Source organism: Macrobrachium rosenbergii, chromosome 48 (genome assembly GCF_040412425.1).
Source record: "Macrobrachium rosenbergii isolate ZJJX-2024 chromosome 48, ASM4041242v1, whole genome shotgun sequence".
NCBI classification, from domain to species: Eukaryota; Metazoa; Arthropoda; class Malacostraca; order Decapoda; family Palaemonidae; genus Macrobrachium; species Macrobrachium rosenbergii.
In genome coordinates this window covers 13546258-13618346 of record NC_089788.1, presented here as the reverse complement: position 1 = coordinate 13618346, position 72089 = coordinate 13546258, and the positions used below count along the sequence as shown (strand labels likewise).

Genomic DNA, 72089 nt, shown 5'->3' with positions numbered 1-72089 from the left:
GTTTTAGTACACCTGAGTATGGGGATTTCCGCCTGTGAAGTATTTTATTTAATATTAATTTTTTTAACAATATTGATTAAAAAAATACTAATTGCATCCAAACCTGGGTTCAGTTTGCCTCAACTAATTACTTGTAAAACGTGAGTGACGTGTTATAAGAATTCATTTAGCAATTCTTAGATATTATTATTATTATTATTATTATTATTATTATTATTATTATTATTATTATTATCTAATCGATAAATTTTTGAAGTTGTTAACTTCCTTCAATCATTAACTTATATCTCAATTAGCTTATTTTACCGTAAAGTTTAACGTCTTTATTGAGTATGTCACAACAACTTATCATTAGAACACTGAATTATACTTAATAATAACGTGCCTTACATAACAACTCTCCTTTTAACGATAAACTCAAAGTATTCTTTTATGAAGAAGGGAAAAAGCAATAGTATTCATCGGTTTGTACATCTAAAATTGCCAAGTGTAAATTTTGACATTGAAAATCTAAAGAGCACCAACTTATCATCATTTCATCCATTAACGAACGCGCCAGGATAACAGAGGACGTCTGATGCGTCGTACTATAGTGAGGTACGTCAACTTGGCCTTCACCATCACGCTGACTATGATTACCTCCAGAGCGAAGAAGAGGTTCCCAACGCTGGATCACCTCGTCGAGGCAGGTGAGGGATTGAAATAAGTCTTCAGAGGCGAAGACAATGATTAAAGTATATCTTGGTTCTCCAACTGTGATTATTTTGGTCTAAACATTAGTTTGATCTGCCTTGAAAGTGAGCTGTAGTGATACTCAAACAGATGTAGGCCAAATTTAACATTGCACAAAATTAATATTTACATAAGATAAGTTCTTTTATTGTTATATCTTATCCTCACTTTGTTCTTATGCATTCATTCTTCAGTGGAATGGTGGCATGAAATGATGCAACAGTTTCCTAAGGGTTTCTAATGTACATTCATCTTCCTATTATTTTTCATCTACTTGTCCTCTATCATAATATTTCTCCCTCTATCATAATTAATTGCAGTAAGCATTTTATTATCACAAAGCTTGCTCGAAATAGGTAAATGAAGTGGACAGAAGAGAAATCACCAATGATGACTTAAACAGCCATAAATAAATGGCAACTCTTTGACAAAAGTGCCAGTTCCTGGGACGCTCAATATACTGTTCCATCTAGGCGCATGCTTTTAGTTTAGGCTTTTCTGAAAGGTCTTGATTACAACTGTATTTTGTCTTCCAGAACCTTGGTCTTCATACAAAAAAAAGTTCCATGTTAGTTCCTAAGCCTCTATAACAAAGTTAAAGTTGACTTGTTTAGTTTCATTTTTGGGGTTCTTTTAAGCCCGTGGGGGTAGACAGTTAACAGAGTATAAATAAGTCAAAAGAACAACTATCAGTTATAGTGTAGGTACAAGCAGCAAACTATAGATATACAGTGATATTTTAATCATGAAATTGCTCCGTAATTCTGTTTATCTAAACGATAAACTACAAAACTGGATCTACATTATATATTTGTACAAAGAATTAACGTATCTGTAATACAGATTATTTGGCATACCTCTGTACAAAAGACCAAACATTTATGATGAAATTTAAGCGATTCATTAAAGTAGGTCACTTTATGTAATTCATGGACTGGCATTTGTAAATATGTATTCATCTGCACCTTTCCCTTTGAGGCGAGGTTCCAGAAGGCGTTATCTTTCCGATTCCCAGCTAGCATTTGAGGAGGATTTTTTTTTTGTTTTAGCTCAACACCTTGTCCATCGCGGCTTTGATTCACCACAGTCGACTAACTACCAAGTGCACAATTTACTGCTTTGGTTAAAATAACACATTGGAGTCAGTGGGACGTATCCATGTCACTCCATCCACGCCTAGGTTTCAACTACGTGGCCCAGTATATATATATATATATACATATACATACATACATTATATATATACAGTATATTTACATATATTGTGTTAGATGTTTTCAGCAACGCCCTTTTCCTCCTAGAGGGTGTCACATGTCCTTCTTGTGTCCTAAGTAAAACATCCCCCATCCTTCAGGTCTGATGACGTCGAGCGAGAAGAAGATCTTCGACGGGATGGCCGCCAAGACGAACCACCCGCTGCACTGGCTCCCTCTGGTGTGGGCCGGAAGCGTCGTCGCCAGGGCCAGGAAAGAGAATCGAATCCGGGATGACTTCGCCATGAAGACAATCATCGACGAAATCAACAACTTCCGAGGCAAATGCGGAGGATTGCTCAGCTATGACTGGATCAGCATACCCCTCGTGTACACGCAGGTGAGCGAATTATCTGGTTAGTTAGAGATCAGAGTTCCTTGATCAGATGCAAATGAAGAAGAGTTTTTTCGAGATTCTTGTAAACGAGAAAAAGCGAGAATTTTTCGTCAGTAAATCATAAGATTGTAAATATGTAAAATTAGTCACCAAAACAGCATGAGTTAGTGGAATTTTGAGCTATGAGACTTAATATCACGGACGAAACATTAAAAATTGCGTGGAAGTTAAAGTTACAAGTACAATCCTATCTTTCAAAATTAGGTGAAACTTTAAGTCACAAAACCGTCACAATACTGGAGCAGCGGACATCGTCAAACGATGAAGAATACACAAAGTTACAGCAGTCATAGGCTGATTAATTCAATTAAGTTGCATAGACGGTCAAATGATGAGAAATAATCTGAAATTACAGAAGTATCGTATACATAAAATAGAAGACTAATACTGAGGAATGCACTGAATTGACAAAAATAGTCATGACTGAGAAATGCACACAGGAACTGAACTTTAAGGTGGGTATGTCAAAGCATCGAGTCCATTCATTACCGTGTAAAACAATCGTAGGTGTTCCAGCAAAATATGTTTACGAGAATAGAACCAGAGGTACTTTAAATTCGGCATGAATCACATATTAGAGTAAAGAAAGGTTTTCAAGTATGTCAGTTATTTGAAGAGTGAGAGTGTAAATCAAAATTGAAATTCCACTTCTCAATACAAGGAATTCATTCCGGTATTTCAGTTTTTGTGCCAGCAATTAGGAATAGCTATTCATTTGAATTATTTTGACAGTTCAACAGTGTACTGTGTAGAGTTATTTGATCTTCAGTAACTACGATAATTTTACGGACAGATCTGTGAGGTGTAATAGTGAAATGATGGGCGAGCGAAATTTCCAAAGTTATCTGTTACTGTTTCCAAAAGAATTAACATTTAAACCCTAAAATAAAACAAAAAAGAATGCGCCGAAATTCCTTCGGCGCGTTCATGTTTTCTGGTGCAACGTATAATAATGTATGAACCGCAGCCCATGAAACTTTCAGCCACGGCCCGCTGGTGGCCTGTCCTATAGCGTTGCCAGACGCACGATCATGGCTAACTTTAATCTTAAATAAAATAAAAACTGAGGCTAGAGGGCTGCAATTTGGTATGTTTGATGATTGGAGGGTGGCTGATCAACATACCAATTTGCAACCATCTAGCCTCAGTAGTTTTTAAGAGCTGAGGGCGGACAGAAAAAGTGCGGACAGAAATAGTGCGGACAAAAAAAGTGCGGACGAACAGACAAAGCCATCTCAATAGTTTTCTTTTACAGAAAGCTAAAAAAAAGTGCACTTGGGATGCTAGATTTCCAACCGTCCATGGTTTTAATGACTGTAACTAATTTTTCAAAGGAAAATGGTAAAAAAAAAATGATAAAATTTGTCAAAACAGGGTAGATATTCTGTCGCTCTCCTATGGGAATGCTGAGGAAAATGCCTGTCAGGAAACCAGACGGGTTTTCTTCTGTAATCTCTCTATCGATCTGTTTTACTTTATCGCCTTATTATTTTCGGCTTAAGGAATACTGTTCGTGTTTAAGCTACAAAATATTTATTAAAAATTATAAAACTAAGATGAGCCAAAGTGAGTTCAAAAATTTTCATGTAATCATGATCAGAAGAAGAACGTAAAACTCTCACTCGAAAGTATAATATTCATGTTTGATAACGAGAGAGAGAGAGAGAGAGAGAGAGAGAGAGAGAGAGAGAGAGAGAGAGAGAGGAAAAGAAAAAACAGCCACAGAGAAGCAAAAGGTTTCAAGATGCTCAAGGCTCGTAACCATCTTTCAATGCGCAATAGCGAGTATAATTTACAGAGGGCTGCTTGTTAGTCAAGACCCAGGATAGTGATACTGTTCTTAGAAGCTGCGCCGCCAACTTTATCATAATGACCTTTCCTCTGAACCATTTAATACTAAGCACTGAAATAGCAACCCTGATACCCGGAAGTTTAGAAAGGAGAAACACTCCATCCTCGTTCACAGTAGGTCAGATGTCAAGTTCTTCCCCCCGCCCCCATATCTCTCTCTCTCTCTCTCTCTCTACAAAGCTTGAATTTCAAGAGCAATCTGTAACGGGAATAGAATCAAAGAAATTGGTTATCCGTATCAAAATCTCCCCGTCTGCCTGTCTCTACGTATATGTTAAAGCTAGAACTGAAATAGGAATTCGACACAGGAAAAACTTTAAAGAAGTGTGTTTATTCGTACTGGAAGACTCTCTCTCTCTCTCTCTCTCTCCAGTTTGCGTCAGAGGATATCACATGACTATGGTGTATGATTCCGCGTTAATACCTTTCAACTCCCCGTTGGCATCATGTTTCAGGGTTGTTTCTCACAAGATTGTCTCAAATTCTTTTTTATCATGTTTCAACTTTGATGAATTCTAAGGGTTTCTTAACATTACGGAAGTTCCAGTGTGAACTCCCAGCCTGCTTCGAAAAATATGAAACATTACGTAAGGTATTTGTGGACCGAGCAAGAAGATCGAATTATCTCTGTCAATACGACTCATTGCGTCATACAGATTCAGTGACCCATTGCTCTGGTCTTCTCAGATGTCCGAGTTACTTCGGTTGTCTTCTGTTTACGATTTACGTCTTTTTAATAATCTGATAGAAGACTTGTTAAGGGAAAGTGTTCGTAAAACTCAATACAAGACGTATGAAGGGGAAAAACTAGTAAAATTTTACGGAAGATATCAGTAACGGACAGTAGTTAACAATTCCCTTCGTAATTCATAAGAGAGAGAGAGAGAGAGAGAGAGAGAGAGAGAGAGAGAGAGAGAGAGAGAGAGAGAGAGAGAGAGAGAGAAGCAAGTCATATCCTGGGAGTTTATATTCTGAGCAAAACGATCATAAATGTCTGGGAACCGGATGAGATTCTCCATGTATGCTTAGAATTTATTTATCTTCTAAAGACGAATGGGTGATTCAGAAGACCAGCTTCCGGTATCATGACGGCAAGAAGCCCACGCACACACACACACACACACACAGAGGCTAGTCACAGCAGAGCTTCACGGCATTTGAAAACAATGCTTAAATCAGAGCAGGATAAATTTGTAAAACGGCTGAATGGACGTGAAGGAAATGAAGAAAGATGAAACAGGAAACATTAATAAAACAGTTGCTTAAGAAAATGATGGATGCCAGAGGGACTGTGTGACAGTAAAACAATCCGCCTGATTAACTTCGCGGATGGCAGGTGTATACCTTAGGTTCTCAAGATTCATCTTTTTAGTTAATTGTCTTACATTACCTTTGCTCCTTCACATTATACTCTCTTTCCCTCTCTCTCTTGAATTTCAAGAGCAATATGTAAAGGGAAAAGAATCAACGAAATTGGTTATCTGCATCAAAATCTCCCCGTCGGCCTGTCTCTAATATATGTTAAATCTAGAATTTAAATAGGAATTCGATAAAAGAAAAGCTCCAAAGAAGTATGCTCATCCGTACTAGAAGACTCTCTCTCTCTCTCTCTCTCTCTCTCTCTCTCTCTCTCTCTCTCTCTCTCTCTCTGTGGTAATTTTGCGAGATACTGTTGTCATTACTGCTAAAATTACATTTCTTGGCGTAATAACTTGAGCGATATCTTCGTCTCCACCTTTAATTAAATGATCCACTTATGGTAGAAAATCTTTCTAGGTATGAGAGAGCGGCATGCTCTGAAATAATACCAGAAAATTTTAATTTGATCCTCATAAAAATTCGAAACTTGGGCAATGCATTTTAAATCGTGCGGAAAGCAGTTAATTTGCTGACTAAAGACTCATGGAGAAAATACAATAAATGGCAGAGAGAGAGAGAGAGAGAGAGAGAGAGAGAGAGAGAGAGAGAGAGAGAGAGAGAGAGAGAGAGAGAGAGAACAGATGAAGAGTAACCTAACCTTACTTGACTCAGCTTCTGGAAACCCAGACAAGTACGCCAAACTGAATAAGAAATATGGTGGGAATGAATGATAGCAGGATTTAGACTTAATATTGCACAATAATTTATGACATGAATCGTTACGTCAGTCAGGCAGGTGAAATTCCCCACCGATCTTACGTAAGAGAGAGAGAGAGAGAGAGAGAGAGAGAGAGAGAGAGAGAGAGAGAGAGAGAGAGAGAGAGAGAGAGAGAGGAACCCACGACTGAAACAAGATTGTAGTTTCCCAGAATCTACTGTAAGATTATTTATGTCGATTCCTAATTCTTTATCCAGTTATAGTAGGCTAACAAAATTGAAAGCCAATAGATGTATGCTTAAGAGTAGCGCATTCAGACAAAAAAAAACATTAAAATATATGTTCTGAACTTGTATTTTTGATAATCCAGTTTTTTCATAATCATTTTAGATTATAATTTTAGACATTTCACAATCCTTTTCGTCATTCAGCTACGACACTTGAAAAATTACCATTCTTTCGTAATGTTATGTTCAAACAAATGGACATTCCCGTATTTCATCATTTTTAACATTCCATATTTTTTTCTTACTTTTTCATTCTTTTTTTCAGGTTATGATACATAAAGAAGTTTCTTCTCCAGATTTTGTTCTTTCAGATCCATTTCATCATTTTAGGTGAAGACATCTTAAAAATAGTCAGTTTTCCAGGTTTAATGTTGCAGATTCTTTTAATTATCGCTTCAGTTTACAATACTAGAAAAGGTATTCACTATTCCGAAACTTGATTTTTCACTATCATAAAAACATAAAACCTTTTCCAAATTTCTTTCATAAGTAACTTGGCAACCACACTTCAACATTCCTCTACTCCAGCCCCCAGCATTCCAAATGATTTTCATCACTATTTCAGGCTATGGCATCTGAAAAAACATCACTAACAAAGAAACTCTTTCCATTATCCTTTCGAGCTACACCACTCTATTCTTGAGTCCAAATTCTGATCTTCCAAATTCTGTCTTATCTCGTCGCAGGTCGTAACTCTGGCCGTGTACTCCTTTTTCTTCTCGACCGTCATGGGACGCCAGTTCCTCGATCCTGCCAAGAAGTTCCCGAACCATGACCTTGACTTCTACGTCCCGGTGTTCACCTTCCTTCAGTTCTTCTTCTACATGGGATGGCTGAAAGTGGCCGAGTCGCTCGTCAATCCATTCGGAGAGGACGATGACGATTTCGAAGTTAATTACCTCATCGACAGGAACTTGCAGGTGGGGTTTGTCTTTGATGCTGCCTCTGTTCAGAACTGTATTGTATGTACACACGCTTATATATATATATATATATATATATATATATATATATATATATATATATATATATATATATATATATATATATATATATATATATATGTATATATATGTATGTATATATATAAATGGGCATGCCTCGAGTCTTTTTGATAAGAGGGCCTCAGTTACTCTAGATGCTCGCCCCTACTGAAGAGTAATAACGTGAAGCGCAATTTGACCGTCAATTTAGCCATTTTGAATAAAAACCTGAAATAGCATAATCTAGAACTCATTGATACAGGAGTTATTTAAACATTTCCTGCCGTGAATAAAACTTTAAACGCGCTTTAATAATATAATTCCAAACCTATCAGCACTTAGTACATAATGTCCTCCCGTTTTTAGAATTTTCGTTCCAACATCTTTCCTGTTTTTATGGTCACCATGTTATGTGAAAGTGAACCTCTATTTTTAGACGTTCTCCCACTCTCGAGCAGATCTCCTACATGATTGTGGACGAGATGCACGACGAACATCCTGAGCTGATCCAGGACATCTACTGGGAGGAAGTGTTCCCTGCGGAACTGCCGTACACAGTTGCTGCTGAGCAGTTCCGGCGGGACCCGCCCATGGGCAGCACAGCGAACATGGAGGTACCCGAAGCGGAGCAAGAGTTCTTGCCTATCGTCGACGAAGAGCCTGAAGATGAGGTAAGATGCTGCTGTAGATCATATCCCTGGTGACTTTCCATTCCTCAGATATGAAGTTTTTGGTGCATCAGGCCTTCCGAGGGCACTGGTACCCGGATTGTTGGCCTAAAGATACCTGCTTACACTTGATGTGCGTTGGTACTACATGTCTGACGAGTCTGCTACCTACGCTAATTGGGAAGCTGTTGTCCAAAACACAGCAGTCAGCGCTCGAGGTGCTTGAAGGTGTCAGATAACTATCTTCCCTTTCATCTGTTACCTGGAATTTTTTTAACTTGATTCCTTTCGTCTCCTGCTGCTCCTGTAGCTTACCCTTCTTCTTCTTCCGGATGTATTTCTGGCTGTTCATCACTGTTTTGCTTATCCATTCCCTTAACGGCTGACATTACCTTATTTCAGTTGATCACCATAAAATGTCAATTAATGCACAAGACAAAAGCTGTTGTTACCCGGAATTTGCATGATCCCTTTCGTGTTCTCCTCTTGGGCTGTTCTCTGGACCCAGAGGGAGTTTTCGACCTTCTGTTGTTACCCACACATAATTACTAAGAAAATTCCGTGTATACTACCTTCTAGAAACGTCGAAACCTACTTTATACATAGATCTAGGTACAGTGGGCAGAATTAGTAAGACAGGATCAATCTGGAGAGGTCATGAATCTCATAACAGGTAAGGTTTTGCATTTTCCAGTCAAAGGAAATGTTTACTATTGTGACACCTATTACAACGGTGGCAGAGAAACATATGTAGGGAATATTTAGAATGTGGAAAATTAGAACAAAAACTAAATGAAACCAAGGATATTTAATAGAAAATAATAAACAAACCAAAACGAAACATTCTAAAAAGGAAATAAACTACCAGAACAAACAAAATGACATCACCCATCTTTAGCTTTCAATGGATGGAAAAGAAATAAGAAAATGAAATGAGTTTAGTGACCTAGTACGGTCTAATTTGAGGCGTTCTAGTAGTCATTTTTATGACAAGAACAAAAACGTTCCAAGGCCAGGAACAAAAGGAGAACTAGGACTTACATCGCAAGTAAATTTCAATTCAACATAACCCAAACCGTCGTACATTGGTATTAATACATAGACTGATTAGGAAGGTAGCCTAATGACTTCATTTAATCTATTGATAGCAAGGGTTAAAAAAAAAAGTGAGTCCTAGCTATGAAAAAGGTTGGATTAAAACTGTACCGATATGAAAGAAGAAAAAATCAGCTTTTTGCAAAGTCGCAAGCCCGTGTTCGTCAATAGATTTAGTTTTCTCTTTCAATTCGTAAGTATTTTGTAGGTTAAGTGTTTGCCATAGCTGGCAATCTTATGATATTTCCCTAAATTTCTTTTCTTAGCTCTGCTTCCCCGTTTTGATAGCTTTTTTTCACCTTTGCTTTAAAGTGCCCCAGTTCCCCGTCGATATCTAATTTTTTTTCTTTTTACAGTTTATAGTTTGGTAATGAAGTATCCGGTGTTTTTGTAGCTATGGTTTGGTATATATCTCTCTTTGCCCCCACCATTCACTTAATTTTTATTGAAATACACACATACATAAAGATGGATACATAGGTAAACGCATGCTAACAGCCCACATTAGTGTATTAACATAAGCAAGTACATATCCCTGTATTATTCACATAAAGTACGGCGTAACTGTTATGGCCACCTAACGTTGAAACGTTCCAATTTCAGGACGAAGAGAAGGGCACCACGAACGTCTTCAAGAAAATCGGCTCCCTTCTCTCCCTCGGGTCCTCGCATAACTCCGGAAGGAAAAATTCCTTTATATCCTTCTTCCAGGGACGGATGTTCAGGGCTGACAATAGGACCCCCGAAGGTAAGGATATTCATATAGATGGAAGGGTGAGGATTAATTTACCGTTTTCAGTGTGTGATTATAAGCCATAACTCTGTGTTATTCCTTAGAACATAAATTAATTACAATATCAAGGAGTTTATCGAGAACACACTCACATCTGTGGATCAAGAAAAGTTGGAGTTTGACAGGTGTTCCAAAAAGGCAAGTGGCAGAACCAGTTGATCGCCCCCTGCTACGAATTTAGACTGAGATAACGGATTCAATCGTCCTTCATTTGCTTGACCGTCTATAACATATCAGAAAAAGTAGCTTATGGTGTCTGATCCAGAGGTTTTGAAAGTCGCTCACTATTTCTGTCTTAGATTTATTTTTGAAATTGATATTCATTATTTGAAACAGCTTAAAACTGTGAAACCTCATGAAAGTTCATTTACCTGTATGCACTGAATAAATCGGCATTTGTCATATTGGTTAAACATACTCCAATATACCTTTTCTTTTTTCTTCTTTATTAATTTGCTAGTGTAATTAAGGCTTTCATTATTGATTTTACATTTGATATATACAACAACGTTACAAATCAAATAATCGAGTTACCCGCCGCATTTTGAAACTGTCCGAGCACCCACCTTCCTCTGGGAATTTGATTAACGGAGTCGAAAGAGCATTAGATAATCGACTCAGATAATGAAAATATAAACTGGAATTACACTTTCCAGCTCTCGGTATAGAATTAACCAGAAGTATTTATTTCTTGCAACTTCTCCCGTAGATCCACAGTTAACCAAACCCCTCCCCAGTTCACCATCACTCTCCAGCCTCGAAAAGAGAGAAGGTTAGTCCTACTACAGCATTTCGAGCACCTCCCTGCACGTTTCCTCGGACTAGCCGTTGCAAAGGCACATCACGACTACTACTACTACTGAAGTACCTTCTTCAGCACTCACGGGAATGTTCCGGTTTTCATATTAAGCTGTTTTCGTGCCAGAACGGACTCTTGCTCCTCAAACAGCTCTCTTGGGGGGCTCTGTCGAATTGGATGTTGGGAAGAGGGAAGCTTCAAGAGGCTGATAAGAAAAATATATCGACTCAATCCTTTTTTCTTTTCGTCGCTTCTCCTCTTTCCTCTTCGTCCTCTGCATTTCATCTTCTCGTTTAATCTTTCTCTGTTGGGTTACAAGGCATCGTTAATTGATCTCACCATTCAGCATGTGGCCCTAGAAGCCTTGGGAAACATATCTTGGTAAAGGATATGGCAGTCTCAGGTCACGGGTTGGGAATTTATGGCAAAAGAGAATAAAAAAAAGACATTAGGGTGCACAAGAAACAGGAAGATATGAAGCGACGATGGTGTCTTTCGGCAAAAGGGGTTCTTTATGAAAATGGGACGAGCATGAAAGACTAGAAATGCATGAGTCTTGAGATCACTCTTGGTGAAGGATATGACAATTTCGATAAACGAATAAAAGGTAACAAAAGAACAGCAGACATGGTAAAGATTCTAATGAGTTTTACAAATATGGCGAACTAAGAAGAGAGGCGAGCCATGAAAGAACAATATCTTAATTATTAATGTAATTTTACGGAATGAAGCTAAAGAAAAATTGAAAGGAAAGTAAGGTGACACAAAATTCAGTTTTTTTTATAAAGAAAAACTTAACAAAAGCAAGAAAGATAAAATGGAGAAGGGAGGGAAATATAAGTTTTTGTTAAAGAAATTACGAAATTACTGACAGGTTCAACAAGTAGAGTAACCTAGCATGACAACACCAGAAGTGAACTGGTATCATAAACGAAGCGAAGGGAATTATAATCAAGATCCGAGATAATTTGTGTGGTCATTAACTTACAGAAAAAATAAACAAATGAGTAATTAAACTTATTTAAAAGAATTTACAATGTAGTGCCACTCTCTAACGGACCCTCCTTCCACAGGTAGCATGCTCTCTGTTCGACGGTCGTCGCGACCCAGAGGTCTCAATCGCTCTGCTTCCAGAGTTTCTACTGTAAGTACCGAGAAATTCGGATATACGGTTCCTTCATTCTTACAAAAAAAAAAAAAAAAAAACGCACACACAGATAAGGGACTTAAACATTGTCCAGAGCATAATGGTAATGTCTTGCAGATCTTTCATATGATGTTTTTCTTTAAAAATAGGAACGGACTTGACTTCATATTTTACTCAACACTATTGGAACGCACTTACCAATGGGCTGATTTGATGTTATTGAGAATAGGTATTTATTGATGAAATAAAATATACATTCAGAGATAGATTTATGCAGTTATATATATATATATATATATATATATATATATATATATATATATATATATACACATATATATATACTTGCAAACGATTTTAAAGTATTCAATGACCTTGATTTTTTACTATGAACAACCTTTAGGGAACAGAACACTTGTTTGAAAATTGCTGAATGAAACGACTTGTTCAGCTTTCTGTTAACCCATTTTGTTTTTATCTGTTCTTAGCTTATTAGACACCCTCCTCTCTAGGCTTATATTTATCCTGTATTCATCAGACTGCCTTGTGTCTTTTGCCATAAGACAATACCGTCAAAGAATGTTATCATTAGATTTTCATTAAATTTAACAGAATGTCTTTTGAATACCACCCTTGGCTATTTCCTAAATTCATTAGATTGCCTCAGGATAATAAAATGAACTGACGCAAATGTACATCTTTCCAGGGAAGCGACATCTTCCACATGTCTGAGGAATCATTGCACACGGTGGGAGGTTTACGCTCACGGCCAATATCAGTCATCAAGGAGGGCAAAAACAGCCCCATCTTGAACACGAGGGAAGGCAAGAACAGCCCCAACCCTCACTTCAGAGATATTAAAAACAGTCCCAACGCCACCCCGAGAGAGGGCAAGAACAGCCCCAACATACTCTTCCGAAGGCAGCCTTCGATGCAAGATGACGACGGGCCGATCCTCATCAAGATCAAACGTCGAGATGCCGAAGGTGAGGTGACGGAGGGCGCCGTTTTCACGCGTGTCAGATATTGCTCTTTAATGGGTGGTTGTTAACATGTTGTTCTTAGTACTAGTCCTGCGATACTTTGAAAGTTTCTTCATAAACATTGTATATAGAAATGAACTGTATATGAGATGTTATATGATCATGACAGAATGAACAGGATATTTGATCCCTCTTGTGAAAAAATGTCAGCCCTTCCACATACGATCAAGGATATCACTATCGAACTTCATTCCTCCCAAAGACAAACCCGTAGACCGCAAGGTGGGCATCATGGAGCGAGAACTATTCATTGCTGAGGACGAGGAGGAACCCAAAGAGGAAACGAAGGACTTGAAACCCAGTGACCCGAAACCAAAGGAGCCAAATCTGAGTCCTCCGGAGTCGATACCGCCGTCTGCGTCGACAGACAGACTTCCGTCAAATTATAAAACACAGGTAAGGGGAATCCCTGTAAGGAATTGGTGCCGTCAGTGCACCTCATGCGGTGCACTGTACGCATTACTCAAGATCCTCCGCAGTGTCCCTTCGTCCCCTAGCTGTAACCCCTTTCATTCTTTTTACTGTTCCTCCGTTCATAATCTCTTTCTTCTATCATACTTTCCACCCTCACCTAACAACTGTTTCATGGTGCAACTGCGAGGTTTTCCTCCTGTTACACTTTTCAAACCTTTTTACTGTCAAATTCAGTCTCAGCGCTGAATGACCTCAAAGGTCCCAGCGCCTGTCCCTTGGCCAAAATTCTATATACTACCTCTTCTCAGGTAAGGGGACACCTGTTGTCTGTAGTTTCATATGCGGGAATTGCATCATGTGAAAAACCTACCTCACGTTGTTGATGTACAAGCTAACGAAAAATCACTAATGTTTCGTCAGGTATTTAGGCGAACCTCACATACGATAGGCCAATTTCTTTAACAAGTTGTTTATACAAATTACTAGAGAAAATGGTAGATGCTCGACTAACATGGCACATTCGAGAAAATAAAATTTTGACTCCCACTCAGTTCGGGTCACAATGTAACAGATCTACATTGGATTCTCTAACTTAGAAGACCACATACGAAGAGGATTTGAACGAAAACGAAATACTATAGTTGTCGTTTTTGACGCTGAAAAGGCATATGATACTGCATGGAGATATGCAATATTAAAAACGTTACATAAAAACAGCATCCGTGGACATTACCCAGGTTTATCCTAAACTTTTTTTACAAAACGCACTTTTCAACTGAGAATTGATGATGTACTGTCAAGTACATTTCCACTTGAAAATGGTGTTCCACAAGAAAGCGTCTTTAGTGGCACACTGTTTACTTTAGCAATAAATGACATCAGTAATAATCTACCTAAATTAGAATTAAAAGTAATTTTTATATGGATGATTACTATTCAGCATCTCGTTTACAACATGCAAAGCGAATCATTTATAAAACTATAATAAAAATAGATGAGCGGGCCGCATCTGTAGGCTTTAAATTATCCATACAAAAGACTCGAGCAGTAATGTTTTATAAAAATAAAAAGTGGAAAAAAAGGTAGAGAAATAGATTTAAAAATCAGAAACCATAGTATACCAATTACCCAAACAGCAAAATTTTTGGGATTAGTATTTGATACTCATTTGAACTGGAAAGCCCACATAACATACGTGAAATCTAAATGTAAATGAGCATTAAATATAATTAGAAAACTATCAAACACTACTTGGAGAGCTGATAGATATACCCTTACTTTACTGTATAAAGCAACAGTGTTGTCTATCATTGACTATGGAAGTGAAATATATGGCTCAGCATCAGACGCAACGCTGAAAACGTTAGACCCCGTTCGTAACGATGGCCTTAGAATATGTTCAGGAACCTTTAGATCATCACCGCTGTCTCTCCATAAAGAGTGTGTAACAATGAGGAGTGTCTTGAGAATTCAGACAAGTGATCATCCAACCAAAAAATTATTTGAATTAAGAGATGCATTTATAAACAATCACTCACCACCTTTCCCTCTTAGAGCTAGAAGACTGTTTGAGTCGTTGAATATAAATGTGCAATTGCCTTCAATAGTAAAATTAACCTCCTCCTTGGACTATGCATGAAATAAGAATTTGCACACACTTAAAACATTTATCAAAAACTTACTCTTATACCCCAGAACACCATAGACAACATAAGATAGAGCATATAAGCCGAAAAGGTCCACATTACGCAATGTACATAGACGTATCCAGATCAGAGTATGGAGTGGGATACGCTGCAGTATCCCAAGATAAAATTTATCAATTCTCTCTACCTGATAATGCCTCGGTATTTACAGCTGAGTTATGCGCAACAGCACCAGCCATAAAAATAATTAAAGAAACCTCACGTAATAATTTTGTAATTTTTAGCGACTCTAGAAGTGCCATTGAAGCCATTCAGAGTTACAAACCAAAAAATAACATTGTACAACATATAAAGTTATTACCCCATAAGTTATAATAATGGGAAAAATGTAGAAATATGTTGGATCCCTGCCCATGTAGGGGTCAAAGGATATGAAGTCTGATAAAACAGCTAAAGAAGCAGCCCGTATGACACGATCTAATGTAAGTATCCCGGTTGACGATTATATAACACATATAAAAGTAGGCATTATAAACAAATGGCAAAATAAATGGTATGAAGAACCTGTAAATAATAAGTTGAAGCAAATAAAACCTGGAGTTAAAAATGGAGTTCATCATACGAAAGAGAGAGACATGCGCAAGTAATTCTAACACGTGTCTCCGAATAGGTCATATTCGTCTGACGCGTGGACACTTTTAATGAGCAGCCCACATGAACCCGCTCCCGAATGCTCAGAGTGCAAAGTGATAATAAGAGTTAAACACGTGTTATGCGAATGTCCAAAATATAACCAACATCGGCTATCAACTTTAGGAAATGGATCGGTCGGCGAAATTTTATTAGTCTGCAACATTTTCAATTGATCCAATTTTAATATTCATGAGGAAGCGTAAATTAATTTATAAATTATAAAAAGTAATTTATGAAAATACAAAAACCCACTGGGCAACTATATAAAAAATCCGAATTTTAAAAATGTTAAGTTATTCTGATTTTTATCATTACTCAGTTTTATTTATTTTATTTTTATGGTGCTGATGGAAACTTGAGTAAATGTATTTAATGTGTGCATGTGTTCTAGTGTGGAAGCATATGCCTTTTTGCATATTTTTAACATTTCATTAATCATTTAGTCCGAGTGCTTAGCCTATGGCTTAGACCTGGGACTCCATTTCATTTTAATCCTTGGGGCCAGCCCTATGAAAGCTGTTAATCAGCTCAGTGGTATGGTTAAACTATTTTAATAATAATAACATTACATACGATCAACCTTTCCTAAGCTGTGTACAACCGTTCACTGACTCATTCAATCGATACCATCACCTCTTACCGTATTTAACTGAATTTAACAAGGATATACAAGTCAGTGTATTGATTGCAAACTGACTTGTATTTCCTCGTCAATTGTCTGTTTAATACAGTAAGAGGCAATGGTATCGACTGATTGAGTCAGTGAATGGTTGTATTTAGCTTAGGAAAGGTTGTTTATATACAAGCAATTCGCCTTTAAATATCTGACGAAACACGCATGATTTTTAACTTCTTGCAATCAACACATCAGTCATTTAGTGTCTCATGAAATAGCGTGATTTCCTCTCATTCAAGCAAGTATTTATTTTTTTCGTTTTTGCCCTGAATCAGTATCATGCACCTTGAAGAAAACTGAAGGAACGTTATCAGTGGTCGTAACTCGATGAATTAAAAGCTATGTGCTTTATGTCACGGAGTGGAAACTGTTTAACGTAAATTGCAATTAACTAATAAATCAGTCAGTAGCAGTGACAGGACATGGTTGTCAGAGCAAGAAAACTTGCCTGAAATCTTCCAGAGTAGTTCATTGATTTCAGTTTTTTCCTTATGTATCAAACCTTCAGAGAGCAGAACATCCACCGCATTTGGACACTAGACCTGTTGGTGACCGAAGATTACTTGGGTCTGATGTGTTACTCATTGAAACGCAAATCCCTAAAAGCTCCGGTAATGAGTTCAACAAGTTCAGTCTAATTAGTTTTTCACTTTCTGCTCGAGAGGCACAACATTTTCCAAATATCTTGTTTCTTGAAAGAGGAAAGTACTTGCTGAAAAAGCAAAAGATCAAGTAAGGTGGTGTAAGAAAACTGAAACTCTCAACTCCCCCCCCCCGATAAACATTTTGAAATTTAGGAGTCTCCTACAAAACACCGCAAAACGTTAATTGCTCGTCAGTTATGCATTATTTAAAAGACAAGCCATAATCAAACAAAAAATACTTCCTCTATTTAAGCTGGCCTTGTGCCAACACGGATCTTGCTCCTGGGCAGCCCGTAACAAGTAAATAAAACAGAGAATATTAACTGAATTAGCCACACACTTCAGTTAGTTGTCAAGAGTTTCAGAATAATTCTTCTGTTTTCCCCACAGATATCAACAGCAAGCGGATGGAGCGGATTATCTCGCGATAATCTGAGTGAACTAGTGAGCAGCCCCAGCCAGTGCTCCATCCGAACAAACATCTTTGAAGCAGGAAGCGCAATCAACATGGGTAAGTTATGGTGATCAAAACAAGTTTCCGAAGCTTTCAGGATGTCAACACTGTCAATTTACAAAAAAGAAAACATTTGTCAGCCTATCTTGGTCATAACCAGCCGAGAACTGAAATCGCTAAAACTTACTAATGATGTTGATGTTGTCACAGATTAAGTTCTGCACAATGCATGAATGGCGAGGTTGTTTTACTTTTTTTTTTTTATTTACAGCAAACGACTAAATTCCTGCATTACTCCTGAAGTGAACTGTTTCTTTAAGGCTCAAAGCTATTAAGCATTTGACCTCTGTGGATTTGAAATACGTCTTATCCATCTAATTCTTTTAGTACCATTCTGCCAGTGGGAACTCTTGTTCCTTGCAAAGCGCGTCGTTCAACAGTTCTGTTGCTGTCTTTGTTGGATTAACCAAGTTTTACAGTAGCATAAGGTGTTGATCCCTTTGGGCTCAGAGCTGTAACCATTCCTTTGTCGACATTTGCCAAGTTGTTTTGATAATGATGTAGCTGCCTTACGCCCTTTCAGGATTTTAGAATATTTCTCTGGAAGAGGAAGGGGGGGGGGTGATGTTTGGATGATAGTTCTCAGTGCATGATTGCTTTTGTTGAAGAGAGTGCTTTGGATTATCTTAGAAAGAGACCTGCCAACCTCATTGAAGATATTGCTACTACTACTACTACTGTTATTATTATTATTATTATTATTATTATTATTATTATTATTATTATTATTATTACAGAAACCCTTAGACTTGCTAAGCAATTACCACAGAACTGAATGCCTATGAGTGAAAAGGAGACGAAAATTACTGCATATGAAATATAATATGTACAATAAAGCATGAAGAGAAACAGTTGTTAAATCGAAAATGAATTTGTATATGCACGCATAACGAACTGATATATGAATATGAACGAGACTGTGTGAAATGACATCAACTGCTCTCCTGAAACACCCAAATCAGTGCAATAAAAAATCACATATTTTTTTCCTCATTTCCTATTTAGGTGAGGATGAAGAAGACGAAGCATCGAAGCCACTTATGAGTCCCAAGTATGAGAACAACGAGGAGCGCGATACTATAATTTGTAAGTGTTTTTCCATATGAATATTCTCATTATTTATGTTTAATTATTTTTATATGAATGCTAAGATTTTTGTTATTTTTTTCGGTAGTGTCATCTATAAAAATCACTATTGATAAAATATTATTAAATGAATAAGAGATATTAAGTATCATTTGAAAACTATTATCTATGAAGTCCTTTTTTGATAAGAATACTGTTGATTTTAAGGTAGCCTAATTTTATGTACTTAGGAAATAAATCATATTAGTTGTCAGTCCTTCCGCAGTGAGTACTCTTTATAAAGTAAGTCTGACAAGAATGTATACTTTTTTTTTTTTTTTTTAACCAGGGCAATGTTGTTAAATCTATTTTTTTTTTATACAATTTTTCCTGCATTACTCCTGAAGTGAACTGTTTCGTAAAGGCTCAAAACTATTAAGGATTTGGCTTCTGTGGATTTGAAATACGTCTGATCCATCTAATTCTTTTAGTATCATTCTGCCAGTGGGAACTCTTGTCCCTTGCAAAGCACGTAGTTGAACAGTTCTATTGCTGTCTTTGTTGGATTAACCAAGTTTTACATTAGCATAGGGTGTTGATCCCTTTGGGCTCAGAGCTGTAACCAGCAGCCCTGGTCATTTTACAACTAGAAATTATTTGCCGTTCATTATTTTCAATAGCTTTGGGTTATTTTTTTTTTTATCTTTCCATTCCTTGTGATTACCTCTAATTATGTTCGAATGTTATCACTCATGAGATTTTAGCTCTGCTCCCTTAAGATTCGTATCGATATCTGTGAGTCGCAATAATGCAGTAGCTTTAAACTGTTTCTTTTTAAATTGCTACAGACGATAAGGCGAGGTTATTATCTGTTTCCGTATGTAAACTCCAAAACCATTATGTAATTAATCAAGGGATTAGATGTACATCAATAATTGTTGTTTCTATCTTGTTTCAGAGACTATTTTCCAAGGCTCACCGCAAGCAGGTGTCTGCAAGCAGCACCAGAAACGCTTTCATCAGCGAAAGCAACTCAGGAGAGTCTTGTAACAAAAGATATTTTATGTTTAAAAGATATATTATCTCTAAAAGATATTTTATCTCCAAGATGTTTTATCTTTCACGAGTAAGTGGTGTAACCAGATGTTCATCAGTGTCATATTTGTGCATTGTATTCAAGAATGAATTATATATATATATATATATATATATATATATATATATATATATATATATATATATATATATATATATATATATATATATATATTTTGATATTTTGTAATTAGTACTTACGATAGAGTGATGGTCTTTATACTGTGACACGTGCTGCTTGATCAAGTCTTCGAAATGGTATACCTCATGTTGCAAAATAAATTGCAACGCATATCTTAAAATGTTATGTTTCATAGCACGTATTGCAGAGCGTCACGTATTCCACTAGGTGAAACTTGAACAAAAGGTGTCTCCTGCGTAATCTATACAACGAGAAAATAACTTTTTAAATAGTAAACCAGTTTACTGAATCACGTTCAGCTTGAGTCGATCTTTCAAATGGTACACAATATGCTTTAACAAGCAACGTGAATACCAGTCTTCCAAAACGCATTCAGGTGGAAAAATTTTTCTAAACGAAACGCCACCAGTTGTATCGCAAGTTGAAAAGTCTTTCAGACGGAACACCACCAACAGATGTAATATATGATAAACTTTCAAAAATAATGTTGCCTGTACCAACGTACGTACTTTTAAATTAAATCTTCTCACCTACTGTAACAAGTACAATTTAAAGTCGTCCAAATAATGAACCACATTGTCTAACCTTTTTACAACCTCAAATATAGCTTCCAAGTGATATAGGCCTACCACAGAATCCAGACCACAATAAGTCATAAGAGATAATAATATCAAAATTACAGTCCAGTAGATGCAGAAGCACAAAATATGTAATTGTATAAGGCCGATTTTCGAAGCTAAAGGTGAGGACTATTAACTATGAATAACAGTCAGTACAACTGTTAACCTTATTACAAAAGAGAATATAGAAACACAGTTTTCCATTGGTCAGACTCCCCTTTCAAAGTGTTTTCCACTAAACTATTAGTAGGTGGATGGATGATCTACCAAAGAGAAGCTCATAGCTAAGAAATGCCAGATGTCAACTTAGGGAGCCCACATGAGGTTATTCGACTACCGGAATTCCTTTCCTGTGTCAGGTTTTCGAACTTTCCCTTGAAGATCTTGCTATTTATGTCAGAAACATAATTTCCTTATGTGGTGCTTTACTTGCGATATTAACTTGACAGAGAGTGTGCTGCATGTAATATGCATGTTAAATCTTGTGCGCATAAGATGTAATGTATGGGCTACTTTTTTAAACATTGGGTCCCTTTCGAAAAGACATAGCTTTTAAACATATGACATGAAAGGAAACTCAGTTTTGTGCCTTAAGTCTTATGACATTGCGAAGCAAATTATAGAAATAGCCTTTGTAAGATTTATGACGTTTTTTATAAAAAAAAAAATTCTTAATTTATGCGCTCTGCGTATAGGCAGAAAATAAAATTACATACTGTATTCTGACAAAGTATTTGCTTCATTTCAATACTGAAAGCTATTATAAATTAATATCTTTATTATTTTGGTGACAAGTGTGGAGATGATTACCTTTGCATCTGCTCTGTCAGCGGCAAACTTTAATATAGCTTTCACCCTCCAAGCCATGTCAGAGAAGAAAAAAAGCAGTTTTTGAAAATACCAAGATCTTACATTTGTATATTTCCAGCAGAGAAGGATATCTCTGTACTTCTATTTTTTTTAATCAGTAACAGTTGTAAGCAATGAGCAAACATCAGATACACATTCCAAAAATGATTTCATGGAGCAGTTGTACATTTAGGGAGATAGTACATTTGATATGGACACGACCCTGTAGCTTACTTTACGTGACCTGACATAAAGTCACCCCAGCCAACTTCAGCGTATCTAATCTAAGTTAAACTGTGTCGTCTCAATATGTTAGTTCTTGGAAATGCAGTTAATTTCGTTGTTACTTTTAGAAAAACAGGTAATATTTTTAATATTTCATTTTAGAGAGCCAATTTTGTTTATATACTTTCCTCTTAGGATGCCACTGGAAGTTTTTGAATACATTTAAATGTTTCAGTCCCTTTATTTGAGAACTTTCGTTATCAAGAACCTTAGGTTGTCCTAGGATAGCATGAAGGGATGCCCCGTCATTACCATTCTACTGCTTTTATTTTTCATCTCATTTCTTCCTTTCTAAAAGGATGTTTCCACCAAGTTTCCATATACTATAGTCGGGAAACTTTGCCCTGTTCCTGATACGACAGGGAAGTGAAGTTTCTCAGGTAGAATGCAATATTATCTGTACTTACTCCTGATCTTATCAATAAGATGTTGCTAGGAGTAACGTCAATTATGTTTTCATAATGAGGACGAATACTCATTGTAGAATGATGTTTAACTCACATGTCGAGTGTCTTCCGTAACGAACAAGAAGCTGTAGACATAAGGTTTTTCTAAACTTACTGTAAGTTTTAAGAAAAAAAAATGCTGTAGCGTCCAAATAGACAATTTCTTTTTTTTTTTCTTTAATGTGTTACACGGATGTATATAATGGACTTACTGTTTAAGATATTCTTATACTTTTCTATGAAAAACAATCATCTCATTGAATACATTTGAAGTGACCTTATTTTAATAAAGTATTCACTTTATATTAAGTTGTCTTATTACATGTTTGACCTTGGATTACTGAGTAAGTTTCTCGTAAAATTAAAATGTTGATCAAAAGGGAATGTGAAAAAATGAACTTTTAAACAAGCACGTGCACACATATATATATATATATATATATATATATATATATATATATATATATATATATCTCATTAGGTTATTTTGTAGATTAATCATACAATTAGAGACTTATTTGAAATGAATCTTTGTTGATTTTAAATAATAATAATGGCGGGAGTGGCTGAACGGTGAAGGTCGGCCTAAGTCGACCGGCAGGGTGTGAATTTTTTTACCATACAAATAGAAGACGTCTGTGGAGGTGGGGAGAGGATTGGGAATAGGGGGGCCGGGGTTTCGCCCTCCAGGCTGTGGCGACAAAAGCGTTCACCTCTCGTAAATCGTAATTAGTTCAGTCTGACTCTTGAATCTCCGAGTTAAGTGTGACAATACAGTGGTGATCAAGGTCCTTAGTGGTGATTATGTAACATATCTATTTTATTTTATTTTCCAGTCTGCTTTTACTGGAAAATAAAATTGAAATACTTAGCGAATATTTTAAATACTGTATAATATGCTCTATCATCCAAAAACGCCTTACAGTAATATCATTTCATCTTAGATTTTACCCTTAAAGAGAGAGAGAGAGAATCGAACTGAATCGTACAATTGTTATGCTCAGTCAGGGCCTAACCTACAATGAGCTCAACCAATACACTGTAAACCATAACAAGTACACTGTAAATCATTTTTATCATAAAAATCAATATTTAGTCATGAACACAATATGAAAAAATAGTCGAGAATTTTTCGACGATAACTCAGTTTACTTACTGGCTATCTGGCTCTGCCCCGCTATTCTGGGCCTAATACGAAGTCTAAAAGAGACGCCGATTCCGAACCAGCACTACAGGTGGTGGCTACACAAACCCAAGTTCATTTTTAAAAGTTTTACTACAAAAAATATACTCTAACACGGAAAAACACCCAAGCTATTGAACTTAAGTTACTACAAACTAACCGCAAATTTACAACAACTTTATGTTAATGCAAGATTTAGCTGGGTTAATGACCAAAACGCACTGACAATGAACAAAGAAAGAATTTCTGGAACGAGGGAATCGGCAATCAAGATTCCAAAAGTTACCTCATTTCTGATACAGATCACTAAAATCGCAACTTGATCTAGCCTACAATTGTAGTGTTACTATTTGACATGATACTCATTAACACAAAGCAAAGATCGGCGTCGATCAAGTTGGATTAAACAACGTTACAACTACCTAATGCTTCTAGAACTATCTGGGAAATGGCCGGTTGCCGGGGAAAGACACACAAAAAACACGTCGAACTTATAAGCGTAGAATGTTGCTCTACGAAAAAAAAGCGAATATTCGCTAATTGTTTTCATTTTATTTTCTACTAAAAGCAGACTAGAAAATAAAATTAAAATAATTAGCGAATATTTTAAATATATTGTACAATATCCTCTATCATCCAAAAGTACTTTCCAGTAATATCATTTCAAATACATCTTACATTACCCTTAAAGAGAGAGAGAGAGAGAGAGAGAGAGAGAGAGAGAGAGAGAGAGAGAGAGAGAGAGAGAGCAAGCGTAAACCTCTTGTGCTCATTCAGGGGCCCAACCTGGAATCAGCTTAGTAGATAACATTACTACAGTCTACGTAAATTGTAAATGATCTTTATCATAAAAATCTGTGTTTAGTCACGAACACAATATGGAAAAATACAGCAATTAGTGAATAAACAGTGTTGTCTGCGAAAAAAAAGCGAATTAGTGACAATTTTAATTGTTTTTACCAAAATATAAAGAAAACGGGACGACTTCAATACTATGAGAGAAAACGACTATCCTTATGTATACAGGGGTTTGTCAAACGTTCTGTAAGACAGATTTATTTAACGTGTATTAAACATTTTATAGATATTTTGCTGTTTACATTAATACATGTTAAAATTAGTAAATCCCTGTTATAAGTATTTTAGTGTGCGTATATACATATGAGTAACAGTTGTAAAAGGGTAATCTAATTTGACTTAGGATGTTTTGGGAAGATGGTTTGGGGTGTATTTTTGTTTGAACTGATATTAAATTGTTTTATTATGATAATTTACGGTGTATTTTTGTTTGAACTAGTAAATTAGGCAGTGAAATTTTAAAATAGACAGTTATAAGTGTTTTAGTGTAAGGGGTACTGGATATTTGGCAGTTATAAGCATTTTTAGAGGGGATTTTGCATTTCCGCTGTGGGTGTAAAGTCCCCGCTAAGCGGGTTTTCTTCTATGGTGAACCGCCCGTTTTCTTCGATAAAGCTCCTAGGAGATTGGGTCAAGCAAAATTAGCCATATTTGAATCTGTTTTCTTTTCACATGTGTTAGAATGTTATGTCCATTCTTGTTAACTTACCTTTTATGTTACTTGTATTTATCCATTATAATTAATACTGAGAGTAATTGACCTCAGGTCACCTGAATCCTATTGTATTCCTCTGTGTGATGTCCGCACGCCGCTTTATAAGCGGCCTGTGTTCTGAATAAACTAGCAGTACTCGTTCTCCTGCTCATTTTTTGCACCTCTTATAGTGGTGACCCCCGGAGTGGTTCCCGGAGCCATTAGCGGGCTCATACGGTGACCTAGTCTTGGCGCCATGAACTACCCCACTCCCCTAACGGCCTAAATACGGCGCTTTTAACAAAGCGTTCAGGCATGCTGACTCTCGTCGGCAGATCACCAGCGTCAGTAGTGGACCCACACAGCACGCTCTCCCAAGTGCGTATTGACGCGAGTAACCCACTCCAAGTAAGAAGGCAATATTGAGTATGGACGCGGACATTCCCTCCCACATACAGTTAACCGTGAACTTCGCAGACTCAGATATCTCCCTCGCGCACAACCCACCCGTGCCCTCCCCCGCATCAAGGCTCACGTGCTCCTCCACGCTGCTACCAGCTCCCCGTGCGCTGCCCACCCTGACAGAACAGACTAAGTCCGCCCTCGCCATAAAACTGCTGCCCTTCACACACAGCAACCCATCATCATGGCTCTACAGGGTCGAGGGGCAGTTCAGACTGGCGGGACTTACCGACAGGGTGTTGCAAGCAGACACCGTGATCAACGCCCTCTCGGAGGAGGTCTACAGGAAACTTGTCCCATGGGTGTCTGCTGCACGCCCCGTCACCTACCAGCATCTGAAAACCTCTCTCGTTGAGACCTGTTCCCTGCCGGTCTCAGAGAGGGCCGCCCGCGCCCTTGACCTTGTCAACAACCCTTGGCATGACCAGAACCTCCTGGAAACTTGGGGTGTGATCTAGGACCTCCTCACCCTTCCCGAGACGGACAGCTATTTGTAAAGTCCCTGCTAAACGGGTTTTCTATGGTGAACTGCCTGTTTTCTTCGATAACGCTCCTAGGAGATGGGGTCAAGCAAAATTAGCCATATTTTTTCTGTGTAAATATGTACCTATTACTAATTCATTTGAATCTGTTTTCTTTGCACAAGTGTTAGAATGTTGTTATGTCAATTCTTGTTAACTTACCTTTTATGTTACTTGTATTTATCCATTATAATTAATACCGAGAGTAATTGACCTCAGGTCACCTGAATCCTATTGTATTCCTCTGTGTGACGTCCGCACACCACTTTAGAAGTGGCCTGCGTTCTGAATAAACTAGCAGTACTTGTTCTCCTGCTCATCTCTTATATGGATTCTGCCTATCCCCGCGAAAAAGTGGGGGAGCACTGTACTTTATTCATTTTAATCATTTACTGCATTCCAGGTGTTCATTATGGACGAGACTGGCCTCTTCTGGAAGAGGATGCCTTCATGATCACACATCATGAAGGAAGAGTCCATAGCCCCTGGCTTCAAGGCAGAGAAGGATAGGGTTACCCTCATTATGTGCAGCAATGTGGCTAGTTTCATGTTAAAACCAGGACTAATTTACAAGTCTGCAAACCCCAGGGCCCTCAAGAATAAGAATAAGCACATGCTGCTAGTGTATTGGATGCATAACTCCAAGGCCTGGATCACCAAAGTCCTTACAGATTACTGGTTCCTTCAGAGCTTTATCCCTCAAGTTAAGGAATACTTCAGTGACTTGGGCATGGAGTCCAAGGTGTTGTTGGTTATGGACAATGCTGTTGGCCACCCTGTGGATCTTTATTATGATGGAGTCCAGATTGAGTTCCTAGAGCCTTGATGGCCAAGTCGGTTAGAGCAGCAGCCTCAGACTTCTTAGCGGTCTGTAGCGTGGGTTCAAATCCGCAGCCAACCGGTCAGAGAGGCAGACACTTTGCTATCCGTGTAGACACCCCGAGATGTATGTAATCAACGGATAGGTTTGCTTAAAAGCAAATGGGTGTTACAGACTAATACACACACAAACAAAGCCATTCCAACATCTTCTAAAAGCATAACGGACACCTCACATGTCTCGACTGTCGACCTAACCACGCAATGACTCCTTGCTGCTGGGAAAAATGGCGCTGGTGACTGGTACAATACATGTACATATGCCATCGGGGTCTAAGCAATGACAGGCAGGGCAGCCGATCGAGACTACAAAGTCTACCCCAAAGCCAAATCAGAGTCCTTCAAAAGAGGGCATTGTGCTTTCCCCATACAAATGGGAAAAAAGCATGTTAAAAGAAAAGAAGAAGTCCAGATTGAGTTCCTCCCTGCCAACACCACCTCTCTCCTCCAGCCTTATACCATGGAGTGATCCGTGCCTTCAAGGCACTCTGCACCCAGAATTCCCTCAACCACCTTGTGAAGGCAATGGACGACGAAAGTGTACTGACGGAAATTCACGGTTGCTACAAGTTTTACCGTCATTGGCCTATGAGGTCATTCAGTGCTGAAATGGAAATTGACAGCAAAAGGTTTGAAAGGTGTAACAGGAGGAAAACCTCGCAGATGCACTATGAATATTTGTTAGAAGGTGGAAAGTTAGATGGAAGAAAGAGAATATGGAGGTACAGTAAAAAGAATGAAAGGAGTTGCAGCTAGGGGCTGAAGGCATGCTGCAAGAACCTTAACCTTTAGGGAACGGGCTAATTATATATCATGCACACCCCCAGACCAGGCAAACTTTAGGGTTGGCCAATTTAAGAAAAAACACATCAATGGAAAGAGGAAGATATGCAATTGCACATGGTGCAAGAAAAAAAATTATACAAAATTTTCCCTACCTTCCACGGGAACTTGAAAGTGACTAGTCACAACCCTCTGTGGGGCCTCTTTTACAAAACACTCATAAATTTTACCAAGTTATATGTGTTTTTTCTAATAATTTATTTTATTCTGTAAAATTATAATTACATCTCACACAATATCAAAACAGATGAGAAATAAAATGAGTAGCAAATTCTAAGCATACCTGTTGTAAAATATTTACATAAATTTACTGAGATCGGGAAATGAAGTAACTTTTTTGGGATTTATACATGTTTTTTCTAATATTTCTTTGCAAAATTACAATTATAACTGACATCATATCATAAAAAATAAAAACTAAAACCAACAGTAATTCCTGGGTATATTTATGAGCAAATAAATAAAAAGATATCATGGGACAAAGAGCAGCTCCGCGAAGTCAGCTGGGGGATGTGGTGTGAGTGGGAGCGGCTGGCTGTGGCGCTGTCTGGGTGTGGGTCCTTCCGGGGGCGGCCACGTGACTTTCTTTTGGGTTGGGCTGGCTGCGGAGGGCGCTGTGTGGTGTCGTCGACGTCTTCCTCCAACGGGGCGGGCTTGAGGCGGTCTACAGACACCCAGTCGTCCTTCCCATGGATGGCCAGCCAGAATGCTTTGTTGTTCCTCTCCAGCATGTGGAAGGGTCTCTTGTAAGGTCTGGTTAAGGGCGGGCGGATGGCGTCATTCCTGACGAAGCGTGGGTGGTGGAGGACAGGCCGGGAGGCGTGAAAGGTGACGTCCTATCGGTATATGTCCGCTGGCAGAGAGCGAACTTTCCGACTGTGTCGCGGAGCCTCTGGACTGTCAGGGTGTGGCGATCTCCCGTGATGAGTTCGCCCGGAACTACGAGGGGCTCCCCGTAGACTTTTTCTGCTGCAGACAGGTTGCTGTTGGCTCTGGGGGCGGTCCTCAGCTCGAGGAGGACCCAAGGCAGCTGGTACTTCCAATCTTCAGCGGTGCAGAGGACCATGAGGGATGCCTTCAGGGACCTGTGGAATCTTTCCACCAAACCGTTGGCCGTAGGGTTGTAGGAGGTGGTGCTGTGGTGAGAGGTCCCCAGCAGGCGTGCCAGGGCGGTCCACAGCTCGGACAGGAAAGCAGGGCCCCTGTTGGTGGTTATGTGGTCAGGGACACCGAACCGGCTGATCCAGCTGGAGAGGAGGGCCTCGGCACACGCACTGGCGGTGGCTTCTTGCATGGGCGTCACTTCAGACCACCTGGTGGAGCGGTCGATGATCGTCAGGAGATACCTGGCCCCGCCTGATGGGGGAAGGGGGCCTACCACGTCAACATGGATGTGCCCGAACTGTCTCCCTAGCTGGGGAAACTCGCCCACCCCCGACTCGGTGTGCCACCGTACTTTGCTGGTCTGGCACCGGATGCACTGCCTCACCCGGGCCGTCGCGTCCTTCCGCATACCATGCCAGACAAACTTCTCTGCCAACAGCTTGACCGTCGTCCTGCCAGAGGGGTGGGACAGCCCATGGATGACATCAAACACCAGCCGGCGGCGGGAGGCAGGTACCAGCGGCCGGGGGTGGCCGGTGCTTACGTCGCTCAGCAGTGATGGCCTCCCACGGGGCGAGGGGCACGTCCTTCCACCTGAGCGATGTGATGGCGGTGCGGTAGTCTGGAATCTCTGGGTCGGTGGTCTGCTCCCGGGCGAGGTCCTTGTAGTCGATCCCAAGCTGCACCGCGTCGTTGAGCTCGATCCTCGAGAGGGCATCTGTTATAGGGTTCTTCCTGCCAGGGAGGTACTTGATTGTGTAGGTGAACTCCGCGATGGCCACGAGATGTCGCTGCTGCCTGGAAGACCATGTGTCCCCCTGCTTTGTGAAGGTGTGGACCAGTGGCTGGTGGTCCATCCAGATTGTGAAGGGCGTACCCTCCAGGAGGAACTTGAAGTACAGTACGGCCCGACACACTGAGCAAAGTTCTCTGTTGAAGGTGCTGTAGCGGGACTCTGTGGGGCTGAACTTCCTGCTGAAGAAGACGATAGACTGGGGGGCTCCGGCGACGACCTGCTCCAGGACGGCCCCACAGGTGACGTTGCTGGCATCCGTCGTCAGCTGGAGGGGGGCGCTGGGGTCCTGGTGGGCCAAGGCGGTTGCCTCGGCGAGGCGGCCTTCGTCAGGGAGAAGGCCCGCTACTGGTTGGGTCCCCACAATAAGGCCTTCGGGTGGCCCTTCAGGATCTCCGTCAGGGGGGCCATGGTGTGCGTGACCCCGGGGATGTAGCTCCTGTAGTAGTTGACCATCCCGAGGAATTCTTGTACGGCCTTGACGGACGTAGGGGTGGGGAACCTGGTAACGGCTGCGACCTTCGATGCGGGTGGACGGACGCCCCCCGGGGATATTTTATGGCCCAAGAAGTCAACTCTTTTGATGCCGAAGGTGCATTTATCAAATCTGACGACGAGGTCATTCTCCTGCAGGTGCTGCGGGACCTTCCGGATGTGTTGCAGGTGTTCTTTGTGGGATCTGGAAAAGATCAGAATGTCATCTACATAACAGACGCAGAAGCTCAGGTCCCCCAGGATGCTGTCCATCAGTCTCAGGAAGGTTGCCCCCGCGTTCCTCAGTCCGAAGGTGGAGAAGGCAAAGACGTAGGACCCAAAGGGCATGATGATGGCGGTTTTGGGGATGTCCTCTGGAGCTGCTGGTACCTGAAAGTAGGACTTCAACAGATCTAGTTTAGAAAATATTTTGGCCCCGTAAAAAGAGGCCGTGAGATCTTGCATGTTTGGAAGCAGGTAATGATCTGGTTCCGTTGCGAGGTTGAGCCGCCTGTAGTCACCAGGAGCCGTCCAATTTCTGCACCATGTGGAGGGAGGAAGCCCATGGGCTGGAGGCCTTCCTGCATATGCCCATACGCTCCATCTTGGCGAAAGCGCCCTTGGCCTCCTGAAGGCACCGAGGGGGGAGCCTCCGGAACTTTGCGTGTGCTGGGGGGCCCTTTGTTTTAATGTGGTGGCAGATTCTGTGCTTGGCAGGGGCCCCGGGCACCTGACGCAGTTCGGGCTTGAAGACGTCGGGGAACTCCTTCACCAGCTGGGTGTACTGGTGCGGGGCGATGGAGCAGATGGTGGGCGCGCTGGGGCCTGTCGCCAGAGGGAGGGACTGGCAGGAGTCGGTGTCCAGCAGCCGCTTGCGACCAACGTCGACTGCCAGGCTGAAGTGGGCAAGGAAGTCCGCGCCCAGGAGTGGGGTCCTCACGTCCGCGACTATGAAGTTCCAACTGTACCTCCGGCTAAGGATGGAGACTGACAGGAGCTTGGTGCCATAGGAGAGGATGGGGGACCCGTTAGCGGCTGTCAGGGAGGCAGCCGGGTCCAGTGGGCATTTGCTGTCCTCTCTGGATGGCGGGAACACTGATCGTACAGCCCCAGTGTCAATCAGCATCATCCTGCCAGAGATGGTGTCGCGGACATAAAAACCTACTGGTTTTGGGCTCCTGGGTTCCTCTGCTGCCATGGCGGCCTGTGCTGTTGGCTGCTGCCTCCTCCGTTTTTTGGATGGGTGAAGGAGCAGGGGGGTTGACAGTTCCGGGCGTCCTTGCCGTACCACTGGTGGTAGTAGCAAGGTCCCGGTGGTTGCTTCTTGTGGTGATACGTTGGCTGCCTCCTGGTGACGGCGCTTATCTCCCCCTCCGCGGCCTCCTCCGGCTGGAGGGAGTTGATGGGGTGTGCGGGCATGGATGCCCACTTCGCTGCCTTCGTGGAATCCGTTATCTGCTGCGTCATCCTGACCAGGTCGTCGAGCGGCACTGTATAAGGCTCGAGGATCTGGGTCCAAACCTCTGGGAGGAGCTGGCGGAGGAAGATCTCCCTTGACAGGCTTATCTCTGACTGCCTGCCGCTGCCGTCCGTCCCGGGCAGGATGAGGAGGTCCTGGATCTTCAAGTCTCCCGGAGGTTCTGGTCGTGTCGGGGGTTGTTCACGAGGTCAAGGGCGCAGGCAGCCCTCTCAGAGACCGGCAGGGAGCAGGTCTCGACGAGAGAGGCCTTCAGCTTTTGGTAGGTGATGGGACCTGCGGCAGACACCCACAGGACAATCTTCCTGTAGACGTCTTCCAGGAGGGCGTTTATCACGGTGTCTGCCTGCAGGATCTCGTCGGCAAGTCCCGCCAGCCTGAACAGCCCCTCAACCCTGTAGAGCCATGATGACAGGTTGCTGCGCGTGAAGGGCGGCAGCTTTATGGCGAGGGCGGACCTTGTTTGGTCCGTCAGTATGGGCAGCGCGCGAGGAGTGGGTACCGGTGTGGAGGAGCGCGCGAGCCTTGGCGTGGGGGAGGGCGCGAGCGGGTTTTGCACGAGGAAGATATCTGAGTCCACGAAGTTCGCGGTTATTTGTATGTGGGAGGGAATGTCCGCATCCATACTCGCTTCTGCACTCTTACTTGGAGTGGGTTACACTTGCATCACTACGCGCTTGGGGCACGATGTGTGGGTCCACTAATGACACTGGTGATCTGCCGACGAGAGTTGGTACGCCTGAACGCTTTGTTAAAGCGCCGTGTTTAGGCCGTTAGGGGTGTGGGGTAGTTCATGGAGCCAAGACTAGGTCGCTGTATGAGTCCGCTAATGGCTCCGGGAACCACTCTGGGGGTCACCACTGTAAGAGGTGCAAAAAAGAGAGCAGGAGGACATGTACTGCTGGTTTATTAAGAAAGCAGGGCGCTTATAAAGTGGCGTGCGGACGTCATACAAAGGCATACAATAGGATACAGGTGACCCAAGGTCAATGGTTCTCAATGTGAAACAGGACAGATAAATACAAATAACATGTAGAGATAAAATTACAAGAATTGACACGATAATGTTCTGACACATGTACAATGTAAACAGGTACAAATGAGTCAATAACAGATACGTATTTACATAGATAAAAATGTGGCTATTTAGCATGACCGAAGCTTGTGGGAAAGGCACCATAGAAAACGGGAGGTTCACTACAGAAAACCCGTTGAGTGGGGATTTTACAGTATTACTGTATGTGTGTGTGTGTGTGTGTGTGTGTATATATATATATATATATATATATATATATATATATATATATATATATATATATATATATATATATATGGTGACCGCCCTATAGTCCAAGGCCCGATAGTCCGAAGGTCCGATAGTCCGAAAGTCAGCAGGCCCGATGGTCCGAAGGTCCGATAGTCCGAAAGTCAGAAGGCCCGATAGTCCGACGGACTGTAATCAGCCCCCACCCTCCATAGCTAATACGGCAAAATTGTAACCAGTAAACACCCATAAAAATACCAACATAACGTACCCTAGGGGTGTTTACTGGTTACAATTTTGCCGACAGCTTAGCCATGGAGGCGGGGGATTAATCAGGCGGGGGTGGGGACGCTTGCCTCAGAATGCCGGCTTAGACCTACGACTATCGGACCTTCGGACTATCGGGCCTTCGACTATCGAGCCTTCGGACTAACGGACTGTAATTATATATATATATATATATATATATATATATATATATATATATATATATATATATATATATATATATATATATATATATATATATATATATATATACATACAGTACTGGGGAATTTCGCAGTTTCATGTTAAATTTAGTGGGTAAAATGGCCTGCACAAAGGACTGTGCCAGTTCCCTTATCAGACTATCATTTTCAGAAGCAGCATCTAAACTTTTAACCATTACCTGTGGTGAACAACTTCAGGAGCCCCAGCGGTCAGCTAAGAGCTTGCCCACCAAACATTCAGTATACCAAGATTGTCAGCTATAAAAGTAATAAAAATATACAATGTGGCAACTGCTCTACAACAGCAAGACTAGAATTTCTATGGATACTCATGGCCTATATAGGCCAGTCTTATAAGATAGCCTAGAACTGCTATGAATAGGCCAGTCTTATAAGAAAAATATACATAGCCCAAACAGCACACTACCATTTGTTGGGCTACGTTGGTAACCTCCAATGCCAAAAAACACAAGAAAAATTGACAGGTGTTGTCAATATACTGTACCAAGACCCTCATAATGTCAGCGATGTTATGTAAATACATGACTTTTGGGCCATATGGACAGCGCTTGAACCAGCTTTCAAACACTATACCATCAAAAAGTGAGTAAACTGCCTACAACAATAAAGAAAATGATAGATTGATCCTTACCTTATTAAAAATTATGGAATTTAAAATCTTTTGTATTATAGTGAAGTATGGTACTTAAAAACAAGCTACTGTTATGATTGCACTACTGAGGATGTGTGATACATATCACAATGAACACAACATTATAAGGGATTAATTCGGGAATGAGAAATGTACACAGGTACACAAGAAATATTACCAGTTAATAATCACAGCATGAGCATGACACTTTAAATAAATATTTGTCCATACCATATATGGAAGCAAAGTGAAATTACATCATACAAACTAAAATGTGGCAGCATGATGGAGACCATTGACTTCCTTTTCATCCACCTGCCTTCTAGTGTGCCATGATGTTGCCTTACGTTGTGAGGACAAGAAAGGTCAGCTGGTTATTGAATTGTTTATTACCTGAGTGCAGGTATACACGGCAGAGTCGGACGGAAACGTGGTGCCCGACCTCCGATGGCCGTGATCTGCAATCTGAGCAATTTGTGTTTGTTGACAGACAAACAAATGGCAATTTTGAGAGACATAATAAATGTACAGTGATGAAATACAAATTGACGGAAAGGCCAGAAAATTCTACACATGAATATTTACATGAGTGTCTTGACATTTTAAGAAATGCAATGCACAACGTGATTGATGCGAAAATGAAGAGACGTCTGACGTCTTTACAAGTACTACCCCCCCCAAGACAATAATTACAAAAGTAATGATTGGAATGGAAGACATCTGAAAATAAATCAATCACGGAATCGCTTTGGAGCAGGAGCCGGCCCCGAGTTCTTGAAATCTGCGGATGTGGGGTGGCTTCGACTGCTGAATCGCCCAGCGGCTTAGCCGAACGGATGACTTCCTTAGTGCGGCCCTTGGGACGTCCTCGACCTCGTTTCGAGATGGCGACGGGATCATCTGCGTCCACGTTTTGTGGAGGAACTCTGGGGCACCTGCCGGTTTCCTCCCCAGTTTTGCTGCCTAACAGGAAAGCTGGTTTCAGCCGGTCGACAGAAACCCAGTCTTCACGCCCGTGGATGTTGATGAGATAGGCCTTGGATGATCTGCTGACGACATGGTATGGGCCCCTGTACGGTCTAGTCAAGGGTGGGCGGTGGGCGTCAATCCTGATGAAGACGTGGGTGCAGGTATCTAGACCCCCTAGTCAGAAAATTTGACAGAGGTCAGTCACAGGATTTCGATCCACAGTAGCCTAGCCTTCCATGTGAGTTAGCCTAGTCTATTTTTGGTTATCTTAAGCTACTGCTATTCACTCCTAGGAGCATGATTGTGACATGGTCTCCAGCCAGTCTGATGTTATATGCATATTAGCCTTCACTTTACTTGGCCTAGCCCATAATTTCTACTTCTGTTGACACAATATGCAGTAAAACCTAGCCTAACCTAATTCAAGATGTCAGACAAATCATCCTTTCCACTGCCTATGTTGAACTAGGAAGCAGCTGATCAGAATGATGCGTATGAAGAGTGATTTGATTTCATATGTAGCTATTTTGCTATTAATAATATGCGACAAAAAGAAATAACACTATATTCTGCTTTCTGCTGGTCACAAGGGCCATGAATTATTTAAAAGTTGGAACTTGTCAAATGAAGATAGAAAGAAACCTGACTTTGTGTTTGACAAATTCAAAGAACACATGATTGGAACACTGAATAAATGGGTTATGAGACTTGAACTGTCAATGATAACACAGAAAGGAGAACTAGTTGATGATTTTATATGCAAAATCAAAACTAAAGCCAGTATGTGTAAGTTCCCAGATAATAATGCAAGAGATGAACATGTGAAGTCTCCGCTCAACGGGTTCTCTATGGTAGACATCCCGTTTTTGGCAGAGGCCCTGGGCACCTGACGAAGCTCGGGTTTGAATACCTCCGGGAATTCCTTCAGGAGGCGTACTGGTGGGGAGCGACAGAACAGATTGTGGGCACTCTGGGGCCCGGCGACAGGGGCAGGGACTGGCGGACTCGGTGTCCAGCAGGCGCTTGCAGCCGACATCGACTGCCAGTCTGAAGTGGGCGAGGAAGTCCACACCCAGGAGCGGGGTCCTAACGTCTGCAACGATGAAGTTCCACTTGTATCTCTGGCCCAGGATGGAGACCGACACGAGCCTGGTGCCGTAGGAGAGGATGGGGGACCTGTTGGCGGCTGTCAAGGAGGCAGTTGGGTCCGGCAGGCGCCTGCGGTCCTCTCTGGAAGGCGGGAACACTGACCGCATGGCCCTAGTGTTGATCAGCATCATCCTGCCGTAGATAGTGTCGCGGATGTAGAAGCCTACTGGTGTGGGGCTCCTGGGTGTTTTGGATGCTGCTGCCATGGCGGCCTGTGAGGGTGGCCGCCACCTCCCCCTTGTAAAGTACCCACTCAACGGGTTCTCTATGGTAGACATCCCCTTTTCTACGGTGCCTTCACATGCGACCTAAGATCGAATGGTCGCAACCTTATTATCATTATTGTGAATTGTTTATTTATTATCTATTCATTTACCCTTGTACCATGTATGTGTGACAGAGTATTTTTATGTCCAACAGTTATTGTTAATCATGATGTTTTCTGTATGTACCTGTCCTGTTTTGCAGAGAAATAAATTGACCTCTGGTCACATGTAAAATTTTTGTACTCGCGGTCTCTGCGTATACGCAGACGTCCGCAGTCGCTTTATAAGCGGGTTGCTTCAATAATAAACTAGCAGTACTTGTCTTCCTGCTCTTTCTTTAGCACCTCTCACAAACAAATCACATTCCAGATGATAAAAGGTATTCTTTGGCCAGAAGAGAGAAAAAATTTAATCAAGAAAGGGAATCATTTGAAGTTTCCAGGTGCAACTTCTTCTGATCAGAGTTTCCAGGTAACTATGCAGAGCACTACGAATTTTGTTCAAGGACAGTCATCAATAGCAGCAGTGAATATGCGTGATAGGCCCATAGGTTCTTGTAAGTTTTGTGGGACAAGTCATTCCATAAGAAAATGCCCTGCTTATAAGCAAAAGTGTAGTGTTCGTGGAAAATTTAACCATTTTGCTAAAGTGTGTAAGAGCAATCCTAAATATTATCACAAAAGGTCAAAATCACGTAACAGGTCTCAAGAAAATGAGAAAAAGAGTGGTAAGAGCTCTGAACATAGGCATGTTCACCATGTAGAACTGAATGATGATATATTAGACTCTAGGGAAGTACCTGTAATAAATGAGATAACAGGTGATGTACGCCAATCAATCATAGCAAAACTGAATGCAAAGACAGAAAATGTCAGGTGTCATTTTACACTTAAAGTCAAAGCTGACACTGGAGCAAATGGCAATGTCCTTCCTGTGAGATGTTTAAAACATATGTATCCTACTGAGTCAAATCCTTATCAAAGATTAAAGCAAACTTCTGTGAGATTAGCCACTGCTAATGGCACTCCTATTGAGCACCTGGGGTGTATTGATATTCTGTTGCAATTAGATGATTCTGATTGGTATAATGCTCGATTTTATGTATGACATGGACGGTCCTGCAATCTTATCTTGTGATTTATCAGAGAAATTAGGAATTGTTGAGGTTTCTATAAGTAAGAATATTAGTGTTGTCAAAAATTATAAAACATCTAGTAATAGTGAGATCTCAAAGGCTGTAATTAGAAATAAAGAGAAATTAAAAGAATTATAGCCTGTATGTTTCGAAGGTATTGGTCACTTCAAAAATAAATATGCTATTCAGGTAAAAGATGATGTAAATCCTGTTGTATCACCTCGTAAGTACCCCATACAGTTAAAAGATGAAATTTGTAACAAACTGAATGAAATGGAAAAATTAGGAGTAATAACTAAATGTCTTGATGACAGTTCATGTGACTGCATAAATTCTCTTGTTTTTTCCAGAAAAGCTTCTGGTGAGCTTAGAATATGTCTAGATCTTAGAAATTTAAATAAGGATCTTAAAAGAACGTACCATAAAATTCCTACTATTGAAGAAATGTCATAAACTTGCTGTGTTACTATATTTTCTAAGTAGGAGGCCAAACATGGTTATTGGAGTATAATATTAGAGATGAAAGTAGCAAATTGTGTACTTTCAATAGTCCTGTTGGTAAATATAGATTTTGTTGGTTACCTTTTGGTTTAAGTGTATCGCAAGATATTTTCCAAAAGTATATGGATGAAATTTTAAGTAAGGTTGGAAAAGGGGTAATAGTTATTGCAGATGATGGTATTGTATGTGGCAAAACTACTGAGGAACATAATGATGCCTTACACAGACTTATGAGAGTTGCACAGGAGTATGGCTTGGTATTTCGATATGAGAAATGTGAAATTCAGAGAGACACTATTGAATTTGATGGATTAATATGGTCATGTGATGGTATGAAACCCGATTCCAAAAAGTGTGACGACATTCGCAGTCGCCCTCCTCCTAAAAGTAAAGCAGAACTACAAAGTCTTGTTCAGTACTTAGGTCCTTTTATACCACATTTGTCTGGCAAGACTAGTGTTTTAAGACAACTGCTCAAACAGGATTCTGATTGGTGTTGGGAAAGTGAACACCAACAAGCATTTAATGTTTTGAAAGACACAATTCATAGTAATTCGACATTAACTTACTTTAACCCAAATATGCCTGCTGAAATATGCCTCAATGATTGGGTTAGGGGCAGCATTAATTCAGGGTGGAAAGCCAATAGCTTTTGCATCTAAAGCGTTAACTCCTACTGAGTCTAGATATGCCAATATAGAAATTGTTAGCTGTTGTTTTTGGATTAGAGAAATTTCATACATTTGTTTATGGTAAATCAGTAAATGTTTATAGTGACCATAAACCCCTTGAGAATATTATTTTGAAGCCATTAAGTTTAGCTCCTCCAAGGTTACAAAGAATGCTGTTAAGGATTCAGCCATATGATGCAAGTATTGTATATCACAAAGGTACAGAAATGATTTATGCTGATTACTTATCTCATGTATAACCAACTACTGGTCTTAGTATAGAACTAGAGCAAACAATTCACATAGTTCAAATTTCAGTTGGTCAGTTAAATAAGTTGAGATTGGGAAGTCAGCAAGATGCTGTATTACCTGTTTTATGTGAACAAATCATAAATGGTTGGCTTGCCCAGGCTAAGTCTGTTCCAAAAGTAATTTGTTCCTATTGGTCACTGAGAGATTATCTGTCAGTTGAAGATGGTTTAATATATAATGGACACAGATTAGTTATCCCTGAAAATTTCACAAAGGAATGCTTGGATCGTGCGCATGCTGGTCATTTAGGTGTAACAAAGTCTCAGCTTAGAGCTAAGGATTGTATTTACTGGTCTAACATGGTGACTGATATTGAGAAATATGTTCAAGACTGTTTTGTACGTTTACAAAATTCCAAGAGTAATGAGAAGGAACCTATGCTTTCACATGAGTTACCTTCTCAACCATGGGAGACCTTGTCTAGTGATCTATTTGAATTAGATGATCACTCATATATATTGTTAGTTTGTAAGGATGGTATAGAGTGACATACTGGCTGGGTGTTGTCTGGTTTATTGGTGGTTCCTTACTGAATGAATGTACAGAATCTTCGAAGTTGTTATTGGCTGGTGGGAGTCACAAAGTAGTATCTACACACAGACAGGGCAAAACAGAGGTAATGTTTCGGAAATCTGTGTTTGTCAGCAGACAAACAGATGGCGATTGTGAGAGACATAATAAATGCACAGTGATAAAACATATATCAATGGAAAGGCCAGGAAATTCCACATATGGTCAATTGCATGAGATTCGAGACAGACTAATGAATACAATACAGTAGCATAATATATGTGAAATGGTGAGACGTTTGGCATCTTCACAAACAGAAACATACATACAGTTTGATACAGAAGACTCGGTGGAACATTATGAGTACATGGTTAGAATGCTTGCATGGCAATGCAAGTAGTGGTGATTGTACATGAATCGAGACAACAATGGTTAGGGAGAAACAGACGGAAATATTGTATGGTAGAAGTTGCGCTCCTTGAGAGAGAGAAAACGGGATGCTCTTTTTTTTTTTTTTTTTTGTCTTGTCCCCTCCGATGGATAACGCACACACGCGTGCTCGAAAGAGACTGACATCGGTGCGATGGGTCTCTTACAATACTCTCCCCCCAAGCAAGGTGTCGATGCGGATATCGTCTTTGCTGATAACTGGAATGGACGCGATGGGCTTGGGTTTGGGGCGGGTAGGAGGCTGAAGGGCGGAGCCGGCTGGGAGGAACTCGAGGAGGACGGTAGCGGGTTGATGGATTACGTCGGCTGATCCTTCGGTAGCCAGCTCGAGGGAGACAGCAGTAGGCTGAAGGATGACGTTGGCTGATCCTTCGGTAGCCAGCTCGAGGGGGAAGGCAGCAGGCTGAAGGATGGCGTCGGCTGGTCCTTCGTTGGTCAGTTCGTCCGGTACGAGTTCGGGGGCGGTGTCAGGCTGCCTGGAGGAGGCGTCCAGGGTTCCTGTGGTGGGGTGGGTCATCTTGGAGGGTCGGACATCTACTGAGCACTAGGGAACGGCTGGAAGCGGGGAGGTGGCGAAGGGTTCGTTGGCGCGTGGGTCGTCATCTTGGGTTGGACGTCTGCCATCGGCTCCTTCGCTGGTCAATCCAGGGTCGCCAGTGTCAGGATGGTATAAGGTGACATACTGGCTGGGTGTTGTCTGGTTTATTGGTGGTTCTTTACTAAATGAATGTACATGTTGTTTTAGATTTAGCTGGCCTTGTGCCAGCATGGGCTCTTGCTCCTAGAGCAGCCTGTAAAGAATGTACAGAATCTTCGAAGTCGTTATTGGCTGGTGCGAGCCACAAAGTAGTATCCACACACAGACATGGCAAAACAGAGGTAATGTTTCGGAAATCGGTTTGTCAGCAGACAAACAGATGGTGATTGTGAGAGACATAATAAACGTACAGTGATAAAACATATATCAATGGAAAGGCCAGGAAATTCCACATATGGTCAATTGCATGAGATTCGAGACAGATTAATGAATACAATGCAGTAGCATAATATATGTGAAATGGTGAGACATTTGGCATCTTCACAAACAGAAACATACATACAGTTTGATACAGAAGATTCGGTGGAACATTATGAGTACATGGTTAGAATGTTTGCATAGCAATGCAAGTAGTGGTGCTTGTACATAAATCGAGACAACAATGGTTAGGGAGAAACAGACGGAAATATTGTATGGTAGAAGTTGCGTTCCTTGAGAGAGAGAAAACAGGATGCTCTTGTTTTTTTTTTTTTTGTCTTGTCCCCTCCGATGGATAACGCACACACGTGTGCTCGAAAGAGACCGCGATCGGTGCGATGCGTCTCTTACAAGTTGATCGCTAAAGTAAGATGCCTTTTGTTCATGGATTAAGATCTACATCTTGTAATGAGGTGGTTAAGTTTTGTAAAGATATGTTTGCTCTTCATGGGATACCAAAGCGCCTGTATAGTGATAATGGGTCACAATACTGTGCTGCTGAATTTAGAAATTTTGCAATGACTTTGGAATTTGAACATATAACAAGCAGTCCACATTACCCACAAAACAATGCATTTGCTGAAGGAGTGGTAATGACCCCCAGATGGCTTTGTTGTGCCTACGTAGTACACCTATTGATAACAGGATACCCAGTCCTGCTGAACTGTTATATGGGAGAACAACACATTCCAATTTGCCCTCAAAAAATGTTTGTAAGTAATGTATGTTTGAAGATAAAGAATCTTTTGTAAATAGGCGTAATCAAATTGCTCACTATTTTAACCAGCATTAAGTAAAGAACTTCCAGAAAAGTTTCCAGGTATGAAAGTTGTAGTACAGAAAACTGATAACCAGTCTTGGGTACCAGGAACAATTACAGAAAAATGTGTTGAACCTAGATCTTATGTAGTATAATTATCAAATGGTAGTAAAATAAGGAGAAATAGACATTTCATTAAAGAAGTAAGTCCAGATGCTAGTATGTTTCAGTAAAGATTCATTTTGTGATGATAATGCATCTGAATTTCAGCCTGTTAAAGAATGTTCAAAAGATGTTAACACTAAGACTCATAAGGTTACTTTTGACAATGAAACAAATGTTTCCTATTCTAAACACAATGTTCCTGTTGAAGACACTTTTGCAACTCGTAAATCAACACGTAATGTTAAGAAGCCTTGTAGATTAATAGAAGAGTGTTGAATAAACGTTTGGTCCGTTTTCCATGTTTAGCAAGATACTGAAATGCCTTGATAAGAAGTTGTTTTATTGATGAAGTTACAAGGTTAGTCAAAGTTACATGTAAAGTTTGTGCACACACTTATTGCCATAATTTGTGCTTTTGATAAAGAGAGAGATGTCGTAAAATTGTATGCTAGCTGTGTGTCTATTGTTTCTGTGTGCTAGTACTATTACTGTTTGTATATACATGCTACCCAGAAGAAGAATAAACAATGCTGTAAGCACCACGAGTCGTATCTGTTAAGCCTTCATACATACATTATAGAGTGAAAACCCCGAGATACTAACCAAGCAGCTTCTTTCAAAAAGGCGGGCTCTTTTCAAGAAAAGACACCCATTACAAGATGGTGATGTTTCTTAACACTAAGAAGCCACTCATCACAAGTTGGTGATGCTTCTCACAAAGTCTTACATAGCTGTCTACTGACAGCTACATAAAATTCTGACTTACTGAGAAGTCATGCCACACCCATAGGACTTGATAGGGTCTACCTGAAATAGACCACTGTATAAATTGACTCGAGTCGTTACTAACCCTAGAAGGGAATCTTTAGTTCGGTAGAACAAAGCTGCAGCTCTGTTATCAGAGATGATGATTTAGTCAGTCTAGTTGATATTGTTGGCTGATTGCAAATGACTTACGTTCGGTATAAAAAGGGCACCAAACAGAAACTCTACCCTTTTTTAAAATTTCATGATGGTGTGTTCAGTTATCATTACGTGCAGTTTGAAGCAGTACAGACGTGTTCTCATTATGGGTTTGGTCCTAAGTAATATGACTATTTTCATGGCATTAAATAATCATAATGAAGGCATCGTTACCCTAATTGATGCTTTAAAATGTAAACTTAAAGTCTTTATGGCTTATAAATAATTTTGTTGTTTAAGTTATTATATAAAGGACTTACATGCATCCCATTATACAGCATACATGACAGTATTGCTGTTAATAAACCACTCAAATTCACGTGACCCTGGATTCAGGCACCTTGACGACCCTGGCTGAAATCAAAGCAACCTATCTTCCAATTTGGTGTTTTTTGTTTCACAACGTGCATTTGTTAAATACGAAACCGAGACTGTTCTTACTGAGTATTGAGGTATTAACTAATTAAATATCAGCTTGTGAGTCGTTGCACTACTAAATAAACGTTTAAAAAGTATAAATGGTAGCGTGACGATAATCTTTGATACTTTGGTCAATTCGTTCATTCTAGCTGCCTCTCTCGTCTAGGCTAACCATTTTAAGATTTGTGAATGATCTTTATTTACACTGATGATACGTTGCACTGATATCTGATTCACCATTCTTTTTAATAATTTTGACAAACTCAGTAGTTACGAAGCCACAGTCAAATTTCTTGAGCTAATAGCTTTCCACGATACAGAGAACGCAAATACTGTACGTATAAACACAAATGGTTTTTGACACAAATATATATATATATATATATATATATATATATATATATATATATATATATATATATATATATATATATATATATATATATATGAAGGATTTGAACCTATTTCTTTCGGTTTGACAGAGAGGAAAAAAGGGACCCATCTGTTCAGCTTTACGACTAGACAAGTCCACATAGCTATTTAGAACCAAGGTTTAAAGAATACTTTAGACCTTGTTTAGAACAAGGACCCGTTCTGGCATGAGGCGGCTTAATCTAAACCCATCAGTACTAACCTAACTTCAGAATAGATTTGGTAAATTCAGAATAAGCCATGGTCACACAGTGATATGTTGTAAGAGATGGGATTCCTGATGTGGACCTCTGCCCTTCCAAGAGTTGGGACAATTTTTGTGCTGTATAAATCTTTGAAGTATATACTAAACCTAAGGAACCTCTGTATCTACATTACCTGTATATGTAAATTATTTTACTACTGAATACTGGTATCGAATGGAAATAAAGTTTATTATTATTGCTGTTTCATTTCTGTTTATTCAAAATTTCTGGTTAGCCACACTATCACAAATATAAAGGCTCATTCGATAAATGCACTTTTTTCTGACCTTACTAAATCTGTTACCAGTTAACATCATATACTATTTTATCTCTACATAAAAAAGTTGAAAACAAATATTATTAAAGAGGAAGTTAGTATTTTCCAATTTATTCCCATTGCTCCTGTAATTAACTTGGCTTTATACCAGCAAGGGCTCTTGTTCACAGAGCAGCCTGTAAATTTACTTCCAGGATCTGGCCCACATTTCATACAACATGCAGATGGAAAAGTGGTTATAGGTGGTCGTGCAAGGATGTGACTGACTGGTGACGTGAGTGACATAGAAGGACATGACTGTGAGGTTGCTCTTTGACTGGCTGCTGAGTTTGGGCTAAATCTGGGTTCGGCAGCAAAGCTCGAAGCTTACAAGACCATCCTCTTGATTACTATTCCATATATTTGATAAGGAAATGATAGAGGATGTGTCTCATATAATGTTATGATATACAGATGGCATTCTCTTATGCCCGGCAAATGTAACAGAACTACACACATTAATGGATATATAGCTAGTGAATATTTAAAAAATATGCCCTAAGATGCAATCACAAGAAAACTCTACATTAATTACAGAAAAAGTATTTTTGTCCATTGCAAATGGTTTCTTAAAAACAACAACAAAGGCAATACCAATGCAAGACTTGGAAGACTAAAGGGAACTTTTTTTTTATCTTGAAAGTTCTTTGGGGCATAGTCCAAAGATACGAAAACAAACAATGACCTATCCATTCAACACATCCATTAAACCTGTCATTTCCAAACTCCAAAGTATGTATCAAATTAAGAACATATTTAGGGAAAATGAGAGCCCGCAAACTATATTACCAAGAGCAGTACTATACCTTAAAATCTTCTGTGAAAATACCCCGCTGCTTGACGCAATGAGAATCAACCATAAGGCATCTCAAAATAATATTACTTAAAGTGATAATGATACTGAAATGTTGATCTCATAACTTGTACAATTATCTACTGGTGAGTCACTTGAACAACAAAGTTCAAGGTGAAAGAATCCTCCTACCTAGTCACCAATATGTGCACCCAAACACACATGTCAACTGTAAATAGCCTGTTGGACAAGCACTATAGATGGCAAAACACAGAACCAAAGTTTCCAGAGGGAGTTAGTATTACTGATTCTGTAAGACATCCGACAAATGATCTTGTTAATGAAACAAAGGCCATGATGGACACCTTGTCGTCACTTTTTTGGAAATACAGTATCTGTAAATGTTACTTTTACGTATTTCTCGGACACTGTATCTTGTACTTTATCTTGACTGGATGGTGAATAAAACTATTACCAAAAGTGACTACAATGGAACCAAACTCGAACCTTGTCGAGAATTTTTCTCGATTTTTATACCAGTTCGTGCCTGCTGTTCTGGGCAAGGATAGTCCACTGACTATGGCTTCGAACCAGCACTACAGGGTGGTAGTTACACCAAACGCAAGCACATTTTCTCATTTTATTACAAAAATAAACTTCAAAACAAAAAACTCACCCAAGCTATTTAATACTATGTTAATAAGAAAAATTATATGCAAATTTACAATGATTTTCCTTTAATCCAAGCTATAGCTGGGTTTACAAAATCTACTGATGACGAAGTCATGAAGCAAGTCATCACAAACCACAAAAATTGCATACGAGGATATGCACTGAGATGCTCAGCCCCTCGCCTCACAAGGAAACAATGTAGGCTTCAGCTACTGAAAAGTTACTTTAAATCTGATAGCATATGAACTGAACCAAGGAACAAAGAATGAATTCTGGAACACGTGGGGCTGAATCAAGGCACAAAAATTATGTTAAGTTTGCTACAATTTCACTTAAATTGCTGTTCAACCGAGCCTAGGTTTTGCCCATCGGGCTCACCAATGCTGTGCTACTTCGCAACACATTATAATTCAACATAATAGCTGAGATGGATTACAACTGCTATAATTACCTAAAGCCTCGTGGTTAATCTTAGCAGGTGGCCGCCCGGGAAAAAATGACACACCAAGAACACATCTAATTCTAATCTATAGCGTGGCGAGTGACGCTTTGCTTGGCTTCACCAAGGGCGTCCTCTTCAAAAAATCTCAACTTTTTAATTAAGTTACAGTAAGCAAATCTCTTAGTTCCAGAATTCTAATTAATCAAAAGTGCAATGTACAGCCTACTCCCCAACACTAAAGGACGTGTAATAAAGGAAATTATTATACTCGTTTGCTGCTATTTCCACTGATATCCTAACTGACTAGATAGGAGGTTTTGTTGGCAAAATCCCTGCAGAAGATTTTGTTGACAAACCTTCTGGTATAAAATATACTAAATATGGATGAAGACTTATAGGGTCCACTTGCAGTAGACCACAGTAAAAACTAGTTTACAGACTCATTGAGTTGCTCCCCTCCACGGAAATCTTTAGTAAAAGGCGAAAGATTTATGCGTTTTGAAGGGAAGCCAGAGCTATAATTCATATCATCTTGAACACAGAGTTCATGTTAGGTGCTGACTCAAAGAAACTAGTGATCAGTATAAAACGGGCATAAGTACCAAGGCATTAATCCTATCAACTTGGAAATTCAAATATTATGAACTAATATAACAAAGGCAGAGCATGAAAACATATAAACACTAACAGCAACGTTACATACCAATTTTGGATTTCATGTTACAGCATAAAAAACTTGTCTGTTAAAATGAAGTTCTCAGGGTTGTCTGTAGCTTGGCTTATTTTCTGCTTGTAGTTAACTTTGAGGAAAGCTCAATGGATTATCCCTGACACATACCGGATGATGCATGTGTATTGTGTATGTGTGCAACATGCTACTATTTCAAATTCAGTGAGGGAACCCATAAGCGGTAATATCTCAGTGTGTGAGGGGACTAGATTAAGAGGATTTTCTGTCCAATTTCTATTCACTAGTTTTTTTTTATCTAGAAATGATAGAAAATTTGACACATAATGTATGGATGAAGTTCTCTTATGTCAAGGGAAGTGTATCTATAAACTTAGACAATGAATATATAGAATATCATGGCCTATGATTCAATCCCAGAGAAAAGTCTCTCCATTATTTATGGAAAAGTACTTTGTCAACAGTATATGACATGGCCACGAGAAGGATAGAAGTCTATCACCTCTCGTACATACATATACATGTCGTTTTCAGATATATTTTGTTGGAGCTGGAATAGACCCATCCTCACCATCGTAGCCAAGTGGGCAATCGTTTTTATTGCTTTTTGGGCTGAAATATATATGTAGAATCTACTGGTCACTTTTACCAGACACATATGTAATTCTAATAGCCCAATGCCCTCTTAACTTCTCGGATTCTTCGCGCTTTTTTGGATATGTTTGTAACTACGAAGCCGAAAATATCCAGACGGAAGAAATTGAAGAGCCTTTGAACGCCAGTCGCGGGAATCGAACCTGCATTATATTTATTTATTCTATGTTTTGAAAATCTTTGGGGTGTCTTCCAAAGGTACAAAACAGACATGATGCCCTATCTGTTCAAACATAGCCATGAGACCTGTCCTCATTTATGAACTCGGTAGTGTGTATCAAAATTAAAATCCTTTAGGGAACTGAGAAGCTGCAAGCTAAATTATTAATAGCAGCATTAAACCTTAAAATCTCATGTGAAAATACCCCTCTGCTTAATGCATTGAGAACGAAGTGTTGACAGCTACAAAATAATATTGCTCAAAGTACTGTTGATATCATACTCCTGATCACATTACAGTACAGTACTTCTACAAACATCTGAGTGAGTCACTAGAACAACAAACTTTAAAGTGATAGGAACCTCCTATCTAATCAATTCAAGCACCAGAACGCTCATAATACGACAAATTTTGTGAGTAATTTGTATTTTTCCTAACATACAAACCTGAGGTCTTCACATAGGAATTACCTTCAGTGCAAGCTGGAGCAGGCTATTCTACACAACAAGATAGTTGAACTACTGGTGGGAGGGGTGAGGGCCTCACCACCTCCCTTCGTTGAGTTATGCAACCACTTGCCTAATAGCCCAGGTATCACAATGAGGGGTGGTCAGAGGTAGGCAGTGTAAGCATAGACCTTAGGTTTGTATGTTAAGAAAAATACACATTACCTCCAAAATTTGTCATTCATTCCTACACAAATACAAACCATCGGACTTTACATAGTAAGACTCACTGATTGGTGGGAGGGTATGAGTAAGCTTCTTAACCGACTGGAGGTTTGCCTCACCTAGGACTTTTCCTGGTTGCACAATGTTGAGCAAAGGAAGTAGTCCCACGCCTCTAATCAGGGGAACAATTGTGTGCTTGACTGTCAGACTACTGGGCTTTTTGAAGTAATGGGTTTGGAAGCATTTTTTTCAAAAACGCTTGGAAGAACACTATGTCGGAGACAGTAAAGCTAAAAATAAGTAACGCTTAGTGTCATTTCCAATTCCTCTCTCCCCTTGCTAGAGAAAGGGTAGGACTTGCTTCTATTAGATCATATCAACAGAAAAAATAGAAAGGCTGATTACTCACCTGCATCTGTGCCTGTCCAGCACATGATGGTTTGAAAACCTATCCTCTGCCTGCGGGAAGAGGAGAGGTACGTTAAAGGGAAAGAGAGAGGGGGCCAGTCACACACACTCGCTCTCACTTCTACGACTATCTTAGACCAGATGTTACTTGTCCTGCATGAGCTACACAACCTGTTGAGCATCCATCGCAGGACCCAAGGAGAAGGTGTCCAAGGACCTATGGGCAATGTCCCTCAGGTAAAAGGTGAATGTCGTATGGCGCGACCACACTCCTGCTCTCAGCACCTGATGCACGGATTGATTCTTCTTGAATGTGAGAGACAGAGCAGTGCCCCGACTTCATGCACTCTGGGCTGGAATATACCCGAATCCTCTTCATTCGACGTTGGGTATCCCTGCTTGATAGTCTTACGAAGCCAAAGTGACTGTGCTCTTGGACACCTCCTTCTTGGTCTTGCCAGTACTAACAAAAAGTCATCGACACCCAGGCCTGAGCTGTCAAGTCCTCTTAAGGTAGCATCTTGTCTGGTTCATTACCTACAAAGTCATCTAGGGAGGGTATTGAGAAGGACTCGAATCTAACATCAAGGACCGATGGATTCTGAGTCTTCGTTACCAATTCCAGGACAAACTCTAGCAAAACAGATCCCCATCCCCTTGAGTGTTTGACATTACAAGAAAGACCATGGAGTTCGCCTACTCACTTTGCCGATGCCAAGGCAAGCAGAAAAACAGCCTTGAGGGTCAGATCCCTGCCTGACAACTCTCGAACAGGCTCATAATGAGTGTGAGTCAGGCTCTGAAGGACAAGAGTAACATCCCACTCAGGGGGCCTGAATTCGCTGGGAGGGCAAGACTTTTCAAAGCTTCTCATCAGAATGGAGATCTCTCATGAGGAAGAGAGACTTATGCCTTTTAGACATAGGACTAGGCCCAGGGTGGCTCTGTAGCCCTTAATTGCTGTAACAGAGATGCTTCTTTAGGCGAAGGAAGACGAGAAAGTCTGCTACCTACTGAATAGTAGCTTCAACCAGAGAGAAACCCTTTCCATGACACCAACCACAGACGATAGCCCATTTCCCCTGGTAGATGTCTACTTAGGATTTCCGAAGATATCCAGACATCTCCGACACTGCTTGGTGAGAAAAGCCTCTTGCCCACAGGAGACACTGGATAGTCTCCAACCCTGAAAGACTAGGGACTCTACAGACTGGTGGAACCTCCCTAAGTGGGGTTGGAATAGGGGGTTGTACTAAGGAGGAATTTCTCTCAGTGCCTTGGGTAGCAGAGCCAGCAGGTCCAGGTACCATTCGGCATGTGGCCATTTGGGAGCCACCAGGGTTATTCTGAGATTTGTGGTGATCATTACCCTGTTGCTCACCTGATGAATGAGACAGAACGGAGGAAAAGCGTACGAGTCGAGATTGTTCCAAGGGTGCTGAAAGGTGTCCTCTGCTGCAGTCTAAGGGTCTCGGACGAGTGAGCAGAACACCAACAACTTCCTATTGTGCCAGGCTGTGAAAAGGTCTACTACTGGACATCCCCAAAGGTTGAACAATCTCTCCATATGTCTGGGTGTAGGAACCACTCTGTCCCTATCACTTGAGCCTGATGGGTGAGTTTGTCTACCACTACATTCCTCTTGCCTGGGATGCATCTGGCTTACAACTCCACTGAGTGTACTGCTGCCCACTCGTGCACTTGCACTGTCAACTGGTGAAGCTGAAGGACACTAGTCCCCCTTGTTTGTTGACATATGACATTTTCGTGATATTGTCACTCATCAGTACCATAGAGTGCCCCATCACTCGATCCCAGAACTCTTGGAGGGCGAGGAAGGCTGCCTTGAGCTCCAAGATGTTGAAGTAGAAGTGCCTGTTGTTCTGATTCCACATCCTCAAAGTTAGTATCTCCTCCAGGTGTGCACCCCATCCCTCCCTCGAAGTGCCCAAGAATAGAAGCATCTCAGGAGGGGGAATGTGAAGCTGAACTCCTATTACAAGGTTCCTGTCGTCTAGCCACCAGGCTAAGTCCTGCCTCACTTCTCTTGAAAAAGGAATGAGAAGGGATAGTGGGTTCCTTGCTTGAGACCAGAACTCCTTCACTCTCCACTGAAGGGAATGAAGGTGAAGCTGCCCATGAGGGACCAGCTTCTCCGAAGGTGGCAGGTGACCAAGAACGACTTGCCACATCCAAGCTGGTTGTTCCTGTCAGGAGAGAAATGACTGCGCTGTCTCCCTGAACCTGCTGACAGGAGTCTGAGGGAAAGACTCACTACTTCTGTATCTATCAGCATGTCCAGGTACATTATCCTCTGCTTGGATATGAGGTCTGACTTCTTGAGATTTATCACAATGCCTAGGCTGCAACAAAAATTGAGAGGGCGATCTCTGTCCTGAAGCAACTTCAAACGAGAGTTAGCCAATCATTGAGATACCTCAGAAGACGTATCCCGTGTGAATGGGCCCAAGTTGACACAAGGATGAACACTCGCGTGAACACCTATGGAGCGGTTGAAAGCCCGAAACAAAGTGCCCTGAATTGGTACACTGTTCCACTGAGGATAAAGTGGAGGTACTTGCAGGAGGATTGATAGATGGGTATCTGGAAATACGCATCCTGCAGTCCACCATATGCATGAAGTTGGACTCCCTGATGGCTGCGAGCACTGAACATGTCATTTCCAGCTTGAACTGAGTCTGGCGAACGAATTGGTTCAGGGCAGATTATCTATGACCAGCCTGTATACCCCTGATGCTTTCTCTACGAGAAAGATCCTGCTGTAAAAGGCCGGAGACTGATCTGTTACAACTTCCACAGCGCCCTTCTTCAGCATCACCTTCACCTCGTTCCAAAGAATGAGGTCCTTTGGTGAGCTGGGAACATATGTCTGTAGGTGGACCGGAAGGTTGGTGAGAGGTGGAGGAAACTTGAAGGGAAGTAAATAGCCCACCTGAAGGACATTAACTACCCAGGCCTCCACTCCGTCTTGCTGCCATGTTGCCCAATGGCTCGACAAGCAACCCCCACCAGTGGCAGCATGCGGAGGGGAATGCCGCCCCTAGTGTCCTCCTCCCTTCTTCTTCCTCTTACCTCCTCTACCTGGCTGGACAGAGAACCGAAAGGGATGCTGGTTTGCATCCTAACTGACTGGGGCAGAAGAAGGCTAGGTATTCCTACGAGGGATCTTAAGATTCTGGAGTTTCCTAGGACCCATGGAGGAAGGGCCAGCCTGACCCAAAGGTCAGACTGCAGTGGAGTGTGAAGGTCCGGAGGTCTTTGCCACTGCACTTGGAATGTCACGGGAGAATTTCTTCCCCCACCAAGACATTCAACAGATATATGAGATAAGAGAGAATAACAATACTACTATACAGATGCACTGTTGTCAGTCTTCTTGCCTGGAGACAGGGGTCGGAGAATGGTACTGTGTCATAGTTGACACGGTGGGTATGAAGACTACTGACGTTTACGCTGCCTGGGAATTAGGGTAGTCCTGTCCTACCTGCTATTACATGATATTCCTTGGATGTACGGGTCTTATTACTGATGAGGCCAGGTGATGTCTTCCCACTGGGAGGCAATTGAAGTGCTGATTTCCATTTTTAGTGGTAAGGTACGATGGTACTGAAGAAAATCCCAGGTACTCAGTTCGTTTCTTTATTACTCATTACATCATGCCAAATTTCTCCCAGGTCTAGTCTCCCGGACTTGGTTAATTTACATAGTCTTCAGAACTCCTGGACTAGATCCAATTTACATACTCTTCAGGACTCCTGGACTAGGTCCAATTTACATACTCTTCAGGACTCCTGAACTAGGTCCCTGGAAATATTCCTTTTATTTAATTTTATTTCAAGAAAACAATACAAGTGAGTATTTTAAAACAACAAAAATAACTTTTTATTGAGAGATCTCAAAAAAAATACATGAACTACATACTATGGGAACTGCTTTTCCTTCACAACAAGATAAGTATCAAAAATGGAGCAGCCCTGGAATCAATTAATTTACAGTAAGGTGTAAATCATTTGATACCCTACTCCACACAGTACTAAATGTTTTGTACATAACATATGTCAATGGATAAGACTACCTGAAAGATTTCTGAGAAACACTTAAAACTAAAATGAGGTAAAACTAGGCTAAGGTGCCTTTCAACAGGATATAGTCTAGGCTAGGCCTCTTCAGAAATCGTTAAGGATAGCCTATGCCAAGTTTACATGGCTGATTTTTGACTATGTTACAATAGGCCACAAGTTAGGTTAGTTTAATGAGGGTATAGGCTAAGTCCTATGTAATTAAGTTTTCATGAACTTTTATATATATAGCCTAAGCTATTTGTAACAAAAATTGTCATAATTCCTCATTCAAACAGAATTAGTCTAGGGTAGGCCTTCTTAAATTACTGTATAGCCTAGTCTAAAATCGTGATTGGCAGTGGAAACTTCCATGAGGGAGGTAGGGGTAAACCCAAGATGCCCTGTCGGACGGCCATTTTGTGGCCCCCTTTAGGCACTGGTATCTGCAAAAACTTTACATAAACAAAACACTTATAACTATCTTCTCCTAACGTTCTGCAACCCTATCGAACGCTAAGTTACAACTCAAACTAACACAGCAAAATATCATGACAACTAATGAATGTGAAGAATATTTCATGACTACGAAAATTTTCACATTAAGGCGTTGCAATCACGTTTGACTAGGCATGCAACAACTCTGCACTTAAATCTTTGTCTGCTGCTGTTCTTTCATGATACTGATCTGTTCCAACTAATGAACTAACGGTAATATTATGACTTTAAAAGCTTACCTTGCAAGGGATAGATAATAACTTGTATTAATAATTTGGTAAAATAGCCAAAATGAAGGGTGGACCGGTTGACGTCCTTTTCACACCAACAGTGTTCTCGTTCCTTACATGTTTCTTTAGTGTTACCAATATGCAGACGAAAGATTCAGGACAGCGCTCCCATACTCAGAGTGAAAGAAAACCAAAACAAGGGACTGGCTACACTGCTATGCATTCGATGTCCACAACAAAAATGAAAACATTTTATAGTCACAATCACTCTTACAACAGTAGTGTAAAGATATTAGAGGAGGATGATGAATCAATTCCTAAACAAATCAATAATATTTAAAGGAATAATTTTCCCATTACAGGAAACCAGCAACAGTCCATTCCTCAAGATCAAGATAGACTCGGACCAACAAACTTGGAGACTCGGGAGAGAACCGCATCTCTCCTTTTTGAGCATCAAGTCTGCCCACAGGTTAGCTGTCTGGTGGGCTAGGTAGGTGATCGTCCTACCTCCAGACAGGAGCAGTCTATTTAGATTTAGCCACATCTTCGATAGTGTGCAACGAAGAGGAAGTAATAACCTTAGCCACGGTAGTGGACCAATGGTCCAGCCGAGAGACTGCTTGAGATGCTGCCAAGGCAGTTGTCTCTAAAGTCGCTGACTCCTTATGTGAGAGCGAGATGCCCTCCACACAAAGCTGCTCCAACGACAGACCCAGACCGAGACGAACTAAGTCTGAGTCAACCTGTGGTGTTGGAAGTGACATTTCCAAGGGCTCATAGAATTTCTTCTGATGAGGGAGAGGTGGAGGAAGCAGCTTGAACAAGTAGCTAGCCTGAAGTGAGTTCTCCCTCCCAGAGACGAGAGAACTCACTTGGCTCAAGACTGACTTGGCAAGCTTCGACCATGGCAATTCAATTGAAGGTGAGGATTCCTTGCGGGAGCTGACCAGTGCTTCGAGGCCTGAAGGAACAACCTAATTGAAGGCCAAAGTCTCTTCTCTGAGATTGCTGTATTGATGAATCAGTTTGACAATCTCCAAGTAGGACCCCTGCAGCTCGTGGGTGTCTGCATCCTTGGGAAGAGGACCTTCCGGCCCTTCCAAGTCGTGGTCCTCTTAAGTCACTCTCTCTGCAGGCGAGACACCCTCCTCAGAATCCCCATATCCCTTCTCTGACACCTGAGCATACATCCACTCCGGTCCTAGGACCGAACTGGTGGTGTACGAAGGGCTGCGATGGGAAGCCAAATCTCGATCACCCACCCGAGTCCTGTCCATCCCACGGTTCCCGGTATACCGCCAGGAGGTTGAGGGAACGGGTGAGAGTGGCCTAGCACCCTTTGCAGACCTGCCAGAGGCCAAAGTCTTGGTAGGAGAGTAAGGCTATGAACGATCGTCAACCTGCAGTAATGATCGATACACGGGTCTGGGAGAGCTCCCGTCATGCAAAGGTGAATGGGGGGTGTACCTGGGAGAACACACACGATCCTACAAACGTGCTCAGAAGCTACCCGGGAGGAGTAGGCCTGATCACATGAACACCAGCGGGAACTGCCCCTTGGAGAGCGGTCGCGCACTCTTGAGCTAGAGCGTGGGCTGTCCTAACGATGTGCCGGAATCTTCTTCGAGGCCAAGGCCTCCATGCGCAAAGAAAATTGAATAGGGGACCTCCTCTGTCAGGTATGCGGACTCTACGGTTGGTGTCGCTGTCGGGGACCCTTTGCTCCAATCAGCCAAGGCGCAGCTCATGTGAGCCATGTCTTGGGTCGTCAAAGTTCCAGGGTTGGGGGCAGCGCCTGCAGGCCGAGTCCTGGTCCTTAGACTGTGAATGCTCAACATAGGCGTGTGGGTCCATTGGAACCCAGGTGGAAGAACCTTCAGTGGCACAGGTTGGTGAGGCACGGGAGTGTGCAATGGATGACGTTGCTATGCGGGGTCCATGATGGGGATGAGCTTCCAGGATGAATACCTGGAGCCCCGTGTAGCTGAAGGTTCTTTACCAGACCAGGACCAGGGAGACATCTGGTGTCTGGTATCAGAGTCTTGGATGTTGGTGGATGTGGGGGATCCATGTACATGGAATCGACTAGAAGGAGCCGAGCTGTGGCATACCCAGGCACAGGCCGCTTCCGCAACTCAGATGTTCAGGGAGACCTGAGAAGTGGATTCCCTGTCTGGGACCAGGAAGAGTCATAGAGAGAGATCCCAATGCTTCTTCCTAGGAAGAAGACATGCCATAAGAGGGCTGATGGGCCTTCTTATGGTCAAGAGGAGCAGCCTTTTCTTTCCTCGGGTCTGTCCACATAATGGGACTCTTAGAAGAAGACGGGAAGGAGGCGAAGGCAGGCAGAGAAGATACTGATGGAAACGATGAAGGCGAATGGGGTCTCTTCTTTGGCGCCCTCTTGTGTTTGTGCTTATATCTCTTCAATAACTCATCTAGGAGAATGTAAATAGTCTGTGTGACAGTACAGAAAACAGAACCGCCCAAGCTTTTAAAGTAGATGGTATTATTGACACTAAGATATCAGGCAAATGCTCCCAATAATGAAAGAAGAGCTATGACAAACACCTGACTGTCACCTTTTTGGATATACAGTATCCATAAATATTTTTTCTAAGCCAAGGGAACTCTAGACATTATTTAATGTATACTGTATCTTGCATTTCATCTCGACTAAGGGCATAATGAATTTATTAAAAAATGCAACCTAACAAAAAGCTTCTAGCAGAAACTATACTGAATATGAATGAAGATGCATGGCAATTCAATACTTGTACAATGATTGCTTATAGGGCCTACTTGAAGCAGACCACAGTAAAAACTGGTTTACAGACTCATTGAGTTGCTCCCCTCCACGGAAATCTTTAGTAAAAGGCGAAAGATTTATGCGTTTTGAAGGGAAGCCAGAGCTAGAGTTCCTAGAGTCTTTATACATTGAGTTCAAGTTGACTGCTGATGCAAAGAGACTCTTGTTCAGTGTGAAACGGGCATAAGTGCCATGGCATTAATGCCATTAAACTGAAAGTTCATAAGTTACTAACTAATAAAACAAAAGTCGAGAATGAAAATATTAAAACTCACTGCAACAGGACATACACCAAGCTTGAATTACAAGTGCAGAAACACTTTCTTCTATTTGTGTTTCCATGCACATTATGACATTCTACTCATTACAGTTCTGGTCTTGGGTTTTCTGTAGCTTGGCTTATTTTCTACTTGTTGTGGTGATCATAATTTTTAATTTTTATAAAAGCACATAAGGGATTATCCCTGACACATACTGAATGATGCTTGAGTATGTGTGCAAAATTCTACAAATTCAGATTCAGTGGGGGCCACATTAAGCGATATCTCTATATGAGGAGACAAGTTAGGGGCACATTCCTCTCAATTTCATTCAATACCTTTTAACCAGGGAATGATGGAGGATTAGGTCACATACAATTTATAGTGAGATTCTCTTATGCAAGCAACTGTAACAGAACTACACAAATAAACACAAGGCTGGCTAAATCTAAATCTAAAAGGAATATACAAAATGTCATGGCCTAAGATTCAATCCAAAGATAAATCTCCCCATTACTTATCGAAAAAGTAATTCTGTATCCTGTAAATGGTTTCTTGACTACACCTTTCACAGAAAACTAATTCACTGACTTTTTAAGGGACCGCTAGGGCGCACGTGTATGTGAATCATCCATTGGACAAAATAAGACGACAAAGTATCCTGCGCTCTCTCTCTCCCTCCTGTGCGTCAGCGGGGATCGCTTGAAGGAACGCAACTTCTACCATACAATATTCCTGTCTATTTCTCTCTAACCATTGTTGTCTCAATTCATGTACAATCACCACTACTTGCATTGCCATGCAAGCATTCCAATCATGTACTCATAATGTTCCACCGAATCTTCTGTATCAAACTGTATGTATGTTTCTGTTTGTGAAGACGCCAAACATCTCGCCATTTCACATATATTATGCTACTGCATTGTATTCATTAATCTGTTTCAAATTTCATGCAAATGTCCATATGTGGAATTTCCTGGCCTTTCCATTGATATATGGTTTATCATTGTACGTTTATTATGTCTCTCACAATCGCCATCTGTTTGTCTGTCTACAAGCACAGATGTCCGAAACATAATCTCTGTTTTGCCTTGTCTGTGTGCAGAAATTACTTTGTGGCTCGCACCAGCCAATAACAACTTCGAAGATTCTGTACATTCATTCAGTAAGGAACCACCAATAAACTAGACAACACCCAGCCAGTATGTCACTCAAATCCTTTCCTTACACTGGTGACCCCAGAGTGACTCGGAGGAGCCGATGGTAGATGTCCGACCCAAGCGTCAACGAACCCTTTGTCGCCTCCCCGACTCAGCCTCCCGCCGTTCCCGAACCTTCGGTAGATGTCCGACCCTCTGAGATGACTCACCCCACCACAAGAACCCTGGACGCCTCCTCCAGGCAGCCTGCCGCCGCCCCTGAACTCGTACTGGACGACTTGACCAGAGAAGGACCAACTGACGCCATCCTTCAACCCGCTGCCGTCCTCCTCAAGTTCCTGCTGGCTGGCGCCGCCCTTCAGCCTCCTGCCTGCCCAAAGCCCAAGCCATTCGTACCCATTCGATTTGTCAGCAAGACGATTTCCACATCGGGGCCTTGCTTAGTGGGGGGAGGAGTATTGTAAGGGACGACATGGCGGTCCTACGGGCGCACGTGTGTGCGAATCATCCGTCGGACAAAACAAGACGACAAAGTATCCCGCTCTCTCTCTCCCTCCCTCACTCGAAGGAACGCAACTTCTACCATACAATATTCCTGTCTATTTCTCTCTAACCATTGTTGTCTCGATTCATGTACAATCACCACTACTTGCATTGCCATGCAAGCATTCCGATCATGTACTCGTAATGTTCCACAGAATCTTCAGTATCAAACTGCATGTATGTTTCTGTTTGTGAAGACGCCAAACGTCTCGCCATTTCACATATATTATGCTACTGCATTGTATTCATTAATCTGTCTCGAATCTCATGCAAATGTCCATATGTGGAATTTCCTGGCCTTTCCATTGATATATGGTTTATCATTGTACGTTTATTATGTCTCTCACAATCGCCATCTGTTTGTCTGTCTACAAGCACAGATGTCCGAAACATAATCTCTGTTTTGCCTTGTCTGTGTGCAGAAATTACTTTGTGGCTCGCACCAGCCAATAACAACTTCGAAGATTCTGTACATTCATTCAGTAAGGAACCACCAATAAACTAGACACACCCAGCCGGTACATCACTCAAATCCTTTCCGTAAAACTTATTCAGGTGTTTATCCCTCAGACAACTATACAGATAATGCATTTCTTTGCTTTAAAGAATTTTGGGCATTTTCCAAAAGTAAAAAAAAAAAAAAAATTGCTCTTTCTGTTCAACAGAGTTATTAAACCTGTCCTCCTTTTTAGACTGCAATATGTAACAAAACGAAAAAATTATTTTGTGACTTTGAGAGTTTCACGCGAAATTACTATAGGCATATTAATTGTCAAATCTACACTGTAGCACTCAGAAAAAAGAAGTCTTTAATATTAACTTGAACAACTTGATATTTTCAGTCCTCCTGATATCAAGTGGGATCTTATTGTGTAGTCTTGAAGTGGCAAATTTAAAGGTTCTAAATCCTACATTCGAATTGCATCTTGGCTCGAATAACTTGAGGAGCAGCTGTAGCTATTCTTGTGTTGACTCCATCCATAAGCTGTATTATACACAGCAAGTCATTCCAATATTTTGGAGACCCAGTCTTGATACATCTTTGCGAGTCGTTACACACACACAAAAAAACATTATTCTGCTCTGGCAGGGAGCTAGTGCAACTCACTATTTACATTTTGCAACTTCCTAAGCTGATCTTAGATTATGACAGAGTTGCAATAGTCCACTCTATGACAATTAATCGCAGGCTTCTTTATAGAACCGTCATCGAGATATTTTTAAACAAAATCAATGTTTTACTTGGACACTATGAGACAAAACGCAATCTACTATTCCACCCAAATCTCTACAGTATCAGCGATCAGAGCTATATTATTATTTATATTTAGCCAAAAATCACCAAGGTTTCTTAAATCGTTTTTCCTTCCTACCAACATAAATTCAGTTTATTTTCATTTCTTTTCTGCTTTAATATGTTTCATTCCTTAACACTGGTAAGAACATAATTCTTTTCTCACTTGTACCTTTATTATTATTTATGTAAAAAACTGGATGTATCCTCCCGGGATTAAACTTTATCCCATGTTCCTTTAGTATGTTTGACAATCCAATAGTGTAATAAAAAGTAAAATTGGACCTGAACACTTGCTTGTGGTACTCCTCTTCTTAATGTTTCATGAGATGAGTAGGAGTTTCCAATCTGTACACTGACTGTAAATCATTTAGAAGTAGTTCATGAACAACTGTATCAAAACCACCACTAAATCGAGCAACACCAAAATATCATATTTGCCTTCATCCATCCAACTCCTCTAAGGGATAATTTATAACAGAAAATACAGCAATTTTTGTATACAATTGTCTGTACGCCGAATGAATATCCAGTGAAGCATTTACCCTACCCAGGTGGCTAATTAGTTGCTTGAGAATTACATATTCTAACATTTTGGACATATGAGGTACATTAAAAAAATGCCTGTATTAACTCCAACTTTGATGATCGAGTGTACCTTTCGCGACCAGTTTAACAATAGCCACTTTCTCAGATGTAGGGAACTTGCACTCAGAGATACTGACAATTATAAGTTTCACTATTACACTGATACAGCATGAAAAATTTTGTGGCCCAACAAATACAGATACTGGCGTCAGAACACTTGTACAGTTTGCCTTTTTAACAATCCTGATAACATAATCCTTATTTGCACTATTAAAACTCATTTCTCTATCATTTGTTTCTAGTGTAGTATCCGATTCGGAATTTTAACAAAATTAATTATGTTCTCAATTTTCTCCTTACAAAATTCAAGAAAATGATCAGCTACTTCTTGATCACTAAAACCTTGGGAGCCTTTGTTCCTTTACATTTGCAGTTAAGCTAACCAGAAGTCTACATAATTTATTAATATCCGTGAACTGTAGAATGAAGCAGATGTTAAATCACAATGTTACTCACTGTGTTATTGATTTCAATCTCTTGATTATATAACTTTTACAATTATCAATTAGCGAGTCACTTGAACAGCAAACTTCCAAGTGAAAGAAACCTATGTAGTTACCAATGCATGCACCAGAACCCACTTGTCAACTGCAAATAGTCTGTGTGACAAGCAATATAGAAAACAGAACACAGAAACAAAAGAGGTTGATGGTATTATATCTGGCAGATGATCTTGATAATGGAACAAGGGTTATGTTGAACATCTGATTTTCACCTCCTTGATAATTCTGCATCTGTAAACATTTTTTTTGAAGGCTTGGATACATTAGACATTTTATTTTATGCATTTCATGTATAATATTGAAAGGGAAAGATATTTGTGTTGCTACTTTGTGCTGAATGAGATAGCAGAGTTGGAAATTACTTAAATGTATGGCAAGTTGTTTGCTGATGCCAAATTATGATTTGATACCTAAACTGTCAAGCCAATTACTGAGGCATATCAGCCAAGCAGTGCTAAAGACAGTGAAAAGAGGGAGCAGAATTGGTTGAACAGGAAAACAGAGATCCAGAAAATATAGGAGACTGAGTGCAAGGACCTAAAATGGAACTGGGAAGAAAACCCCACAGCACAAAGAAGCAGGAATGGCAGGGGTATGGAAATGCCAAACAGCCTGTAGGTTATTTGGGGCCTCTGGCCCCTCATCGTGAGACATAATCTCCTCAAATACTCAACTTTCTCACGGGAGAGAGAGGGAAACGCGTGCTTCCTTGAAATCTTTATTCTCTCACAAAAAATTCAAAATTCAAACAGCTTGGGGAGAACGTAACAGGTTCCACAGTTCTTTTGTATAATTCCCAGTTCACTCAAAAATTCACAATAACGGTACAAACAAGATACAAAACACAATTGGTACATCAATTTACAACTTCAATATAAAATAGCAAGGAACTCTGAAAAGAAAGGGCATAAATACGACACAGCCCAGGGTGTGGGTGTCAAGGCACAGGGAACGGGTAACTTCCTAAGGCGTCACCCTAATAAAAGGGGAAAATAATTGTTTTGCAACACAAACACATATATACCTGATTAAACACACTCCACAATTGTCATATAAGTAAAGTTTATCAATACTCAGAAAATCTACTTAAATTTCCACATACTGATACAATGTAAACAAATAGGGAGCGTTCTTTTAGACGCTAAACGTACATTTTAACAAACGTTAACACAAGATCGAGAGTATTCTTTTGGACAAAAAAACATACATTTAACACAGCCTGACACCTTCTCCTAGGGTCTTGTGGTGGCTGAGGAAGAAAAGGGAGAAATGGGCAGGGAGTAGCACATAAAAGCAGAAATGGATGAAGAAATAGGGGGAAAAATGAGGCGAAAGTGACCCAAGAAATGTTACAAATTTTGATCATAGTTGAAGGGAAACAGACATCCTCCCAAGTCTTCTATGGACATTTCTTTGGACTCCTCTGCTTATGTATGGGGTTCCATTTCTCCACTGTCATGAGTCTAGGGTTGCCACCCGTTCTGTAAAATACAGATTCATTCTGTACTGAAGAGTGAGATGTTGCGTTCTGCATTGAACCAATACAGAACGCCACTTGTTCTGTATTTGGCTGTCTGAACATCATTATTTTAAAATTACATTCTCAATTATGCTAAGCAAGTGGACTGACACCAGGAATAGGTGCTCCATTGAGCTCATTAAATCTGAACTCCTGGTAACCCTCAATTTCGAACAGAGTTGTGCTGACTTTCTCACAACTATTGCAAAGGATAAAAGGCCTCTTGCCGCAGCAAGCAGCAAAATATTTATGGAAAAAGTAGGAACCTGGGAATGGCCGATATCCACAGTCTATTTCCCTGATTCACTGAAAATTTGTATGATGTTACTTTTCAATGGCTATTGTAGTTTAGCAGTGGAAATAAATCCTGCATTTTATTTTGTATATAGTTCTGAAGGAATAAAATAAAATAAACTTGATGGTATACATATACATACATACATACATATATATATATATATATATATATAGATTAGTGTGAGGAGTCAGGAGTCAATCCATACTTAAAATCATCAATGAAGGGCAGAGGGCACACAGATATACAAGCTGACTTTATTCCAACGTTTCGTAATTATCGGATTAATTACATCATCAGGGCTGTTAAAATATGAAAATAAAATTCTTTATTTCTAGCTTTTATGATTTTACAAAGAATTTTATTTTCATATTTTAACAGCCCTGATGATGTAATAATTAATCCGATAATTACGAAACGTTGGAATAAAGTCAGCTTGTATATCTGTGTCTCCTCTGCCCTTCATTGATGATTTTATATATATATATATATATATATATATATATATATATATACACATATATATATATATATATATATATATATATATATATATATATATATATATATATATATATATATATATATCATTTCATTGTCTCTGTCACAGCATGTCATTTAGTTTTGAATTTCTATAGACTTGTCACTTCACTGATAACTGACAACTTGAGAGGTGATCTTCCAGTCCTCATCAAATATGAAACATGTTTTCCTCACCCTCATGCTAGCTGCACACAGCCTCAGAATGCCCCAGCTGAAAGGGCTCGCTCTGCTCCCTCTAACTTTTCGTCCTTATACAACTATGTTCTGTATTTTTCTGAGCTCGAGGTGGCAACCCTTGTCATGAGCCAAGAAAATTAATGAGAATGAGAACCTGACATACTACTTTTATGGGGTTGGTAATGTCTAGTGATTCATAATGCACGAATGTCTTGTGAAAACAAAGGAAAGGAGCAATCATAAAAAAGCAGTATCACTTAAGGCAATTAAACAATATAAAAAGTTGCAAAATAACATAGAGAGAAACAAGCTATCAAAAACTTTGTGCATGGATGCAGACCTGAACACTACATTGATTCTTTTGTAGGCCTAACCATGTTTAAGACTGGACATGATATTTTATGTATTTCATATATACTGTATCTTGTACTTTACCTCGACTGGGGGCCGAATATAATTATTGTTATCAACAATTGCAAAAATGCAACCCATCACGAAGTTCCCAATAGAAGATATACTGAATATTAGAGAAAACGTTTGGCAATTCAATACAGACTTTAATATGAATTCTTATAGGGCCTACTTAAAGTAGACCGCAGTAAAAAGTGAATTACAGACTCATTGAGTTGCTCCCCTCCACGGAAATCTTTAGTAAAAGGCGAAAGATTTATGCGTTTTGAAGGGAAGCCAGAGCAACAGCTCCTACTGTCTTGTACCCTGAGTTAATGTTGACTGCTGACGCCAAGAGTTGTGTGTTCAGTATAACACGGACATAAGTACGAAGACATTATGGCTATTAACTTCAAAATTCATGTTATATAAATTAATAAAACAAAGGTAGAGCATAAAAGCATACAAACTCATGGCAACAGAACCTATACCAACTTCGGATTTCATGCTTTAGCAGGAAAAACTTGTCCGTTATATTATGAGATTCTCTTACTCATTAGTTTTAGTCTTGGGTTGTCTGCAGCTTGGCTTAGTTTCTGCTTGTTATAGTAATTGTATTCTTCATTTCTTCTTTACAAAAGAAATACATAGGATTATCCCTAACACATACTGCATGGTGTTGAGTATGGGTACATGTTAAGTAGGGGGGGAAACATTAAGCGATAATATACCAAGATGTAATGGGATTAGATTAGGGGGGGGGGCGCTACCCTCATAATTTTCTATTCAATTCTACTCAGGTTACTGGGAAATGATACAGGACTTATTCTCTTAGGCTAAAAAAGTGTAACAGAACTGGGCAAATTAATCAATACAGTTAATGAATATGAAAACAAAAAATCAGGGTGTAAGAATCAGTCTGAAGCAAGGTCCATTCACTACTGTACTTAAGGAAAACGTATCTTTGTCAGCTGTGAATGGTTTCTTGAAGACACCAGTTTACATTCGCTGGCATATTTAGGTGGTGTTTGTCTCTCAAACAATGGACATAATGCAAATGAGAGACTCAGTCATGCAGGTATATTGCTCTAGGAGCAAGAGCCCATGCCCACAAAAGGCTGGCGTAGTCTAGAATGAGAACATGCAAAAAGCTTTCTTTGCTTTACAGATTTCTGTGGCGTTTTCCAAAGAAAATTAAAATATTGATATATCTGTTATACACAGCTGATATACCTGTCCTCCTTTATGGACCCTGAAGTGCGTATCAAAACAGAAAACCATTTAGGGAAATTGAGAGGGTGCAGGCTAAATTACTAAGAGCAGCACTAAATCTTAAAATCTCTTGTGAAAATACCCAAGTGCTTAATGCAATGAAAAGCAAGCATAAGGCAATACAGTATTGCTCAAAGTGCTCATGATATCGAACTCTTGATCACGTAACTTGTACAATCATCACTAAGCAAGTCACTTGAACAACAAACTTCAAAGTGAAAGAACCCTCCTATCCAGTCAATACATGCACCAGAACGCACAAGACAAATGTAAATACTCTGCGAGACAACAATGGAGAAACTGGAACACAGAACCAGAGCTTAAAGATGTTGATAGTATTATAGACTGTAAGATCTCTTGACAAATGATCTTGATAATGAAACATGGGCTATGATGAACACTTGTCATCTTTTTGGAAAATTCGTATCTGTAAATATCTGTCAAGCCTAGAGTACATTTGACATTTCATCTTATTATGTACATTTGACATTTCATCTTATTAAGTATTTCATGTATACTATATCAGTAGTTTATTTTGTTGAGCCTAAAGTACAATATTTAGTACTAAACACTTTCATATCAATGTGAAATTTTTTCATGTTAGGCCCAATACACAATGTTTATTTCTGGACATGGTATTTATGTATTTCATGAACACTGTGTTAGTATCATACTTCCAAAGGAGGCCAAATAAAATTGTTAAAAAAAACACAAAGTTCCAAGTAGACAGAAATGAAACCAGGATGACTGAAGATACATGACAATTCAATCAGTTTTGTTACATGATCACTTATAAGGTCTGCTTAAGAATTAAGATAGACCACGTTAAAAACTAACTTACAGACTCATGGAGTTGCTCCCCTCCACGGAAATCTTCAGTAAAAGGCGAGAGATTTATACGTTATGAAGGGAAGCCAGAGTTTCAGTTCCAACATTCTTATACAGTGTTAATGTTGACGAAGTGGGCATATGTAAAACAAAAAGGGGGTGGGATTTGTGCTTTTTGTAATCTTACAATTATGGATTCAATTTATATTTTGTAAACTTTGAAGCCACTTTACTTGATAATTCACATTTCAGACTAATAAAACGTGGGTAGAGATGATATGAACAGAACGTATATCAGTTTCATACTACAGCAGAAAGTCTTTCTTCAGTTTGTATAGGGGGATATAATGGCAGAAAATGTGTTGCTCTAGGACCAAGTGCCAGTGCCAGCACATGGCTCTCGTAGCCTACTTCCTTCTTCACTGTTCACATGCTAGGGAATAATTTACCCTCAGTTACTTCTCTTATCCTATTTTTTGTTACTGCTGCCATTTGACTCCTGATATCCTCCTGAAGACTTTATCTCAAAATGCTGCAAATCTGTTATCAGCCACAACTGAGTTATAGCATGTCTTGTGGTCACATGCCAATATCAGTATTAAATACAGATATTACTATTTTACAGCATCCCAACTGCTTATCCTGCTTTTTCCAAATTCATATTTCATTTAAGACAATCGTTCCTAAATACCTATATAACTCAACCACTTTTATCTGTCCATCTCTAATGACACTTTCCAGGGTTCTCTACGTTCATGTTATCTCAGTTTTTTAATTTTTAACATGTCATATTTTACCCAGGTCTCTGACAAGAGATTCAGTACCAGTTGCATTACAGACAAAACACTGGGTCACTTTCAGCATTCAGTACTTAAGACAGTGGAAATGACAAATTTTGGAAGTAATTTGTATTTTTCCTAACATGCAAATCTGAGGTCTTTACATAGGAATTACCTTCACTGCAAGCTGGAGCACGCTATTCTACACAACAAGGTCGTTCAGTAGTTGAACTACCGGTGGGAGGGGCAAGGGGTACCCTCACCACCTCCCTTCGCTGAGTTGTGCCACCACCTGCCTAATACCCCAGGTATCAGAATGAAGGGTGGTCAGAGATGGGCAGTGTATGTAAAGACCTCAGGTTTGTATATTAGAAAAATACAAATTATTCCAAAATTTGTCCTTTATTCCTACACGAATACAAACCATCGGCCTTTACATAGGAAGACTCACTGATTGGTGGGAGGGTCTTGATAAGCTTCATAACTGACTGGAGGTTCACCTCACCTTGGACTTTTCCAGGTCGCGCAATGTTGAGCAAAGGGAGTGGCCTCATGCCTCTGATCAAGGGAACAATTGTGTGTTCAACTGTCAGACTTCTGGGCTTTTCGAAGTAATGAGTTTGGAAGCAACATTATTTCAAAAAAGGCTTGGAAGAACACTATGTTAGCAAAAAGCTAAAAATAAGTAACATGTTAGTTTTATTGCCAATCCCTCTCTCCCCTTGCTAGGGAGAGGGTAGGACTTGCTTCTATTAGATCATATCAACAGAAAAAATAGAACGACTGATTACTCTTCTGCATCTGTGCCCGTCCAGCACATGACGACTTGAAAACCTATCCTCTGCCCGCCGGAAGAGGAGAGGTACAAGAAAGGGAAAGGAGCGGGTTGAGTCACACACTTGCTCTCATTTCTACAACCGTACACCTTAGACCAGATGCTACCTGTCCAGCTAGGGGAACTATATGAGCTGCACAGCTTGTTGAGCAGCCACCACAGGACCCAAGGAAAAGGTATCCAAGGACCTATGGGCAAGGAAAAGGTATCCAAGGACCTATGGGCAATGTCCCTCATGTAACGGGAGGTGAATGTTGTCTGGTGTGACCACACTCCTGCTCTCAGCACCTGATGCACCATCTGGTTTTTCTTGAAAGTGAGGGACAGAGTTTTGTCTGACTTTGTGAACTCTGGGCCAGAGCACACCCAAATCCTCTTCGTTTTAAGTTGAGTATGCCTGCTTGATAGTCTCATGAAGTCAGAAAGATATTGTGCTCTTGAACACCTCTTTCTTGGTCTTGCCAGTACTGTACTAACAAAAAGTCGTCGACATCCAGGCCTAAGCTGTCCAGTCCTCTTAAGGTAGCACAGCAGCACTCTAACTGGACAAGGTAACATCTCGTCCAGTTTGTTACCTACAAAGTCCCATAGAGAGGGAAATGAGAAGGACTTGAATCTAAAGTCAGGAACCAATGGATTCTGAGTCTTCGCTACGAATTCCAGGACAAATTTGAGCAAAACAGATCCCCATCCCCTCGAGTGTTTGACATTAAAAGAAAGACCATGGAGTTCGCCTACTTTCTTTGCTGATGCCAGGGCAAGCAGAAAAACAGTCCTGAGGGTCAGATCCCTGTCTGACAACTCTCGTAGAGGCTCATAAGGTGCATGAGTCTGGCTTCGAAGGGCAAGAGTCACATCCCACTCAGGGGGCCTGAGTTTCTTGGGAGGGCAAGATTTTTCGAAGCTTCTCATTAGCATGGAGATCTCCCATGAGGAAGAAAAAATCTATGACTTTTAGGTGTAGCATTAGGCCCAGGGCAGCTCTGTAGCCCTTAATTAATATGTTTGGTGTTTTGCACGTGATCCCTTCTCTCGGCGAAGAAAGACAAGAAAGTCCGCTACTGCTGAATAGTAGCTCCGACCGGAGAGGAACCCCTTCCACAACACCAACCACAAATGGCCCATTTCCCCTGGTAGACGGCTGCAGAGGATTTCTGAAGATATCCAGACATCTCCACCGCTGTTAGGTGAGAAAAGCCTCTCGCTTGCAGGAGACGCTGGATAGTCTCCAACCGTGAAGGGATAGGGATTCTAAAGACTGGTGGACCTCTCTCTGTGGGGTTGGCAAAGGAAGTTGTGAGAGGGAGGAATTTCTCTCAGTGCCTTGGATAGCAGAGCTAGCAGGTCCAGGTACCATTCGACATGTGACCATTTGGGAGCCACCAGGGTTATTCTGAGATTTGTGGTGATCATTACCCTGTTGATCACCTGATGAATAAGCCAGAACAGGGGAAAAGTGTACGTGTCGAGATTGTCCCAAGGGTGCTGAAAGGCATCCTCCCCTGCAGTCCAAGGGTCTAGGACGACCAAGCAGAATACCGGCAACTTCCTGTTGTGACAGGTTTTGAAGAGGTCTATCACTTGACCCTGACAGCTGAGTTTGTCTGCCGCTACATTTCTCCTGCCTGGGATGTATCTGGCTAATAACTCCACTGAGTGTGCTACTGCCCACTCGTGCACTTGCCCCGTCAACTGGTGAAGCTGAAGGGACACTAGTCCCCTTTGCTTGTTGACATATGCGACTACCATGGTACTGTCACTCATCAGTACCACAGAGTGCCCCATCACTCGATTCTGGAACTCATAGAGAGGTAGGAAGTCTGCTTTGAGTTCCAGGATGTAGATGTGAAAGTGCCTGTCGTTCAGATTCCACATCCTCAAAGTTAGTAACTCCTCCAGGTGTGCGCCCCATCTCTCCCTCAAAGCGTCCGAGAATAGAAGTATCTCGGGAGTAGGGTGTGAAGCTGAACTCCTATTACGAGGTTCCTACTGTCTAGCCACCAGGCTAAGTCCTGTCTCACTTCTCTCGAAAGAGGAATGAGAAGGGAAGGTGGGTCCCTTGCTTGAGACCAGAACTCCTTCATTCTCCACCGAAGGGAACGAAGGTGAAGCTGCCCATGAGGGACTAGCTTCTCCAAAGACAATAGGTGGCCGAGAACGACTTGCCACATCCGAGCTGGTTTTTCCTGTCAGGACAGAAACGATTGCACTGCCTCCCTGAACCTGCCGACACGGGAGTATGAGGGAAAGACTCTCACTGCTGCCATATCTATCAGCATACTCAAGTACGTTATCCTCTGCTTCGGTATTTATCACAGTGCAGGCTGCGACGAAAACTGAGAAGGCAATCTCTGCCCTGGAGCAACTTCAAACGAGAGTTTGCCAGGACTAACCAATTGTCAAGATACTTCAAAAGATGTATCCTGTGCGAATGGGCCCAAGTTGACACAAGGGTGAACATTCCCATGAACATGTGGGGAGCGGTTGAAAGCCCGAGACAGTGCCCTGAATTGGTACACCGTCCTGTTCAGGATAAAACGGAGGTACTTGTAGGAGGACTGATGGATGGGTATCTGGAAATACGCATCCTGCAGGTCCACCGTAAGCATGAAGTTGGACTCCCTGATGGCAGCGAGCGCCGAGCGTGTCATTTCCATCTTGAACTGAGTCTGGCAAATGATTTAGTTCATAGTAGGTAGATCCATGACCAGTCTCCATCACCCTGATGCTTTCTCTTCATGAAAGATCCTGCTGTAAAAGCCTGGAGACCGATCTGTCACAACTTCCACAGCGCCATTCTTCAGCATCATCTTCACCTCATCCCAAAGAACGAGGTCCTTCGGTGAACCAGGAACGTACATCTGTAGATGGACCGGAAGGTTGGTGAGAGGTGGAGAAAACTCAAAGGGAAGTCAATAGCCCACCCGAAGGACATTCACTACCCAGGTCTCTGCTCTGTGACGCTGCCATGTTGCCCAATGGCTCGACAGGCACCCCCCAACCAGTGGCAGCATGCGGAGGGAAACGCCGTCCCTAGTGTCCTTCTCCCTTTTTCTTCCTCTTACCTCCTCAACCTGGCTGGGCAGAGGACCAAAAGGGATACTGGTCTGCACCCTTCTTGATTGGGGCAGAAGAAGGCTGGGTATTCCTACAAGGGACCTTAGGATTCAGGGGTTTCCTAGGACCAATGGAGGAAGAGCCAGCCTGACCCAAAGGTCGGACTGCAGTGGTGTGTGAAGTCCTGGAGGCCTTCGCCACTGCACGGTGCATGAAACGGTCATTGTCACCCGCTCTCTGATGATCCACCGCAATGTCCACTTGCTCCCTGTCAAAGAGAGAAGTCGAACCCAGCAACGGGCCATTCCTCAGGGTCAAGACAGACTTGGGATCAACAAACTTGGAGATTTGGGAGAGAACTGCATCTCTCCTTTTAAGTGTCAAGTTTGCCCACAGGTTAGCTGTCTGGTGGGCTAGGTTGGTGATCATCCTACCTCCAGACAGGAAAAGTCTGTTCAGGTTAGCCACGTCTTTGTTAGTGTGTGACGTAGAGGAAGTGATACCCTTAGCCAAGGTAGTGGACCAATGGTCCAGCCAAGAGACTGCTTGAAACATTGCTATGGCAGTTGTCACCAAAGTTGCTGACTCCTGGTACAAGAGGGAGATGCTCTCCCCATGGAGCTGCTCCAACAACAGACCCGGAACTGACCTCTCTGAGGGCTTACAGAATTTCTTCTGACGAGGGAGAGATGGAGGAAGCAGCTTGAATGAGCGGCTGGTCCAAAGTGAGTTGTCCCTCCCAGAGAAGAGAGAACTCACTTGACCCAGGACCAACTCAACAAGCTTCAACCACGGCAACTCAATTGAAGGTGAGGACTCTTTGCAGGCACCAATCAGTGCTTCGAGGCCTGAAGGAACAACCTCATTGGAGGCCAAAGTTTCTTCCTCGAGATTGTTGTACTGATGAATCAGTATGACAATCTCAAAGTAGAACCCCTGCAGCTTGGGGGTGTCCGCATCCTTGGGAAGAGGACCTTCCGGCACTTCCAAGTCACAGTCCTCTTGAGTCACTGTCTGCAGGCAAGACCCTCCTAAGAACCCCCATGTTCCCTCTCCGACACCTGGGCATATATCCATTCCAGTGCTAGGACTGAACTGGGAATGTACAAAGGGCTGCGATGGGAGGCCAAATCCCGATCGCCAACACGGGTCCTGTCCACCCCACGGCTCCCGGTATGCCCATAGGAGGTTGAAGGAACAGGTGAGAGGGGCCTAGCACCCTTCACGGACCTGCCAGAAGCCAAAGTCTCGGCAAGAAAGGAAGGCCATAAACGACTGTCATCCCACGTTGACGATTGATATACGGGTCTGGAAGAGTTCCTGTTATGCGAACGTGCTTCGAAGCTATCCCGAGCCATGTCTCGGGTCGTCGAAGTTCCAGGGTTGGGGGCAGCGCCTGCATGCTGCACACATGCTCTCTCTGCAGGCTGCATCCCAGTCCGTAGCCTGTGAATGCTTACTGTAGCCATGAGGGTTTGTTGGAGCCTGGGGGGAAGAACCTTCGGTAGCACAGGTCGGGGAGACCCGTGCACACGGAGTATCCAAGGCAAGGGAGTGTGCAATGGATAACATTGCTACATGGGCGTCCATGATGGGGATGAGCTTCCAACACATACAGTAAAACTCCCGTATTTGCGTTCTCAAGATTCGTGGGCTCACCTATTCAGGGATTTCTCTATGGAACATATATA

The 72089-nt window shown here is 41.1% G+C and overlaps 2 protein-coding genes and 4 non-coding genes across 6 annotated transcripts in view; 2 read left to right on the top strand and 4 right to left on the bottom strand.

The window, feature by feature from the left end:
• The window catches only part of LOC136831276 (bestrophin-4-like), a 92129-nt gene extending 72245 nt beyond the window's left edge, over window positions 1–19884 (top strand). The window contains exons 5-15 of the mRNA XM_067091379.1: window positions 560–689; window positions 2087–2325; window positions 7284–7517; window positions 8039–8251; window positions 9947–10091; window positions 12009–12079; window positions 12789–13068; window positions 13328–13521; window positions 17589–17709; window positions 18718–18798; window positions 19736–19884. Coding sequence (XP_066947480.1) covers window positions 560–689; window positions 2087–2325; window positions 7284–7517; window positions 8039–8251; window positions 9947–10091; window positions 12009–12079; window positions 12789–13068; window positions 13328–13521; window positions 17589–17709; window positions 18718–18798; window positions 19736–19737 — 1710 coding nt within the window. The 3' untranslated portion in view covers window positions 19738–19884. The remainder of the gene's footprint in view (window positions 1–559; window positions 690–2086; window positions 2326–7283; window positions 7518–8038; window positions 8252–9946; window positions 10092–12008; window positions 12080–12788; window positions 13069–13327; window positions 13522–17588; window positions 17710–18717; window positions 18799–19735) is intronic.
• A 21374-nt stretch (window positions 19885–41258) lies between these two features.
• On the top strand, window positions 41259–42088 carry LOC136831685 (uncharacterized). Its single transcript, XM_067092315.1, has 2 exons — window positions 41259–41477; window positions 41918–42088. Exons 1-2 carry the CDS (start codon window positions 41259–41261, stop codon window positions 42086–42088), a joined length of 390 nt encoding a protein of 129 aa, XP_066948416.1.
• Window positions 42089–46492: 4404 nt separating this feature from the next.
• LOC136831833 (U5 spliceosomal RNA) lies at window positions 46493–46613 on the bottom strand. Its single transcript, XR_010850976.1, has one exon. It is a non-coding gene; the product is annotated as a U5 spliceosomal RNA (small nuclear RNA).
• Window positions 46614–56280: 9667 nt separating this feature from the next.
• Window positions 56281–56401, bottom strand: LOC136831834 (U5 spliceosomal RNA). The gene has a single exon (XR_010850977.1). It is a non-coding gene; the product is annotated as a U5 spliceosomal RNA (small nuclear RNA).
• Window positions 56402–63812: 7411 nt separating this feature from the next.
• On the bottom strand, window positions 63813–63933 carry LOC136831877 (U5 spliceosomal RNA). Its single transcript, XR_010851009.1, has one exon. It is a non-coding gene; the product is annotated as a U5 spliceosomal RNA (small nuclear RNA).
• A 1770-nt stretch (window positions 63934–65703) lies between these two features.
• On the bottom strand, window positions 65704–65822 carry LOC136831835 (U5 spliceosomal RNA). Its single transcript, XR_010850978.1, has one exon. It is a non-coding gene; the product is annotated as a U5 spliceosomal RNA (small nuclear RNA).
• Between the last annotated feature and the right edge of the window lie 6267 nt (window positions 65823–72089).

Bases quoted from the DNA above. Each gene is read 5' to 3' on its own strand.
- LOC136831685 (XM_067092315.1), top strand. From the start codon at position 41,259: ATGCCTTTTGTTCATGGATTAAGATCTACATCTTGTAATGAGGTGGTT. The intron at 41,478-41,917 runs GTAATGACCCCC...TCTGAATTTCAG, and splicing joins ATGCATTTGCTGAAGGAGTG to CCTGTTAAAGAATGTTCAAA.